Genomic DNA, 72,089 nt, shown 5'->3' with positions numbered 1-72,089 from the left:
CTCATGGACATTTGGTTGTGGAACTGCTGTAATATGTCCCCACAATGTCTGTCTATGACATTGGTGAAATTACGGATAGCATCCGCGATGTCACGCATACTGTCAGTAATGGCTGTGTGACATGCTCTCAGCTCCCTCAGACCCTGACTGGTGTACCTTTCCATACGTGACTGTGCCTACATGACAGTCCGAAACATAGCTGAGGTTGACAGACCTCTTTGGGCATGTCGGCCAGAGGCAGTACACCCACGGATGCTCCCACGAGAACCCATGGGCAACTGTCTGTGTGGTACCATCGCAGGACCCTGCCCATGGCTGCTGTGTGGGGACACATGTGCCACAGGTACCACATTACCCTGGTCAATGCCCACTGTAACCTGTCCATCACCTAGGGACAATGGTGACAAAGGATGTACTGGCAGGATGACTGTGTGCAATGATGGGGTTGACAGCTGTGTACTGTCAATTGGCTAACCAATGGCAGACCCTGACACACCTTCGTGTACCATTACACAAATATCATCATTACCAGTACCTGTGGCACCAGATTCAGGTTCCCTGCTGCAGGACACCAGAGCAGAACCAGAACCTGTGGGAGGAAGACAGGAAACATAGTTTACAGTCTCCATACATTGTTACCAGTGATGCACTTATGCACACATGCACACATGCACACATGGACACATGCACACATGCACACATGGACACAGGCACACATGCACACATGGACACAGGCACACATGCAGACATGCACACGTGGACACATGCACACAGGCACACATGCACACATGCACACATGCACACAGGCACACATGCACACATGCACACATGCAGACATGCACACATGGACACATGCACACGTGGACACATGCACACATGCACACATGCACACGTGGACACATGCACACATGGACACATGCACACATGCACACATGCACACGTGGTCACATGCACACATGCACACATGCACACATGGACACAGGCACACATGCACACATGCACACTTGGGCACAGGCACACATGCACACATGCACACATGGACACAGGCACACATGCACACATGCACACATGGGCACAGGCACACCTGCACACATGAACACATGCACACCCTGCAGTATACACACAGAGCACTACTGAGTTACACTAGTGTTACTAGCACTATCAGGACTATTATAGGTATTGTTAAACACACTCACCAGCATAGATGGCCTGCCTTACTGTAACCCCGGAGGGACCTGCAGAAATGATGAGATTAATGTCAGTGGGCACAACTGTGCCATTGATATTGCATATGATACAGTGCAGTAGTACACCAGTTGCCTTTCACACATCAGCTGCTGATATTGCCAGTATCACACATGCACAATTACATACTATGATGACAGATACCTACCACGGACACACCTTACACATGCATAAACTAACAGTGTACAGAACAGTCAGGTGTACATATGGCATATTACCTGCACACTCCATGTCATGCTGCTGTGTGGATCCAGCCTCCATCATGATGCAGGTGTACTGCTGTTGCTGAGTAGCCCCTCTAGTCTGGTGAGGGGGGATGTGTGGCCACCCCACCTCCTGTGGCAACCTGTTGCCTATGGATATCTGATGCTGATGCACGCTGATGGACACTTCTGATTAAATCACTGCAGTGATGTCGTACCTGCTCATATGTCCTATTATGTGTGCCAATATCATTTACCCTACGGACAAGGTCTTGCCACAGTGCAGCCCTCTCCTGCTGATTCTGACTGGTGCAGGAAAACAGGATGTCATACTCCCGCACCAGGCTCTGGTGTATCTCCTCATCTTCCGCTGCAGAGTAGGTGGGATTATGCTGACGCCATCTCCTGGAAGAGAACACAAACAGGATATCAGCAGACTATGTCAGCAATATATGGCACACATACTATACATGATACTCATGTGTAGTGATATACTACTACTCCCATATGTTGCATGTGTGTGTCATGGTGGATACACAGGTACATGGCCAGATATCAGTGCTCAGCCAACACCTGTGCAACAATACCTGCCACATTCCACACAACATAGTAGCATGCCCCATCGGTCAGCACACACTGACAGGTCCAAAGCACAACCTCACTCTGGGGGTTCATCCCAAGGTACTGTATGTGGGATGCCATCCACTAGTGTGATGTGGACACAAGTTACGCGGCCTGGATATACATATCCCACCACCACCACCAGCACAGTAGACTACTTTGATATGTATGTGATTAGACAGTTATTCACTTGTTAGGACTGAGATGGTATCCATGCAGCACACTGGGCCAGTGGAAGCCACAACCCACACTGCTGACCCCTTTGCAAATGCTTACCATGGACATGCCACAGATTGCATGGAACTTGCACACACATTTCTAACCCAGACCCTATGCACAAAGATTAGGCATCCTGTCCGGTGGACCCCAGACAGAGGCAGATTGTATAACAATAGCAGGAGGCTACTGCAGGACAGAGCAGATTCACATTAAGGGAAGGCATCTGTGGTCAGCACTGGTACTACACTATGGTCCCTCATAACAACGGTCACGGCCTACTCTGGGAGGGAAATGGCCACAAACACTATGGATAACCACAAGGCCTTCTTCAGTTATGTTACACATATGGACCAAATGCCTCAGATATGCTTTGTGTTAATACACACCTACTTAACATTCACCAAACACACAGATATTGGCAACATTCTTGCAGACAGGTTTGGTGCACGTATCCCCCCTCCTTCTCCCCCACCAGTTGAAATAGTTATCACAGCTGTATGTAACCTCCCTATCATCTCACATGTCTAGGTGAGGGCCACCCTCAGCAAAGCAGAACACACAGCATCACTGTGACCTCATGGTATCCCTGGATGTGTGCTACCTGCACTCCAAGAGGACATACAACCGCATATAACACTGATAATTTATCATGGCCGTACTACAGGATATGTACCTGGACAGTGGCATACAGCAACAGTGGTCCCACACCACTAAGGAGGCACCTTGACTGACCCTGGGAACTACCACATCATATGCATAACTGGCCTGGTCTGCTAAGCTATGGAATTATGCAGTATGGGATGCATATGCAGTGATATTGGGTACCTGCAGACACTTGTTCCCAGCCAGTGTGCCTTTGTGATGGGCTGATCCTGCCTTTTGAACCTGGCTGACCTTTCAAAGCAGTCACTACAGCCATTGCTGAGGGCAATGCACAGACAACTGCTGCCAGGATCATGGCCTAACACTGATTGACATGTAATGTATAGTCATCCCCTTTTGGTGGAACTACGTACACACAACATATCACATGGACATACCTATAGATACAGACCTATGACACATTTGGAGGGTTCACAGTATGCACACTATTAACCTGCTACTTTGCATTACCTGTGTTTGTCGCAGCTGGTTGCGTTACCACTGCTTCTGATCCTTGCTGCTACTGTCACTGCTGACAGCTTAGAGTCACAGTGTGTAGCCTGTTTTTTTTTTTTTTTCTCTGTCTCGGTTTGTCTCTCTCCCTCTGTCTGCTTCCAGACAGTGCAATGAATGTATTGCATGTGTGGAGTGTTAGTACAGGATGCTTTTGTAGGTATCTGCATAGGTCCATGAGATGGCCTCTGCACCAATTGTAAGCCAGCATTTGCTAATTGCATACAGCCAGTTGTGTACTGATTGCAGTTCTCACTGTGATTTCAGGACAGTGCTATAAAAGGGTATGTGAGATAGGCGTTGCCCTTTCAGATTGTAAGGGATGGGACCATGCTGGTATGCTGTGGACACTGTTCTTTGAGTGTAAATGTTAGTATCTCTCTCATGATTCAGGCTGTGTTGTAGATTCACATTTCTCCATTCCTCTCTCCTGTTCCCTGTAGTAAGTGTGTATGCACAATGACACCTACAACTATATATATATATATATATATATATATATATATATATATATATATGTACATATACATACATTTATATATTTACATTAACTGACATTATTACCTACAAGCTACCAACTAGCATGGCTGTTTCTGTTCACACTACTATTATGGGAATCCAGTAGTTTTGACAGTAATTCTACATGACATGCTTTGGGTACTACACATCCTATATTCCCTTTACATTCATCCCTACTATTACATGTTATATTTATTTTAGCACAATGTTCTTGTATAAGAGTCATGGCTTAGTGGTAGATCATACAGACTACTGTTTCCAAGGTCCTGGGTTCAGGACTGACAGTGGGATTTTATTTTGCTTTTGAACTGAGTACAGGACCTGTCAATCAAAGTGACTAAGGCACTTTTAAGCAGTTGTAACCGGGTTAGCACTGGTTTGCGTGGAGCTCACGCATGTGCACTGGTGGTTAGCTCTGCGAGCGCACCCGCTTACAACCGCTTAACAGTGCTTACTCTGGCGCACACCCGCGCTATTTTCTTTGAAAGAAATGAAAATGGGGAGACAGGAAAGTGGTGAAAAAGGGGTCACAAAGAGGGTAAGACAGTAGGGAAACAAGCTTGGGATTTGCAGGAGGGATGTAGGTAAGGCCCATAGATGCCCATTTCTTCATCAGCAACAGCTGTGCATTTGTATGTAATTTGGGGTGACATTTGAAACCTTCCACCCCTGAGAGAGGTGTCAGGACAACAATAATACTTGTTGTACAGCCAATTGTAATTGATAGTTTCCATGTCCAGCAGACATGTGTGCGGAATGGGCAGCTATGTATGGGGCGTAATATTTTTGTGGGTACAGAGTGCCCTTTTTTTTTTTTTTTTTCAGGTGAGAGTGGTATGTCAGGTAAAGGAAGTCGGTACAGCTGGGGAGGTAGGTTGGGTAGGTAAACAGACAAGACAAACAAGACGCATACAGGGGCGGTGTATGACACGTGTGGGGGGGTTTACACAATTGACGGGGATGGAGGTTTGGATATCCAGAGCCCATGAGCCCACAGATGGCAACAGTGGAACTATCCCCACCCATAGGCAGTTGCCACTGTTCCTTCACTGCCCAGGACAGGCATGCCCGTAAGTTGTGCCACCCGTGCCTCAAGCTGGCGTAGGGGCTCGAGAACAGAGTCCCGAATCTCCCTACACACCACTGTCCGGACGCTACGGAGGGTGAGTGGTGGTTCTCCTCCGGCCACACTTGCAGAGGGGGGGCGAGCCCCATCCTCTGCAGCACTTCCACCCGCAGGTGGCACAGGGCCACCGAAGGAGGGTCCAGACTTGGCACTAGTGCCAGGTGCACTCGCCAGCTGAGGTGGGAGAGGTGGGTCCGCTGGAACCCGCCTTCCCTGTCGTCCTATGTTTTGCATTATGTCATGACAGTTTGGGTTAGTGACATATAATACTATTCACAATTAGTTGTAACAGCATGCATTAGTATTCCCATTAACCAAACACCCAGATATTCACACCATTGAACAGCGAGCATAACACATGCATAATTTGAACAGCAATGCACAGTCCAACAACATGCAGGGTTGATTGATGGCAACAGGCCATCAGGTTTGGATGTATGAACAGGGCAGATGCATCAACGGACATGCAAATATATATGACCCAACAGGACAAACGTCCAGGGTTGTTAATTGTGATTGCACATACCATTTTCACGTGGAATGGGTTATATGTGGTTATAGGGTGGGGTGAAGAAAATAATATTAACACCTTCAAATACCAATACATATGCTGTACATTTCTAATAGCTGCACATATATACACACTACTGTTCTAACTACAGTTTCCTATATGATAACTATTTCATCTTGGTGATAGGACTGTCACTGCAACATCAATATACATTTTATTGTTCTTCATACACATTCATATCTAGCTTTGTTCAGCTACATCATCCTGCTACATTTGCTTTATATAGCTGTAGACAAGTGTGGACGTTTGGTATATCAGACAGTCATACTATCTGCATATTGCAGACTGAGAGCAACATATCCAGATTTTGGGAAACACATTCCAGATGCAGCAACATTTTGAACAGATTTCACTGTTTGGTTTTGATTCTCACATGCATTTCATTCTGTCTTGACTGCAGTATACTTTATTCAGGGGTTATTACTACTGTATTGCTGGATTGGGTTATATGTGGTTATAGGGTGGGGTGAAGCAAATAATATTAACACCTTCGAATACCAATACATATGCTGTACATTTCTAATAGATGCACATATATACACACTACTGTTCTAACTACAGTTTCCAATATGATAACTACTTCAACTTGGTGATAGGACTGTTACTGCAACATCAATATACATTTTATTGTTCTTCATACACATTCATATCTAGCTTTGTTCAGCTACATCATCCTGCTACATTTGCTTTATATAGCTATAGACAAGTGTGGATGTTTGGTATATCAGACAATCATACTATCTGCATATTGCAGACTGAGAGCAACATATCCAGATTTTGGGATACACATTCCAGATGCAGCAACACTTTGAACAGATTTCGCTGTTTGGTTTGGATTCTCACATGCATTTCATTCTGTACTGACTGCAGTATACTTTATTCAGGGGTTATTACTACTGTATTGCTGGATTCATGACACTTTCTCACACTCTCTCATTTGTTTTCATTTTACTATTCAGGATGGTACTTTCTTCTAGGCTTTATTGACATGTTTTACCTGTAGTTATTACAATCCTTTCCAGCAGTCTCACTTCTGTCATGTTTCAGTATTTCAACAGGGATATATTTCACACATGTGATTACATCATCTTCTGCAGCTATACTTTTCAGCCTGCTGCAGGTTGTGTACTATTTTCTTACAGGTGGGGCATTTTTATTTCAGAATTTATGTCAGACATTTTCATTTTTTTGTTTGGCTTACAGGCTGCAACACACTTTTGCAATTAAGCAATACTTGCAAACACTTTCACACTGTTACTTGCACATTTTATTCCTTAGTGACTACACTGCACTCTTTTGCTGACTGTCATACTTTTATATTTTTTTACAGTTACTGGTAGTGGATTACTGACCTGCCTGGTGGCGCAACCGCACCAGCCTATCGCCATAGGCTCTGCGGTTCGCAGAACGGACACCTGCAGCTGTAATATAAATGAAGTAATATTGGAATACACATCTCCATAATATCAGCTAGTTTAATTTCTTACATACATAATTAAATGTAACTTACTCAGTAGTGGGGCGTTGGGCATTTGCCGGGCATCCTGGATCCAAAGGTTCAATTGGTCCTGCTTGCATCTCTTCAGGTCCATATGGTGGTGATGGACCTGCTCACCAGTCCTTGGAATCCCTGTGGCACTGGTGAGATCATGAACCAACCGGTCCCACGCCTCAGCCCTTGTATGCTCCCCTCAGGACCTGGCCCTGCATGAGTTGGGTCTCATGATTGTGGACTAGGAGCCAGACCATGTACCTGGACTGCTCAATGCCCCACCTCTGTGCTCGAAAGCAACTACCCTCTCCTACTCCTGTCATTCTGGCTGCAGTTCAGTTCTACAATCGTTTATGCTGTGTATTCCCGCCTATGGGGCTTATATAGTCCGTTTTTCCCACACATATCTGTGATTGGCCATTTTGGAATTGTATCAACTTCAGTAAACCTGCATTGTCATGCTCCAGTTTGTATTCATTCCTATATGTTAGCTATTATTGCATTCATAGGTACTGCTGTCATGGCTTAGTGGTTCACTACCTTGACTATGGTGTATAGTATCCTGGGTTCGAACCTGGCCACTACTTTTTATTTTTTATGACTGTCTAGACAAGCTGAGGGGTGTGTCTGTGTAAAGGCAGTTTTGATACGGCTTGCTCAATGTTGCCCGTCGGTTAGCTTGTTTGCACGGTGCGCAGCTCCGCGCAAACAGGGTACGCTGGTTTAAGCCTCATTTAGCTATCAGCACGCATATTACACTCAGCTCAGTTAGGGGCACATAGATTTAGCGTGTTAAACCACTACTCAGCTACGGGCACTCATTTTGCACCAGTTAAACCACTGCTCACCTACAGGCAGATGCACTCACCCTGTTAAACTGTAGCTCAGCTATGGGCACATCTGGCATTTTTTATTGTTTTGTTACCTCACATTTCTTCAATATAAATGGGCTATTTCTTTACATTTTACATAAAATGTGATTTTATGTGTACATATTTGTCAGGGACTTGTTTCGTGCTTATTTTGCTAAAAATAAAAATTGGTGTTGTGGTGGCTCGAACCATGAATGCCTGCTTTTCAGCCAACATCTCTACCACTACACTATTGCTTCTTGGCTTACTTTGCATATTTAGTTCTTATATACTTTCCCACTAACTGCTAACTGTAGCTGCACTACGGGCACGCCCACACAAATGAGCGCACTCACGGTTAAACATCTTTACAATTTAAAAAAAAAATGGTGTGATGTTCATTTGTACATTTTATGTTCATAGTCTGTGGGGACGTGTTGTGTTGTGTTTATTCACATTTCCATGGACTCTGGCGTGGGTGTTTACTTTGAGCACTTTTACTCTTCTGGGGGCGTGTCCGATTACAGGGCTCGGCCTACGGACCGCCCCCTACTGTCTTACACGGACCGTGTTAGCCTTAGGTGTGATTCAGCATGCTCTCATGAATATGCAGAGCATGCTGACATCACTCCGTTTAACTGCAGCCTCCGTGTATGAGTTATAACTCTTACACGGAGGCTTCGTGAATCCTGCCCATTATTTATTTACATCCAATTTCCTATATTTCAAAAAACATTTGATATTAATAACTTCATTCAGTTCTGATGTTTTATCTGCCTGAAGTTGTATCTGCCACCAGGTGTCTCTTTGTTCTAAAAATATCTTAAAATCATCTCCCCTTGCATCTAACTTAACTATTTCCAAGACTGAAAAAAATAGTTTTTTATATGTCTTGCACTCGAATGTGTGCCTATATAAAGTGCTTTTTTATCTCTATTTTTGATATTATAATAATGCTCTCTTGTCCTTTCATATAATGATCTTGTAGTCATTCCTACATAAAAACTAAAACATCCACTGCACAAACATATACTGCCCCTTTTATTTTACAGCTGGCATGTCCTAGTACTTTTATAGTGCAGGGATAGCTTAATATATTAATAAATGGACCTTCCAATATATATCTGCAATACCTGCAGCATCCACATTTGTACATACCTTGCTTTTTCTGAGTGTACAGGATATTTGGCGTGTACTTAATGTAATCCCTTTTAAACAAATTGTCTAATTATAATTATTAATATAAACAAAACTGTGTTTACTAGCTACAACCTCAAACAAATCTTTATTCCCATCTAAAATATTCCAGTTATTTTCTATTATTGTCCTAATTTCTTTACTATCTACTAACATTTCCAAATTACAAATGACACTCTGATGGTGTTTACCCCCAAGTTGTTAACATTAGTTCTAAATGATGTCTTTAATATAGGGGGGTATCTCTCATATCTTTTACTATAAATTTCATCTGCTAATTTACTAAGTTCACTTTTATTATACCCTCTAGCAATAAACATCCCACAATTTTTTGTAAATTCATCTTTTGTAACTTCATCATTATTTGTCTTCCAACTACACCTTATTAATTGACCTTTTGGTATATTTTTTCTCATAAACAGTGGATGATTACTTTTATTATGTAGGTAACTATTTACAAATGTCTCCTTATGATGTATTTTACTTTCAAAGACATTATTTGTTCCATTCAAATACAAATTAACATCTAAAAAGTTCACGTTTGTTCCTTTGTCTCCCAAAGTGAACCTCGGAAATTCAGATTTAACATTAATCATATTCACAAAACTTATTACTATATTACTATCACTTTCTACAATAAAAAAACAAATCATCCACAAATCTATTATAGTAACACACTTTGAATATTTCACAGACTTCTTTCAATACAGTACATTCCTACCATCCCATCACAATATTAGCAAAAGATGGTAAGGTGGGAGACCACATCGCTACACCTTTCAACTGTTTAAAATATTTATTATCAAACATAAAAAAATTGTTGTCCAATAAAACATCCAACATTTCACAGTATAAGTTAACCTTTTGAATAGGGATGGTGGTAAACTTATTTACAAAATTTCTCACATATTCTATACCTAATTCATGTGGTATTGAAGTCAAAAGTGACACAGCATCTATTGTAAAAATAATATGTTTGTCACTTTTAAAATCAAAGCTAGTGAGAAATATTCTCAATTTATCCAAGAAGTCCCATGAATCTTTAATATATGATTTAAGTCTTTGTGTTATAGTATTCAAAACAGCATCTAGCCCTAAGGCAATTCATTCAGTAATATAGTTAGGAGAAGTGACTATGGGTCAAAAGGAGGGGTGGGGTTGGTCTTTGTTGATTTTTGGTATTCCTAACAAGGTCCCAATAGTAGGTTTTTCTATCACAGAGAAATTATAAATATCAAAGTTTAACTGCTTATTCATAAATAAGATTGTCACATAAAAACATGTATTTCTTTAAATTTTCTTTGTATTTCAGCTAAACTAATCTGCTAATATTCTTCTGTATTCCTTAACATGTTTACATACTGTGTACATATTGGTCAATATTCATTACTACTAGTCCCCCTCCCTTGTCACTTTTCATTATTCTGAGTTTATGATTATTTCTTATTTCCATCAAACATTTTCTTTCATCAGTTGTCATATTAAAATATTTGTAACGTTTACTTTTTGCTAATACAGCTCTAATTTCAGTCTCACAGATGCCTTCCAACACTTTCAATGTATTTAATAGGGTCGGATTAAAACACGAATGTTTTACCTACTTGGAAACACCGGTTTGCACATTATGTAATAAAAAATTCATATTTAACTTTCTAGTATATTGTTTCAGTTCCAACAAAGTTCGCACACAGTCTGTCCTTCTTCTGGAAACAAAATTAAGTCCAAGAGACAACACCTTAATATGCAATGAAGTTAAATGAAAATCAGATAAATTAAAAATACAAGTGTTGTCATTACCATTTGTATTCAGTTGTCCGTTGATGATCTGGAAAGTGTTGACTCCCTAGTTCTCATGGTTCTCGTTTTCACCCCTCTCTTCTCTGTTTGAAATAAAAAAAAAAGTTTTAGGCTTAACACCATTCGTTTCATTCAGTATTCCTTCATGATTAATGAAACAATTATCATTTTCCCTCACCAGTTCAGCTCCTCTTAGGCTAGCTTCATTTGAAGTACTAGATGCACTTATAGAATTGCCACAGGAACTACCATGTATGTTCCACCCCCATGGAATTGCCATAGCTGATTGGTTAAGAGAACTGGCAGTCAATGTGTTACTCATAGAAGCATTTAAAAGAAAATTACTGTTAGAAATGAAACTCTTCTTCTCAATGTTTTTATTTTTAACCATAAAGTGAGAATATGCTGTTGAAGTTTCATAAGCAGCTGTATCCCTCACTAACTTATTATGTTTATGTGTAATAATGGCTTGTTCCATAGCTCTCAACCTTCCATCTCCAAAATGAGGAACACTCGCCTTCATAATGTGGAACAAATGGACAAAATGTGGAACACATACTCATGGCTTACTAACAACTTCAACTAGGAAGGTCATATGATGGTTAAAATATGCTGGTTTTACTTATTAAGAAGATCCTTTAATGAATTAATATGATTCATTTCTATTTACCATGGATTTCACTTAAAAAAATTCCTAACTGAATGTGTGACAGACTCTTTCAATGTGGAACTTTGAGAAACTTTGAGGAACATAAACTTCTGAAGACCCCAAATGAGGTACGTTCCTTGTAATGAGGTACACTTGAGAGGTATGGCTTGTTCATGCTGTTCAACATCACGAAGACAAGCAGAGTTAATAGGCATTCTTACTGCTTTAAGTATATAACTGCTGATCTAATTTCATAATATCAGCTCTTAGATTATCCATAATCTTTTTATTATTATCTATTAACAATGCTAGCAATTTTTGGCCAGCCTTGTTGAAAAAAATCAACCAGAACAATATAAAAAGAACTAGTCACATTGATTCCATTAGGGCATTTAAAAAAGTCTCAGTCCTTTAGGTACTATTTTTAGTTCAAGACATCTCTCCAGGTATTTATTCTCCAAGTCCAAACTTCTGATTTTTTCAAAAGTTTGAACATTTTATCACAGGCTTCTTTATATTCATTATTAAGTCTAGCCATGGTGTTAAAGCTAGAATTAAAAAAATGGATCTTGTCTGTTATTAAGAGCTGAAGTAACATCCACATATTGGATATTTTCATGTTGTTCTTGTTCCTGATTAAGTACCTGTGATACTGGTCTCTGTATTCTGGTACATTCAATAACTGATAGCCATCTCTTCAGGTCTGCTGTCCATGGGTACCAATTTTGTTAAGTTTTTTTGAATGTCCAACATGGTATTAAGTAAAAGTTGAATAACATCAGAACTTCTGGTGCCAGAATTAGTTAATAAGGTAGAATCTATGACAATATCAGGAGCAGCCTTAGCCATGAAAAGCAAAACCATGAACCACAGGAACACTTCAACCAGTATGATAACCACAAACAAAACCAAAATACTGGTGATGGCATGAGGAATGAGACAATAGCCACCATGTTCTAGTTTTTATGTAGGAATGACTACTAGATCATTATATGAAAGGATGAGAGAGCATTATTATAATATCAAAAATAGAGATAAAAAAAGCACTTTATATAGGCACACAGTCGAGTGCAGGACATATAAAAAATGTTTTGTTTCAGTCTTGGAAATAGTTAAGTTAGATGCAAGGGGAGGTGATTTTAAGAATTTTTTTAGAACAAAGAGAAACCAGGTGGCAGATACAACTTTAGGCAGATAAAACACCAGGACTGAATGAAGTTATTAATATCAAATGTAACAAAGAGAAACCAGGTGGCAGATACAACTTTAGGCAGATAAAACACCAGGACTGAATGAAGTTATTAATATCAAATGTTTTTTTGAAATATATGAAATTGTATGTAAATAAATAATGTTTTTATAGGCTTAAAATTTAAAATTTTACTGTGACACTTTAAATGGAAATTGGTTAATGGTGTGATGCAATGAAGTGTTAATGAGTATGTATATATAAGTATGGAAGTTTTTAAGTGCTGTTTTTAGTTCTGAAGAAGTCTTAAGATGGAAGCTGTGAAAATAAAGTATACGCTAAAGAAGTTTGGTTATTGTTTCATTCCTCATGCCATCACCAGTATTTTGGTTTTGTTTATCTATTAAAGTTTAACATGACCTTTGTATAAGACAATTATGCAATCAATTTTATTCTCTATTTCTCTACTTATTGTGTTTATTGCTTGTTATCATAGATGATCCTGAGAATTACTCTGTGGAATGCCTACCACCTGATGTCTGATTATCCGTAGCCTTTGATGATGGTAGTGGTGATGAAAAGGCAGGGCTGGGGTGCACTGAGTTTGTGACTCCCACTTCCCTTGACCGTGTTTCAGACATGGTCAGTATGCCTATGCATACTTATACACACTCATGGCACAGAGTCCTCTGATACAGGAGAGATTGAAGGTCACACAGTTGATCAGACTAGTGTGGTTCTCTGGTTGCAGAGCTGGTGCCTTCTTCCTGTAGCTATTGTGAGGGTAATGTGCCACATGGGAGAGTTGGCAGGTGTGCTCATAGGAGGCCTGCTGTCCACCCTCCCCCTGATGCCGGTGTGTCATTAGGTGGCACCAGATGTATGCAGGGCAGTAGTGGAGGCACAAGCATATTCCACTAGGACCTCAAAGAAGATAATGTAAGTGCTAAAAATTGTGCTTTCTGATGTGCATGACTCCTTGAACCATGTGGGTGACTCCTTGGATAGGATTAATGACCCACTGGATTGGGCAATGTCTGTGAAGGAGCATCTGCTGGGGGAGGGTGGGCATTCACATTATTTATTCATTCATTCACTCATTTATTTATTTATTTATTCATTCATTCATTCATTTATTTATTTATTCATTTACTTACTTATTTACTTAACAATTGTTTAATGGGATAGTCCAGCTGGGCAAGAGCCCTTTTTCAGCTGAGGCCCAGGGTGAAAAGCTCCAGTGACAAATTGCAATAATAACAAACAGAGAAAACGGAGGTTATACACATCATGAAGTACATTGAGATACATTGATTAAAATGATTACAAACTAAAAAGCATAATAAAAAGAACATACCTTAAAGTAAATAGAATTATGTTGGTAAAAATGGTAACAAGTAAAACGTATTGCTGATAAAGTCAGATAAGTAAGTACACAGTCAATAGTTCAGACAGTGCAGCAGTTGCGCAAATATTCATCAGTTAGGGGGAGGACATGATCTCTCAAGTGCAGAACACTTAAAAGAGTAAGGTTCAGTATACAGAAATAAACTGAAAAGTAGAGTACCATGTGGGAGGGAGGGAGGGAGTAGAGAGGAGAGCAGAGCAGGGAGAAGGAATAGTAGAAGAAAGAAAGGACCATGGGTGAGAAGTAGGGTAAGAAGTGAGGAAATTAGAATTGTGGATTGTTACTGAAGAGAAAGGTGGTAGGAGGTAAAGAAATAAGTAACTAAGTAAGCATATGGTTGAAATGAAGGGGGAGAAGAGTAGGTGAGAGATGGCAGACAAGGGAAAGGGTTGAGCCTGGTTACTGAGGAAGACTCTTAGTAGGTTTTGAAGTGAGCTGGGTCAGAATTAGTTATGATGGGCTGTGAGGTAGCTTTCCAGATTTTAGATGTATAGTTAGAGTAGAAAGAGAGTCACTGGCTTTATTGTTGGATTTGGAGACTTGTAATAAGGATTTATGTGAAGACTGAAGTGGACGAGTGTTGGTATAAGGCTGAAGCAAAGGTTGACGAGCAGGGGTTTTATCAGGTAGGTGTACCAGTCTGTGAGCGTGGGTGAGCTGAGCGTAAGTTAAGTAATGGGGTAGTTCTAGCCACTTTTGTTGATGTAAGGCAGTGGTGAGACTTATGGGGGGAGTTAGTGGCAAATTTAGCTATTTTATTTTATTTTATTATAGATGGTTTTGAGCTTAGCTAGATCAGTTTTGCTTATGTTGGTGAAGACTGGAGAGGTATGTAGCAAGGTTTAGAGAAGATGAGTTCTAGATATAGACTCTCTGGTGTTTTCTGATTCTGTATAGTGACCCTAGTTTAATATGTGTCTTCTTGATGGACTCTGATAGGTGTATGTTGAATTAGAGGGATAACATAAGATATTATCCAGCATAAGGGAATATAGTGCTCCAAGATAGAGCTATTGATCAGAATACTAACAGGATAGGCTATAGCACTGGCTGCTATTTTTAGGAATTCTGTAGGTAGGTTGTCTGCAGCAAGTGCTATGGGTTTATGGTTCAAATCTGAACAGGCTTAAATGAGAAAGTATCTCTGATATCATTGGAAATATTTGGGATAACTGGAGATTTATTAATATAAACTTGGAAAGCGAGAGAATGGAATTTGTAAAGAAAGGGTTAAATTGTGTTACCATACCGCCACTTTTGCTGGTAGATGAAGGGGTAGGGGTGGATCTTTGACCAGGTTGAAGGAGTTTTTTTCTGGATGACCAGAATTTTTGGGGATTGTTCAGGTGCTGTTGTTGTATTACAGTATAGCATGCTTTTTTTGTCTAGTTTGACTTGGGACTTGGCTTCATTTTGAAGTTGTCTGTATAGATCTAGGTTTACTTGATTTTTGCTGGAATGCCAGAGCACCCAGGCTTTGTCTCTTTGTTTGAAGTTTTTAGTGTTCTTTGTTAACCAATATACATAGCTGCATTTTATTCTAGAAGATCTACAAGGGGCTGGCCTATTTAGTATACCAAGGAAGGTGGTGGTAAAATAGTGTACAGCAGTGTCAAGAGGAAGATATATGAGTGGGGAACAACTGAAGTGCTGTAAGAGTGATATAATTGTCTGGGGGGATTAAGCTGATGTCTAATTAAGTAATAAGCTGATGTCTAAGTAAGTAATAAGCTGATGTCTAAGTAAGTAAGTAAGTAGGGAGAAGGTCACTAATGCTATCAGGGAGGCAGCCTGAGTGGAAGTATCGGGAAGGTTTGCTCATCAGGATCCAATCTAGTTTTGATTCCCTTTTGGTCACTTTTTCTGTTCTTGTTGTGGTTTGTCTTATCTGTGAATAGCCATGAAGGTTATTGTAGTTAGTGGGATTATCAGAGTTGTAAGAGTACCAGTCAGTGTGGAAGTTGGCCATTATAATGGTTTCTTGTGAGAAAGATAAATATATCCAGTGATGTATTTCCTCGATTGTGTCAGGGTTGTTACTGGTAGGAATATAAGTGGCAATAATTCTTAGATATTTATTGTTGTTGAGTGGAGTTTGATAAGAATAGTTCAACATCATTAAATTCTGGAATGTTTGGTTCAATAAGTTCTAGATTTAAGTTATGTTTATACATTATGGCTATTCCTCCTCCATGCTTATTTTTACTATAATAGCAATGTGTGTTATAGCCTGGAGGGAGAACTTCAGTATTGTTAATTTCAGGTTTTATCAAAGTTTCCATAAGTACAGTGATGTCGGGGGAGTACTGGGATAGGCGAGCATGTAAATTATGGACCTTATTGACTATACTCTGTAGATTCATGTTGAGTAGCAGGAGGCTCTAGTTTTCGGGGAGGCAGGAATTCCTGAACAAGAGATTGAGGTTGGGGGTGGGTTGTTGTTGAGTATGTCTGGGGGGATGGGCTGTTGTTGAGCATTTCTGGTACAGAATTAAGGTGGATATCCCCACTGAGTTTTAGTTGTGAGGTGAAGTAGGATAGAGCTTTAGTGAGCTTGCTTAGGAGTTTATTATGCCTGAGTAATGTTTGAGAATTTGAATGGAGTTGGACACATTTGTATGGGAAGTAGCCTGTATAAGTTGTGTTATAGAGATTGGGGCGATTTTGTAGTTAGTGTGTGAAGTTAGTTGGGGTAGAAGATTTGTTACAGTGTGGTAGGAGAAATTGTTATGTAGCTGATTTTGATAGGATGTTAGATGGTCCATAAGTATAAGGGTGATGATGCTAATATTGTATTACATAGTTTTTAGGTGTATAGTATGGGGAGAGGTAGACATTGTGTAGAAAGAGAATGATGTGATGTGGGATAGAGGGAAGTAGAGGTGATAAGGTTATATAGTAAAGATGGGTGTGTAGGTTAGAATGACAGAAGTAGAGGGGACTGGTTACAGTGTATTTTAGGTAGGGAAAGAAGTTATAAAAGTAAGCAGATGTGCACTTGATATTAGATATGTGTGAGTAGTATGAAGTAGATAAAGTAGGAAGTGGAATGGCAGGTTATGGTAAGGCTAGAAAGAGGTTGAGTTAAGGGGAAATAAGGATTTGTCATTATTTTGCTTATTAAGTATAGTGTGGTACTGAGATTAGTAAGGTGTACTTCACTAAAGGATGAAGGAAGAATGGAAGTAGGAGGAAGTAATTGATAGGAAGATATTGTCAAAGTGAGATGTGAGAGTGGTATATGTGGTTTGTGTGGAGTGAGTATATTTGTAGATAAGGTATGTAAAGGGGGTGTGGAAATAGCTGAGCTCTTTGACTGGTTGCAAGTAAGTGTGGGGAGTGGATAGTTAGATATAAGTTTAGGTGCACATGGGTGGGTGAGAATTGAGGGTAGGGTAGGAGAGCAGAGTTAGCCAGAGCAGAACAAGGGCAAATGGAGAAGGCAGAACTTGGCCAGAAAGACCACAAATGCAAAAACCTATCAGAAATTCTACATTCAACAGGTCATTGCTAAACACTATACTAAGGACCAATGTTTAGTTCATTTGGGTGTTTGTGTTTTCTATTTAAATTGCAGGAGAAGAACTGTAAGTAACAGGCAAGCATAAACCTCCACTCATATATGAGGCTCACTAATTCACTTTGGGAGGAAAGTCTGTGTTGCCTTTAATGATTCTTCTTCTTTCAGCTGTGTTGCCTTTAATGATAGCTTGAACATTTTACAGAAAGGTATCTAATGTTTATGGGAGAAGAGGTGGGGGGACCAGGGATAATGTTCCAGCATAGAGTACATGCCACTTAGAGTAAATGCAGAGTTCAACCACTAGATCTTCTGGTGTTAGCAGATATGGCCATGCAAGATCATGCTACTGTAATGACAAAACTTCCACTCCTCCATCAGTGATTGCTAAGTCCTCACCCAGACATAGTAGGCCATGGGCCATGGTCCATGAAGTAGTCAATGGGAGAGCTAATCCAGCAGACATCATTCACATTCATATAGCACCTTGACTTCTGGCCAGGCCTGTGTAAGTAGCAGTGCAATTCGTATCAGAGGTGATTGTTAAGGCCAGGGATGATAATGCTGAAATGACTACTGAAATGACTACCCATACATGACTCACACCTTTTTGAGATACTAGGGCATAGAGCTAGCAGAAAAACAAAAATTAACTTGCCCATACCACCTCAGTCACATGCATATAAACAGTACTGCTGAGTGTTGTACATCTGTTGTTACTGTCTCTGAACACTGTATACTCTGATAGATGCGTGTGTTTTTTACTTGCACACACTCAGTTGTTTGGTATCAGCCTTGGGCTCTCAGCCCCCACTGCCACCCTGTGTAAATGATGATGACTGTGCCCTGTCCTTTTCACATGTCTTTGCAACACACAGAGATAGCTAATGCTTGCTTACTCACAAGCTTGCATTTTTCAATATGTACTGCAGACAAAAAGTTTTTGATTTCTTATTCCTACTCATTTCTGAATGATTGCTGTTAGAATTGTTGAACCTCATTGTATTTCAGTTAGTTCTGCAGTGAAAGCAGCAGGTATTTCAGCCTCTGTTCTTGATATAGCTGTACAAATGACAGTATAATGTTTTACCAATGCAAAAATCGCATATAGGAGATATTATACACATAACTGTACACCTCAGACAATTGTTCTGCTTAGGGGTATAAAGATATTTACATATGACAATAATATATATATATATATATATATATATATATATATATATATATATATACACATGTGTGTATTATTATTTTTTCTTTACAGGTTCCACAGTTACCTTGTCATTACTGCAGGTAACAGTTGTGTCCTTAAGGGTTGTCCCTCTCTGATGCTATCAGATCACAGCCATTACATGGTTAGGTAAAGGCTGTGGAGTTTGACAGGCATCACTTTTCCTATTTATATGTGCATGGGATCTTAGGCTTTGACCTAGGTAGTGATTATGTATATTATCCTTTGCCTCTTAGTCAGAACCAGGACATACTGTGTAGAGCTCCTTCTGCCAGCACTATATGCAGCTGGTGGTTCTCCTTCTGACTTCTAATCTATATCTGGAGCTGTTGCTGATCCTGCATGTGGTCCTTGAAACTGTGGCCCCACTCCTTGTTGTTCCTGTTGAAACTGTTTCCTGAGTATTATAGTGTGTAACATGGCACAGACTGTAAGTATTTTGTCAGAGGTGCCTGGGTCATACTGCATTGCACTTCCTGATGTGTCTAAACACAAGAAACTTGACTTAAGCAAACCAAATGCACATTCTATGATATTCCTAGTTTGAGCAGGGGTCTTATTGTATCCTTGCTCAGTGGGGTGTGTGGGTTTCTAATGGCAGTCATGAGCCAGGGCTCCAGTGCATAACCTGCATCCTCTACTAGATGCTCTTGAGGGATATCATCCTCAGAAAACCTAGTGTACAGCTTGCAGGGCTGCCATATGTATGAGTCATGGAAACTGCCTGGGTTATGTGCACAAACATTGTAGATGATCCCTTTGGCATTACAGACAACCTGACTGTTTATGGAGTGGAAACCTTTTTTGTTATCATATCTCCTTCCCGTTCCCCAGGTGGAGTTTTTATTTCTATGTATGTGTAATCTATGGCCCCCATCTCTTCAAGGAAGTGTGCTACTGCATAGAATTTCTGCATGGTTCTTGCTTTTTCCTGTGTGGCTGCATGGGAAACGTGTTTCATTTAGTGGCATAGCATTTAAAAAATTATTTAATATTATAGAGGCTAATGCCTGTAGCACCCTCTAATATACCCTGTGGGGTCTCTTGAAAATACCAGTAGCTGGTATATGTAATGCCAAACATACCTTTGTTTCCACTGGGATGGGTTCTTCACAATTTCCCTTTGGCCTGAGGTATGGGGTGTTAGAGGTTGCATATATTCTCCAGTGTTTCCCTGTCCACCCTGTGTAACAGTTTCTGTCCTGCAGTGCACTATAAGTCAAATGGGGTCTAACCACCCTTCTTCTTGCCCAAGGTCTGTCAGCAATAGCAGCAGCACCCTGATTTAAGGTCAGTTACACATACAGCATAATAATAGTAGTAACCCCCTAACATTTTTTAAGTGTAATTGTGCCTATTTATATTGCAAAGAGTTTTGGCGTACGTGGCAAAACCCTACACAAAGTATACACTATTGCTTTACAGCTTCCTGAATAGCTCTGCCATATTGGATTGGTTAATTAGCACAACCCTCAGCTCCTTATGCTTCAGTTAGCATATTCTGGCCTTTCCCTTTGTTTGACAGCTCTTCATGTTATGTAGAGGCATAACCTAGATATCCCCACATATATTAACCATTGCTAAGACCTAGCTAAAACCCTCCACCCAAAACGAGGAAATTCTCCTCCCAGGTTATAACATCTCAAGACTAGACAGAGGTGCCAAAAAGGGAGGCGGAGTTGCAATTCTGTTTAAAAACACACAACCTCCAGCCTCCGCAAACCCCACTTCCCAAATTTCTGAAAGCTGAAACATTAGGCTCTGTTTTATCTCTAAACAAAAAAAAGAGAATAAACATTATCTGTAGTTACATCTCTCCAGGAAACAACTCTCCTATAATTGAGGAAATCTTACAATGGGCTACATTCAACCTGCCCCAAGAAACTATCCTGTTAGGCGACCTAAACTTAGACTGGCTAGCCTGCAACTCTAACAGTCCCTCAAACCATAGTAACTTATTTGGATTCTCACAACTAATCCAAGAACCTACGAGAGCTGACCGTAAATCCCAGAAACAATCAATCCTCGATTGGACATTAGTAAATTTCCCCAAACAAAATTACCATGTGGACTGCCTACCTGATGAACTTAGTGATCACTTCCCCACATTCCTCCTTCGAAAACGTGCAAACATACCCAAACCCTTGTTGTATAAGCAAACTAGGGATGAACACAAGGTAAATCTACAAATTCTTAACAGTATGTTATAACAGTATAATTCGCACCCACTACAAACTCTAGCATTAGACCTGGCAGCTGAGTTTTTCAATAGTACTTTTATGAATGTTTTTAATACAGTCGCTCCCATTAGAAAACTTAGAACTAAAGTAAACTATGCCCCTTGGCTGAGTAATACCACAAAAGCCTTACTAAAGTCTAGAGACAAAGCCTGGAAGATCTGGAAAAAAAAATAACGCTAGCCTAGACAGACAAAACTATGAACAACTTCGGAATCAGGCCAAAAAACAAACAAAACTGGATAAACAGAACTACTTCCTAGGTATCCAAAACAAATATTCCAAAAACCCCCAAAAGTTCTGGTAAGCTATCAATTCCCTCCTAAAACTCGGCAAAACTACCACCCCAACTCCTAACACCAACACTGATAATGACAGCATAGCTTCTCAATTTAACCATCACTTCACAGAATCTATTCTGTCATTATCTACCCAACTATCCAAGAATAACTCTATATCCACCCCCACTACTTATCAACTGCTCCAAATAGGAAGCTTACATCCCCCAGCTATGGAAAGTGTCATATATTATCCCCCTACACAAAGGTGGCAACTCCTATGAGCTATCAAACTACCACCGCATTGCTATCCTGCACCCCCCCCATCTAAGCTCCTTGAGAAATGTATTCACACTCAAGTGATGCACTTCTTAAATTCACATAATCTCCTCTCCTTCACACAGCATGGCTTACACCCTAACTATAGTACAACTACTGATCTTCTCTCTTTTACTAATCAGGATAACCAACTTAGAAACAACAACAATTTCATATCAGCTATATTCTTAGATCTCTCTAAGGCATTTGACATGGTCTCACATAACCTCCTCGTAGACAATCTATCCTCCATGTCCTTTGCTCCCTCAACTACTGCCTGATTCAAAAACTATCTCTCTGATAGGAAACAATCAGTGCAATGGCAAGGTGTACTATCTCCTCTACTACCAACTACCATAGGTGTTCCACAAGGCTCAATATTGGGGCCTCTACTATTCACCATTTTCACCAACAAACTACACATCTCCACCCTGCATGCATAACTTATACAATGCACAGATGACTGCACCCTAATCTACTCAGCCCCATCACTAACCACTCTACAAAACCTTACCTAGGAATCCTTCAGTTCCGTGGAAAAATGGATCACTGATATTCAACTTATTCTAAACCCCAACAAGACCAAATTACTCCTATTTACCCCCAACAAATCCAGAACCACTCCTCTTTCCTTCACTATCACCTCCAGAAATGATGCCACAATCTCTCCCTCTCCCCATACTAAGCTCCTTGGTGTTGAAATAGATAAGACTCTTCACTTTGATGTCCATATTTCTCAAACCATTCACAGTTCAAATAAATGCTCTCCTTCACGCTTCCAATCCTTCATATCTTCCTCTCTTTTCTGCTTACTGTCCTTGTGCTACAGCACTAAACTCCTCAGATTCTGCCATCCAGGGCCTACTATGTGTAAATTAAGCTTGCCTGGACAAAACTTTGTAAATATATATTATTTCTTGTATGATGTATATTTTGCTTGTATAATTACCACTGCATATATTGTTTAATGTGGAGCTTTTCTCCCCGGGCCTCCACTGTAAATGGACCTTGTTCCAGTCAGACTTTCCCGGTCAACAAATGTAAAATAAAATAAAATAAAATAAAAAGCAAATAAATAAAATTTAATGAATACCAAATAGTACAGTATTGTGCTGGTGGCTTGGCATGCAGCCAAATCACCAACTTGCCAACTTGATAGCTATACTTTATGTAGCTGTTTATTTATTTTATTTATTTCCAGTTTGATAACCAGGGAGGTCCACTGGGCTCAAGGAGCCCATTTTCAGTGAGGGCCCTGAGAGAAAAGCTCCATATTACATAGTAAAAATAGTACAAATAAGCAAAGTGTAATATTATATAGTAAAACTAAGCAAAGTATAATAGCAAAATAGAAGAACATACATTACATACTTACAGATTAAAGAACAAGTTGTACAGAGGTTAAGTTGTACAGAGGTTGTAAATCATCTCTGAATGGTATAAAAACTAACATTTGTAAGACAGCAGTAAATAAGATTAATCCCCAGAAAAGGGGTGAATAAAGGTGGAAGGTACATTATGTGCAATGTATACATTCATGTAATTAGCAGGTTAGGTAGGTATAGTGCAATTGCATTTCCAATTATGGGAGAGGTAGGAATGGAGCCTGGTTTTAAAATGTTCAAAGTTTTCAGACGTTCTTAGAGAAGGAGGGAGATAATTCCATTTTTGGCTAAGGAAAAGGATAGGAGAAGCTGACCAGCGGGACAATTTGGTTTGTGTACAGAAATTAGATTTCGGCGGGCAGATCTTAGAGGCCTGTGTGGGGTGTATGATGGTAAGATGTTTGTTAGTGCTGGGCATTTAGATGGTTTAAAAATTAGCTTGTGGGCTGTAGTGAGTTGGAGGTAGTCAAGGTAGTTGGGGAGTTCTAGCCAATTCAGCAGGTGGAGAGGTGTACAGTGGTGGGCGGAGTATTTGGATTCGGTGGCAAATTTTGAAATTTTGTTGTAACAGATTTCCAGTTTGGAAGAAATAGAGGAAGATAGGCTGGTTAGTAGGGGAGCACAGTACAATAGTGGCGGTAGTAAGTAGGTAGTGTTGAGTGTCTGTCTTGTAGAAGTGGAGAGAAAGTGGGAGTTTCTGTACAGCGTGCCAAGTTTCTGATGTGTTTTCTTTATTTTTTTGCTGTTCATCTTTGAGTTGGGGGGCACAAATTTAAAGAATTGCCAATGGGCAACAACCTGATGACCTATGTGCACTTCTGGGAATAGTGATCTGTAACCAACATACATACACTCCCTGATAGCTTACCCTGCCTTGATGCCGGCAGATAGCATGTGCAAGTAAATATGTTTCTTTTGTCACTCTTAGATCAACTGAATTCCTGTACAAAGATGCATATTGTTAAGAAGAAAGACAAATATAGCTTATTACTTACTTTCAGATTACTGTGTACATCAGCAGTGCTGTCTGTAATCCTACAAACTGCTTCTTTTTCCAAATGACCAGCAAAATGGCTTCCAAGGTGCACACAATTTAGCATATAACTCTGTACCTCTTTACACAATAGCTAGGCAATGAGGCCATGCACCATGAATCTCTTTGAATCTGTTTTGCTGTCATGCATCTGCCAGTCAACTGTCCAGATTTTCACAGTCTCCAGATTTTTGTCTCATAATCTAGGTCTGTTCCTCATAAAATTTGTGGCTTTCTTCTAAATCACCAAGGACTTAAGTTACTAAATAATGACATACATTTATTTTAGAGTTCATATCCTTCAGAAAATGCATGCTAACATAAATCCTGATGTTCAATAAACTTTCTAAGTTTATAAAAGCAATATTTAAAATCTGTTCCTATTTTGGGGGCCTTGTCCAGATTTTTTCTGCTAAGAGGTTGAGAGGTATGATCTGCTATATGAAGTGCATCTAAGCGTTCAGGAGAACAGCTGACATCCAGTTCCTTGAGTACTCATAACATGATTCTTAGCATGGTAAATCACTCTATCTGCAATTCAAACATCCTCCGATATGCATGCTTGACTTGCAGGCTATCATTTTGTTCCTTATGGAAGTGCTACCTCTTTCAGAGGATAGTCTCATGACAATTAGTACTTCTGCTAGTTCCGAGAGGAGAGTGCCTGCTTGATGCTTGAGGAGGAGAAATATCATTTTGTTTCCTCTATAGCCACATCAGAAGCAGCTTTCAGCACTCTATAATAATCCATTTACAAAAGATGATATCTGATATGACTTGGATGAGATGCTTACTAGAGCCAAGTGTATTCCAAGTTGAGGGACGCAGTGCAGGCAGGATATGATGTCATACAACACTGACACAATGATGACCTCTGTGCATGGGAAGAGAAAGTTAGGCAAACGTTCAATGAATGGCATTATAAGTGGGTGTTTGTATCTTTTTGAAACTGTTGTTCTAGTGGCAGGTCTTCGTCTCACCACAGAAAATGTGGGTGGAACACAGTGTGGTACTTCTATGTCATGTGGTAGTATTGGTGGTATTTTGTATAGTATGCTAGTTATGTTTATTGTGGGGTGGTCCAGGTACACTTTATGTGGTGGAGTTATACTGATGTGGTATGTTCTCGTGAGTACCAGGGTCACATATCTGAGTAGATCTGATAACTTATGTACAGAGGACAGACACCTTCCTGAGGCCTGGGTGATTTTTCATGAACGGGCACCACCAAATATTGCTCAGGTACTGGTACATCTTTGGCTGAGTACTTGGTATCTATATCATGGATCTGTGGCAGCCATGATTAGCATTGCCATTCTCCACCAACTGGTGTGCTTCCATTTGGTGATTCAGATATGAAGAGGTACACAAATGAATTGCTGTATACTATGGTGTGATTGGTAAACCAAAGTAAATATGTGAATTCAGGCTATAGACTCAGAATGTGCATATCTGATACAACATAACATTAAGGTATGTGGGACTATATTCCTATAACACACTGTATACTCATGTGCCTATTCATGGCATTTCATTTACAAACATTCCATTCCTACATATACACTTACAATGAAATGCAGTAAGTATGACATGCAGCAGTCATACCATGAGGTTATTCTGTTACATGTATTTAGAATTATATGTCTTGCGTATGTAACTATGTCCATGTGTATGTATATTAGTACAGTAATAGATGCTTGGACTAAGAACCAGGTGGCAGTTGACACCTTCCATTATGCCTTTGTACTACCCGTGTGTACAACTTATTGCCATCATATACACATCATGTGTACATATGGGAATCTGCACACATGACTGATGCATATACAGGGCACAATAGCACATATTACCCATGCAGATAATACAGAGCATCTGGGCAAAGCATGTCCTAAGAACTGGTATGTCATAATGTCTGCTACTTATCACAGTCAGCATTACAATAACACATCTTCACCCAGTAGAATGTTCTTTCTTTCTTTCTTTCTTTCTTTCTTTCTTTCTTTCTCTCTTTCTTTCCTTCTTTCTTTCTTTCTTTCTTTCTCTCTCTTTCTTTCTTTCTTTCTTTCTTTCTCTCTTTCTTTCTTTCTTTCTTTCTTTCTTTCTTTCTTTCTTTCTTTCTTTCTTTCTTTCTTTCTTTCTTTCTTTCTTTCTTTCTCTCTTTCTTTCCTTCTTTCCTTCTTTCTTTCTTTCTTTCTTTCTTTCTTTCCCTTTCTTTCTTCCTTTCTCTCTTTCTCTCTTTCTTTCCTTCTTTCCTTCTTTCTTTCTTTCTTTCTTTCCCTTTCTTTCCTTCTTTCTTTCTTTCTTTCTGTTGACTAGGAAAGTCTGACTGGGCAAAGCACATTTGCAGTAAAAGCCCAGTGAACAACAGGCTTTGAAAATCCTATATTCCAATTCTGATATAATCATTCTTCCAGCAGATAAAGGTGGGGCTGTGGTCATAATGGATGCCAGTTATTACTGGAATGAGGGAAATGAACAATTGTCCAACCCTCAGAACTATATTAGGATGTCAACAGACTCGACACCTAAATTCAAGGTTGAGATTGATTTGTTTTTGAATCAAGCAGTGGAAGAAGGAATCATTGATGTGAAGACAAATGAACAACTCATGATCCAGGATCCAACCCGACAGTACCTGTATCTCTTGCCTAAAATTCATAAAAATTTGAATAGACCCCCAGGAAGACCAATTATTTCAGGACGGGGATCTTTAACTGAACTCATTTCTGCCTTTTTGACATACTATCTGAAACCATTATTATCAGGGGTCAGGGCAAGAATTAGGGATACTACAGAGTTTTTACAAATTATTCAGGACTCACAATTGGAACCTAATTGGCTTATGTGTACACTTGATGTTAAATCCTTATATACCAGTATCCCTCATTGGGCGGGATTACTTGCCCTAGAATACTGGTTAAATAAATCCAATTTATATGCACCAGGATTTAACACTCTCCTCACATGTCTTGCAGAACATGTACTGACTAAGAACGTCTAATATTTTAAGGGGGAGATGTTATTGGCAACAGCAAGGAACAGCTATGGGGGCCTTGTTTGCCCCAGGATTTATGCTGACCTCTTTATGGGGTATGTGGAAGATCAGATTATATATGATGTCATGCATAACATTTACCTCCCAGAGATGGATATATGGAGACGTTTCTTAGATGATTGTTGGTTGGTTTGGTGTGGGGGTGTGGACTATTTGTTAGAATTTTTGGAATATCTGAATTGTAATTGGTGGGGAATTGAGTTACTGTTAATTATCACAGTACAGAGATTAATTTCCTGGATGTCAATATTTTGAGACAGGGGGATGGTACGCTCAAGACGTCAGTATACAGGAAATACCCACAATACAATAATTTATTATATGCAACCAGCTTACACCCCGCACATACCATCAACAATATTCCTAAATCACAGTTTATGAGAATTAGAAGAATATGTTCTGCAGACATGGAATTTTATAATGCTAGGCATGATCTTGAGGGTAGATTTATTAATAGGGGATATAAGAAATCAATAGTACAAAAGGCCAGTGATTGGGTGGCCAATTGAGAGAGATCTAGCTTATTGAATTATAAAGTTAAAACCAAAAAGGATGGATCAGGAACCATGAGGTTGGTTACTACATTTGGCAGTAATATAAATTTATTGCAGGATGTAGTCAACAAACATTGGAATATTCTTCGGGCCAATACAGATCTGGATCAGATTTTGTCTAACAGATGCCAATTTTCTTTCAGAAGGGGAAGAATATTCACTTCCTATTTTGAGCATTATAAGAAAACCTTTTTGGATTATGTGAACCAACATCAACTAATTATATTGGGGGATAGGCTTGCTGGGTCACATCCTTGTGGACATTGCAGTCTATGTAAATATATGTTTAAAACTTCATCTTTTAGCAGTAAAAACACTGGTTAAATTTTTGATATTTCATTTTTTTGGGAATTGCAGCTCTGACTGGGTTGTCTATTTGGCTAGTTGCCAATGTTCTACCTTTTATGTAGCACAGACATCTAGGCATCTAAGAAGTCATATTTCAGAGCACTTGAGTGATTTACGTCTTAAAAAAAATGACCAATGCATTGTATAGACATTGTCAGTTACCCAGAACTGCTTATTTTAGATTTGTCGTTATTGACCAAGTAAAAGGTAATATATCTATGAAGCAAGGTTGGCACACTATACTAACTCAAAAGGAAAGAAAATTAATTATTAAGTTGGGTGCCCTATTTCATCCTGGACTAAATGACAAGTTTTGAGGGTCTTTTCTATTTTTATTAAGGACCCCAATTGGCAATTTCGCAAGCAAATAATTGATACGAATGGAAGTTTGGTTACAGCATCTGATATTATATTTAAAATGTTTATTCTGGTTGATACTTGCATGTGTTTGGAGGCTGGAATAGATTAATGGGGGAAGTGATGTCACAATTGGGGATGTACATTGTGCATAAAAACTGTTCCAGCATTATGTATGTTTTATCACTGAAGAAGGTTTGTTACCAAAACTGGTCTGAAGGGAAAGAAATAAAACTTCATTTGCCTCTGAGTGCTGGCTTTTTCTTTTTGGTTTATTTATTTAAGATTCTCATTACAGATCAAATTATTTACAAAGGTACATCACATAGATAGTTCTTAAAACACGCAGATACAAACAGGTAACTGTTCTCTGGTGCACTATGCAAAGCTAAAACAGGCATTTCTTCTTGGTAACATTATATGTGATATTGCATTCAAAGTATAAAACATTTAGTATGCAAACAGTTCATGTGGAATATATATGACAAGCAGACGTTAGATAGGAGTTATAAGACATGGTAAAGAGGGTTATAATATAAATGTTAGGGATAAATAAAATTGAGGTGAACAGTGTGAAACATTAGCTGGTTGGCAGAAATTATAGTTAGGCTAGAAGTGGGATAGTGGGATTATATAGGTTCATAGGGTCATAGGAGGTTACTAGGCTATTGGGCTCTTATAAGCCTAGCCATTTTTTTAAACACATCTTTACTGAATTAGCACTTGTGTCAGAGGCAATTTTACATTTATGCCAAAGTAATCAAACTATATTAACAAATTAACATTAACAAACTTTGCATATATTGCTGTATATCACATAAACTAAGAAACATTACCTCGTTCCCTTATTGAACAAGTTGCATGGTCTATATTTGCAGCACGAGTCTATGATCAGCACCAACTGTCCTAATCAGAGAAGCACATCGGTGACATCCCCGGGGTAAATTTACAGTCTCCCATCCAGTTGTCTAAATTACGCTTAAATAGGGTCATTGAGGAGCTCTGGCTTACATGAATTGGGAATTTGTTTCAGAGGAGTGGCAATCTCAGGGAGACATATCTAGGTTAAGATCCCTAGAGTGAGTGAATCTTGTCCCATTTGACATGCAGATGTACAACATTTCTATTTGAGAAAGGTCTGAGACTGCTGTCTAGGCCAGGCACAAGTTGCATCTCAGCAACCTATAAGATACAAAGTACAGTGACAGGACTTTCAGTCTGTCCGTGTAGGCCATGTGTTGAAGCCCTGAAGTTTCTTGGTGAAAACCCTCTGAGGTGTCTCCAGCTGCTGTAGGTGTCTGGTGAGGTACATAGAGAAGGGAGCATTGTATTCTACCAGTGGTCTGATGACAGATGAGTACAGGGGAGTTATAACATCCTTAGCTCTGGATGCAATGCCCTTACTTATAAGATATGCAACATAGAAGGTGTTCTTTACCACTATGGACATATGGTGATCGAAGTTAAGGTTGCAATGAATCTGTATTCCCAAATCTCTCACCACAGGGTTTGAGCTAAGGGGGTACTATCATTATTGTAATGGGAAGGGACTTCTCCTTTGCCAAAGGGGATGATAATGTATTTTTTTGCCTTTAGTTTAAATCTGTCTCTTTGACACCAATCATTTATCTGCATAAGCCCTTTTTGTAGTATGTCAACATCATTGGGGGACTCAATGATTGCACCCAGTTTGCAGTCATTGGCAAACTTGCTAAGCCACAAGCCATCGGGGGCCAAGCACAGAACCTTGTGGTACATCACTGGTAATTGGTATGCTGGTAGAGGTGGAATCCCCAACTTTGACTGTGTACATTCTGTCAATGAGCCATTTGGCTACCCATCTAGTGACATATGGGTTTATTCCCAGCTGGGTGAGTTTCTCAATGATGCCTGAGTGAGGAATTGTGTCAAACGACTTGGCTAAGTCAAAATAGGCTGTATGTTCTGTTTTGCTTTCATCCAGAGCTTTGGTGACATTCTCAAAGAAGTCCACCAGGTTTAATAAGCATGCTTTTACCCTTTTAAATTGTAAGAAATCATCTAAGTAGATAATTGGTTTATTCATTAATTACTTGTTAAATGATGGATATAAATGCTGAAAGCTGTACATTGAAATTTGTCTGAAGAAGTCATTCTAAAAAGAACGACGAAAAGAGCTTAATAAAACAGTGTGGATCTAGTTTTCCTTGCCTGGAGTTTTGTTCGTTTAGTGGTTTAATAAGCATGATCTACCCGTAGCAATGCCAAATTGGGTTGGGTCAAGAGATTGAAGGTCACCTATGTCATTTTTGATAAAGTCCAAGATGATTCTCTCAATGGCCTTGCAAAGAAAGCTGGTTAAGCTTATGTGTCTATAGTTCCCATGGTCAGCTGGGGGACCCCCTTTGTGCAAGAGAATTATTGTTGCTGTTTTCCACTCCGCTGGGACAAAGCCAGTACTTAGACTGTGCTTGAACAGCATGTCAAATGGTTCCACTAGATCCTCTTTTAGACCATTTAGTAGGCAGACTGGGATGTTATCTAGTCTTATAGAGGCTGTGTTTCTGGTCATGGAGAGTGCGGTTATGACCTGCTCTTTGGAGATACTAGGTAGAAGACTGGTGACAGGCATGCTTTTGGGTATGTATGGTGGGGACAGGGGGGTAAAGTTTGCACCAAATCTGTCTGCTAGTAGATTGGCAATGTCCTCAAGGTCAGTATGTGTGGTACCATCCACTACTAGTTCAGCACAAAGCTAGCTTCCCTTTTAGATTTCTGATGTAGCTAAAGAATGCTTTGTGATTGTCCTTAGCTAGGGATGCTAGTTTAGCTTTGTAATTGGCTTTAGAAGATTTTATAAGATATATGGTTTGCTTGTTCAGGTTGTGGAGGGTGTCCTTCCTCTGCTGAGTTGTGTAACCTATTTATGCTTGATGTCCACCAGGGTGGCTTGTTTTTTTGTGAGGACCTTGTTTTGATCTGTTCAGGTACAGCTGAGTCTATACATTTGTATAGGTGTTTATAAAGGGCATTTGTGTACATCTCTGTATAAGAGTCATTGTTGACAGTGGTAGTGGGGGGTTGAAACTATTTATGCCATTGCTTATGAGGCTATACTTTGCTTTTAGGAAATTTTCATCCTTTTATCTCTTGAGGGGGTTCAGATATGATCGTTGACATCGAACTAGACTGATTTATGATCACACTTTAACAGGGAGGGCAACACACACGGGGTAGTGCAGAAACCCCCTATGTTAGTGAGTAGTAAGTCCAGGACATTTGATCCCCTTGTGGGGATGCAGACTATCTGTTCCAGAGTATTTGTATTAACAAAGTCCAGGAACCTTACGGTGAACATGTTTATGCTCATACATGACTCACAACCGATGTAAGGATAGGTATTTCAATAAGATCACTGAATACTGCAGATAGGGGAACTTTTCCTTTTCTACAGTATTTGTGCAAACTCAGAGATGATATAATTAAGTTGCTATGGGAATGCAGCCTTATTCTTGTGTAGCAGAGCAGGGGGATTCCCCCCTGCAAAAAACATATGCATGCATTGAACTGCCTTACTTTGATAATTCCATATTTTTATATGTTTTATGCTGCAGGAGAGAATCAGAAGTGAGTATACTTTGGTTGATTATCATAAACCCATTATATATTCATTCGTGGTAGTTCATTAAAGTGCACTTACTTCAAATTTGATTACTCCATCTTAGATAAATCAAAGAAAAGGATTATCAAAGATAGGTACTTCAGAATCTATAAGTGCTTTTTACCCCCATATAGAGAACTGGTTCTTCTACAACCGCATTAACTGAATTATACCAACTCTGAGATGTCACTGTAACAGAGAAAAGGGAAAATTCCTGTCTCTGGGATTCTGCATATCTAGGGCAAAGGCCAAACTTCCACTAACTTTTTCCAAACTATGTATCAAAAAAGAAGAAAACTGGTAGGCAGAAAGATGTAAAACAAAGTCTGTTTAATAAAACACAGATAATAAACACAAAATAAAACTTTAAAAAACAAGGATGAGCGCTTCCATACCTTCTAGGTACTTCATCAGATCCAACTAAAACACATATAACAAGCAGCATTTATAACTCAGTGTCTTAGGTCACTTACCTCAATACTGGCTTAATTGGAATAACATCGTTTAACCCCTTCCCATCAGTAGCTCGGAGTATATGCATCCATTTGATTTCAACACATTCTGTTTGTGTCCTTACATCACCCCCTCTAGGTCCTGGCACATAAATCTCTAGAACCATGAATTTAAACCAGTGATTGCATCCTGCAGCTTTTACATGCTTTGACGACTTATTCCTCTCATCACTTCTATTTATACTATAGAGATGCTCTCTGATCCTATCTCTTAAGGAACGGTTGGTTTTGCCAACATAAAAACATTTGCAAAACTCACAAGAGGCACAATAAATCACATTTTAGCTACCACAATCAACATAAAGTTTGACATTAAACATTCGCCCTGTGTCTGGATGTATAAACTGATCATCAGTATTAATGCATTTACATACATTGCAGTGACGACATGGGTATGTGCCTATTCTCTCACTCACAACTTTCCTATTCTGCTTGGTCAAAGATTTATAACACAGTATTTTCTTAATAGATGGGCGATTCTTAAAGCAGAAGGAAGGGGAGATACCTAGCAACCCCCCTATATTTTTAATCTGAGGCTAAAACCTTCCACTGTCTTCTAACTTTTTCACAGATAGAACCTGAGCCTTCGAATAAGTAAGAATCATATGTGTGGGTTGAATATGTGATAAACTGGGAAAGTTGGACTGTTCTACCCACTCCTCAAAATAAGGTCTGGTCCGAGTATCTCTCAACATAATCGTATCATTCTGTGCAACGGAGACTTCTGAGCTATCATCCCCCCTATTCAACAGGCTATTTGTTAAAGTCTCAAAAGAATCATACATGTCACTGTCCTTTGTATTCAGACTAGCTGTTCTAAAAAACTATCCTCTAAGAACATTTTGCTTCATATGTTTGGGATGCATACTCTGAGAATGCACAACATTATTGGTCTTACAAGGTTTTACATACTGCCTCATGTACAAACCTCCCAAAGTTTTACAAACCATTACATCCAGAAATGAGATGCACTCATTTGACCAAATCATAGGTGAATTGAAGAAAGCTAGTGGTACTGTTCAAATACTGTACAAACTGACTGAAAGTCTCTAAGGTATCTCCCCAAATAAGGAACAGGTCATCCACATATCGGCCATAATATAAAATGGACCCCTTAAAATTATTCAGTTCAGAGAATACATATTGTAGCTCCCACTCAGCCAGAACCATATTAGTGTAACTGTTGGCACAAGCTGTGCCCATGGCCACCCCTGTGTTTTGTATGTAAAACTTATCCTCAAAAACAAAAGCATTGTACCCCAGTATAAGTTCTAGTAATGTGCAAATCAAATACACTTTGTTGCTGTCATAGGCAGGGTTTCGACCTTGAAACTGTCTGATGTTGTCAATGCCAGCAAAATTAGGAATACAAGTAAAAAGGGAGGATATATCCATGGTCACCAATAGAATATTTTCGCTATACTCCACAGCAGAGCAGTCATACAGCTTACTAAGAAAATCCTTAGTGTCCCACAAAATGCTTCCTACCCCATTGACCACAGGGCGGAGCTGATTTTCTACATATATTGACATGGGCTCTGTGGCCCACCATCTACCAGAAACTATTGGTCGCATGGGTGGGTTCACTTGATCTTTATGTACCTTGGGTAGCCCATAGATTTTGGGTATCACTGCATTCTCAACAAGAAAATATTCATACAGATTTTTGTCTATCACACCTACCATTAACAAACCTTCAATGCTGTCTTGTACTCTATCAACCAATTTCAGTACCTCAGTTCTGCTCACCATGGTATATGTTTGTTCATCATTTAACATCAGATTCATAGCATCCAGGTAGCATAAAACTATATTGATTCAGTTACTTCAGTTTAAATTTCAGTTACTTCAGTTTAAATTAAACAATTTAAAAAAAAGAGGACTTTAACCGAACATGAGCGACTCCACATAAAGTGCCTTAGGTGTTGGCAATTTTCTTTGGTGGTTAAAGTGGTCAAATGATTTTACAGTCATATTACAGCAGTTCAGCTGTAATGTATTTCTGGAGATATCCCATGGTTGTATGACCATGGAGTTCATATAATTTAATTCAATCGGTGCATTGGCAGATCCCTCATGTTTGGGGCTGTGGGAGGTAAAGCTTCTCATACAAAAACAAAGTTTGTGGTTGTTTTATATGATTGCAGATGTAATGAATTTGCTCACATTTGCAATCTCTTTTGTTTGATGTCCTTTTAGGCAAAGTATACTGATCACTAATACACACACACACACACACACACACACACACACACACACACACACACACACACACACACACACATCACAAAAGGGTCTCCTTTGAAGTAAATATAAAACCTAGAACATCAGCTAACTCTGGAACATTCAAGAGCTACACTAAAGTGAACTTCCTACTATTAAGAGATAACTTGGCAACATTTCAAGCCCCCCTAAACCTTGAGCAAGCTGCTACCTACACAAAACTGTTTACAGAAACTCTGTGAAAGTATGTTAATATCTGCATAGAGGCAGATGCACCCACCAGGAATAAGTGCAGAAATAACTCAAAACAATCCCCCCTCCCGCTGGAATTACAGCATTAATAGGCAATATATCTGTTGGAAGAAATTCATGATTACAATTAGGAGGTGCAGCACCCAGCAGGATAAAAGTGCTCTCAGCAAATTAAACAAGCAACTCGGAGGACATATAAAGTCTACCAAAGTCAAATCTGAGGTAAATCTGGCCTCCCTCAGGCCTGGCCTCACTGTTTACCTATGTCTGCAACCAAAGAGGCAATGCACAATTGTGAGCCGAGTTCATTGTTAAATTTGTCACCTTCACTGTGCCAGAAGACATAAACAAATTAATCTCCAGCTTTACCCCTGTCTCTCCCTCCACTCAGGAAATACCATCAAATATATAACTTCCCAAACTATCACTATGGAACAGGTCCTTAATGCCCTCTCTAAGGCCAAGAACATTGCTTGAGTGGGTCCTGACAGTATCCCAGAATGCCTTCTAAATACCATGAAACATAACCTATTTGTCATTCTGGAATCACTGTTAAACAGTAGACTCCAAACAAGCTTTCTGCCTCATGAATGGAAAAGAGTAAAGTCATCCCTCTACACAAAGTCAGGCTATCCACAGACCCAAGTCAGAAACTACAGGCTAATAAGTCTTACTGTTCTCATATGCAGAGCCATGGAAATAATTTTCATGGAAATCATCACTAATGACCAGATAAAAGTTTCAAATGTAGGTTATGATTTGAACTTGCCCTTCCTCAGTTCCTCATAATATCTTAACATAATCTACAGGGTAGTGATGGCAGTCCTTAAGAGAAGACAGAGCTCGAAAAGAAATACTGTTTTCCTGTTTCTCACTGTATAGTTTTCAGTATCACCAACCCTTGTGAATCTTTTTCTGAAATGCAATAAGGTAAGAGGGGATATATATCTCTGCATATTTATTCTATTATCTAGTACTGATATCCTTTGTTGCTTTGTGCATCACTTATAATTTAATTTAGAAAGTCAGCAATAGTACTGTTATTTGCAATTAGCATTTTATTTAAATAATAAAGGCTATACAATGCAAGGAATTTCTCCTGCAATGCAGACTCTTGTTCAGAAAGTATGTGAGTTGAATGAGATTTTCAATTTAGTAAAATGCTTTGTTTTAGTATATAGTATCTTAATGTCTACAAGTTGTGATTTGGGGAGACATGTTGCAATGTATTATAATGCACATATGGATAAGGACATGAATCAGATCAAAGAGATTTAAGCATTTCCACTGCAAATATCAGCCTCACCTAAGTGATAAATACATGCATAAAAGTGTCTGCATAGACTGATTTTCATCAATGTTTTAGATGGATTCTTTAATGCATTGAACTTAAGGATAAAGGACAGCATAGGATCCCAGCATCACATCTTTGAAGCTGTCCATCTTTGTCTGCATCCTAGGGAATAAGTCTTTTCCAGGATGTATCAAAAGTGGGATATTCTTAGTGTGGAACATATTTTCTTTAATATATTATATCTGAGTCAGTTAAGAAGGTTAATACATGCACGTGAAAGGACAAAAATGCACCAACCCCATTAATCTCAGAATAGTTCACCAAATGTTTAGGGCTAAGTTATAAGTTGTTGCCCATTGGGGAACGTACACCAAAATATTTTTTAACTTGGCATGACAGCCATATATAGACTTAACAGACAATTTATTAGAAATTAAATGTGTAGCACTAAGTGCTAATAGTTTAGATAAATTGCATGGTAATTGGTTTGCAACTCTTACACCTATATGTTCTTCATATTCTGTCTGACTGTGTATGTCCCTCAGGTATGACTTATGTCTCATTCAGTTGCTTTAATATTAATGTGGTGCACAGCACACTGTGATTATGAAGCAATATCTGGGAAAAGACAAATCAGTTAAGCACTTCTATAACATGAGACTCAATCGTAACAAATGTTAAATACCCCCTGCTTCTGTTGTTAAGGTCAGCCAGTGGTGGCTGGTGACTTCAAATTACAGGGGGGTTGCAGGAGACAGCTGAATGGGTGGGGCCAATGGGAAGGGGTGTGACCAACTAGAAATGGATGGAGCTATGCTCAAAACCACAACAACTGGAACTTTAATTAAATACGCTGCCCTGGGTGCCAAACTGTCATTACGAGAATCCAATCAAGACAAAATGAAGTGTAGAAGAAAAAAATATTTCAATGCATTGGCTACATGACAACTTACTTAATATCTAGATGGAAACACAAAGGTTGTGAGGCATGACAACATAAATAGCTTTTTAAATACATTACTGGAATGCCAGTCAAAATCAAGTATAAAACAAGCAGCACTCATCTCAAACCACTTCTCCTTCCACTGCAGTTCTAATTATTATTTATATTCAGCTTTATAAAAGTACCAAGTAACATGCTGAAAGTAGCAATCTCTGTGATAATCCCACTTCTAAAAATGTTTCTTATCCAAAAAAGACCTGCTGCCTGACAACAACTATCTACTTGTTTCATGGGGAACACATGATCAAAGTAAATAATGAACAGCAAACAAGAAACAAGCTCAAGATAAATTGCTTAAAGGATTCCTGCACAAGTTATGGACCACACATGATAGATTGGCATTCTGTTTAGTTTATGGGTAACGCCTGCAAAGATAACTACAAGTCTCCAACAAATGTAATGAGCTTCTGAAAATACTGTAATCCTGTCCATTATTTCAAATACTGTCATATGCATTTCAATACCTAAGGCTTATACGTTATCTAGTTATGTTAATATTCTCTGCATGGCAACAATGAAAAGGCTTTCAATGTTGGTAATTCTTTAACAGTATGCTTATTAAAGCTTACTTGCATCTTACAATCTTCGACAAGCTTACCTGATGGTCAATAAAGCATTGTTACTTTAATACATAGCAAAAGGGCATTGCAACAGCATGCATTTTCTGAATAATAAGAAGCATAAATCAACAGTATAAAAATATGACAGAAAACCAGAACATTCTGCAAAATCAAGGACAGATGAAAAGCCATGGTCTTACTTGTGGTCTACCTTGGATGGGGGAATACTCTGCACACTTACACTGCATAACTGCTCCTTGCCTTGCTTGGACACATCCAGAGCCACTACAATGGGGAGCGGGGTGCAACAAGTAGGTCACAGTTTGAAATGTCTCTGGCTGACAGTGATGGCTCTGACACTCATACCTCTCAACCTCAGAGCAAGAAATCTGGACAAAACCATACATAGAAGTGGGACATAGGCCCAAAAATAAAGACAATATTTAAATATTGCTCTTATAAACTTAGAAAGATAATAGACTAGTAGTAGGTCTTGCATTAGTATGAATTTTTGAAGGTATGAAATCTGAAACTCAAATGTCTGCCATTATTTTCTAACTTCCGCCTTTAATGATTTGCTACTAATTTGCCAGGAAACCACAATTTTATGAAAAACAGACCAAAAATGTTATGCAAAAATATAAAATTGCCACACAATACAGCTGGGAACCTGTCAACGAAGGGACACCTTTTTAAAATTAGTACTGTTAACTTGAGCAGCTGACAAAATAAGATCATCTATATGCATTTCTGAAATAAAAGTAATCTATAACTCTGATCATTACAGTTATTTATAATTGTAAACCTTCCACATTTTCTTCCAAAATTGCCATTTTGCAGAGGGATTATTAGGGGTGAACAACACTTTGAGCCAAAATTGGGGACAGTTGAGAGGTTTGGATATTCCTAATTCTATAAAGCGATTTATTTGCATGTATCTCTCAACCTCTTAATGCAGGAAATCTGGACAAGGCCAAATATATTGGGGGAACACGCAAACAGTACTACAAATTGCTCTTGTATAAACTTAAGACAGTTGACAGAATAACAGGTCTTGCTTTAGCATGCATTTTTCTGAAGGTTATGAAGTCTGAAACTCAATGTCTGCCATTATTTAGTGACTTAATTCCTAAATGGTTTGGCAGAAAACCACAAATTTTATGAGGAACAAACCAAAAATAAGAAGCAAAAATCTATTCATTCTGCAAAATTCTGGACAGTTGAGAGGTATAGTTTAGCTGGGGCTGTCTGAGTTTGCTGTCCTTCCCCCCCCTCACAAAATCATGGTCAAATGGAGTATCCCCCCTGCAGCCATTCCAATGTCCCATTCCTTGGTTATTTTGCCTCATTTGCCACAAACACTGTAATGTGCATACTGCTTTACTTCTGCAATGATATGGATTTCATTTGAAAGTTTTATTTTATATTTTACAGCATAAACCCTAATAGATATCTGCTAAACAAAGCAATGCAGTCTCACAATGAAAATAGACTTAGCATTAAAACTTCTCTGCCCTTGAAACTCACATTCATTGAAACAGCATTGAAACCCACATTCAAAGAAAATACATTTTGCTAGTGGCAGATAAAGATTAATTTTGGGCTGTTTTCAAACCATAGGCCCCTTGAACACGAAACATACACATGCTGTTTGATACACCTTCCTGACTGTATTAAATTATATTCCTTGTACAATACAGTACAGTTGTTAGAGGGCATTTTAAATTTATTGTTTTGAACAATTTTTACAGTAAACAATGAAACAAAATGCATGCACCAATAATGACAAACCTGCCCAATTCAGAACATTTCCATCATAAATGTCTACTCAAACTTCAACAGTCCACCAGTATCTGTAAATATGTACAATCTCTGAAGAAGTAAAAGTCATCTAAATAATTCCACATTAAAGAAATCTGTTAACTAATGAAGAGGTTACTGCTAGCAAACAACTTTATAAGTCATTGTTTCATCTACAAATAAAGTGCCTGTTGCCCTTGAGGAATAAATTGTTTATGTTGCATTAAAAAAATTATAATGCTAGTAATATCGCAATAGGGAATGGATGGCAAACTGATAACAGGTTCATAGTTACTAGGTATCTTCACCAAAGAGGACTGCAGCATCCATCCCCTTTACAACAGAATACGGTATCAGCAAAGGATCTGCCTATTGTGGGAGTAGAACCCACAGCCTTCTGCATCAAAAGCAAGTATATTACCTGTTGTGATATTTACAATGTAAGTTGACTTGGCATAAGCAGCACTAAACTTTTGTTCCCATGCAGCTCTCAGCTCCTTGTAAAATCTACTCGACACTCAGCTGTATCTCTGAACTTTGCAGCACAAGAAATCTAGATAAAGCCAAAATTTATTTGGGGGGGGGACAAAAGCCCAAAAACCAGGGACACATTTTAAACATTGCTTGTATACTGATGGAAAGTTGTTAGAATAAAACACTGTGTTACCACCATACATTTTACTGCCAAGTATTGAACCCAGGTCTCTGTGCAAAATAGCCAGAGCAACATACCATTATGCCAAACCATCTATTGTTATGAAGGAAAGGAAAACTGAAACTTAAATGGCTACCATTTAGTGAATTCAGTTCTCACCATAGCTGGCAACATCTTAGCACAAGACACCTGAACAAAGCCAATAATGGGGGAATACAGTCCCCAAACATATTCAGTGAGTTCAGTTATCATCATAGCTCTTAACCTTGGCACAACAAACCTGGACAAAGCCAATAATGGGGGAATACAGTCCAAAAAATAGGGACAAATATCCACTGAGGACACTAGAGCAAACCCACACAAGACATACAGACTCCACACAGAAAGCACTCCAGCCAAGAATCAAACCAGACAACCCATAGCTGTCAGGCAACACTACTACCACAGCACCACTGTCTGTTTTAAGTAACAAAAGCACAGAAACAACAGATTTTATGAGGAACAGAACAGATATGAGGCAAAAATATGCAAATATTTTAGAAATGGTGGTGGGTATGGAATTCAGGCTCTTGTCACTTGGGCCTAAGGTACAGGGTTCAAGCCTTATTCTCTACCCACCACCGTGAAGCAACTGGGGCATTTCACACACACACACACACACTGCAGTGATCACCAGCTACCTGTCTCCAGAACAGCCTGCGATCCTATACTCTGCAACACACTCCTCTGCAGCAATTACCTGTTTCCAGAAATGCAATCCGATCAGTCCTGCATGCTGTGGTCACCACAATCCTGTGCCTGCCTGATCAGTCCTCCCTACTGGCCCATGCATGCTGTGGTCTCCCGCGGGATGTGAGGAGGCTGAAGCCTCCTGCTATTGGTCCAGCCTGCGGGCGATGCAGTCCAGTGACCTTCTGGTTTGTGCAGTCATCACTGCACAGATCTCTGGGTTGGAAGGGTGGAGTTTCCTGCCTTCCCTATCTGGACTGCCTAACTGAGCATGTGTGCTTGGAGTTCTGGTCTGCCTAACACAGCAGTCAGGAACTAAGCATGCATGTGCGGAGTCCGGGAAATATTTTTTTATTTTTGTATGTTCTACGGTTCTACATTGGGGAGACTTGCAGGTGGGGGACACATTTTACAGGTGGGAGGGCTGTAGTCCCACAGTCCTATAGCATGAGCCACCCTTGAGGTCAGCTATCACACTTAGCATAGCAGTAAAATCTGCCAGTACTCCCCAGCAAACAAGACTGGCAAAATAAAAAAAAAATTTGTTTCTGCCTGCACCAGTAATGTGTCATTGATTTTATGTATATAAGAGAATGTATTATTGCCCATCTGACAGTGTTTGCTAAGTACTTTATGGTTTTGAAAAGCCTGTGGTGCAGTGGTTAATGTGGTCACCTCACAGTAAGAGGTTCTCCAGTTTGATTTTCAACTCCAAATTCATAGGTTCATAGGTTGGTACTAGGCTATCGGCCCTAGGGCCTATACAAGCCTAGCCATAACAATTCCCTGGCTATTTCTTCCCACACTATTTACTTCCCTGAACCCCTGTCTAGCAGGGTGACTGACGTGAACCCCTGGGTGAATTTCCTTTCTCCCATCCAATCATCAAGGTTCCTTTTGAAGAGGGCCAAAGAGGCAGTCTGCTTGACATGCATGGGCAGTCTATTCCAGAGTCTGGGGAGTCTCTGGGTTAGGAACCTATCCCTCCAGCATGTTTTGTTTATTGTGATGACAAGGTTTGGATCCCTGGAGCATGTGGCTCTGAGGGATTGGGATTTCTTTAAGTGTAGCATGTCCAACAGCTCTGGGTTTGACATGTCCTTGTATGTTAAGCAGAGATCGCCTCAGAGTAGACGATATGCAACAAAGTATAGCTGGAGTTTTTTAAGGTGGTCAGCATAGGGCATCTGCTTTAGGCCTATGATTCTTTTAGTGAGGCATTTCTGCGGCCTTTCCAGTTGTTGCAGTTGTCTCGAGAGGTACATACCAAATGGGGTGTTGTATTCTATAATGGGTCTAATGAGGGATGAGTACAGTGGGACAATGACCTCCTTTTTTCTGAATGAAAAGCCCTTAGTGATGAGGTGTGCCACATAGAAGGATTTCCTGACTTTTGTGGTGATATGGTTATTGAAGGTGAGACCACTGTCCACCTGTGTCCCTAAGTCTGTTATCACACTTTTGGTGTTTAGTGTACTGCCACCTATGTGGTAATTCACAGGTACATGTTTTTTTCCCAAAGGGGATTACTATACATTTCTTAGCATTGAGCTTGAGCTCTGGCACCAAGCATCTGTTTCTGTAAGGCCCTTTTGTAGAGTATCCACATCATTTGGGGATTCAATAATGGCTCCCAGTTTGTAGTCATCTGCGAACTTTGTTAGGCAGAGTCCCTTAGTGTTGGCCTGTACTTCAGAGAAGTAGATGCCAAGCAAGAGAGGTCCCAAGACTGAACCCTGAGGTACTCCACTTGTCACTTGTCTGTAGCTGGATTTGGAGTCAGCTACTTTTGCAGTGTGAGTTCTATCAGTAAGCCATTTGGCAACCCATCAAGTGATGTAGGGATTAATGCTCAGCTTAGTAAGTGTATCTATGATTCCAGAGTGGGGGTGGTGTCAAAGGCCTTGGCGAGGTCCAGATAGGTTGTATGGACTGCCTTACCCCCGTCCACAGCTTTGGAGCCTGATTCAAAGTATTCAGTCAGGTTCAGGAGATGAGATTGTCCCTTCACGAACCCAAACTGGGTGGGGTCCAGTGTTTTAAGGTTGCCAATGTCTTTGTTTATAAGTTCCATGATAATATGTTCTATGGCCTTGCAGATCAGGCTCATCAGACTGATGGGGCAGTAGTTCCTGGGATCCAAGATGGATCTTCCCTTGTGGAGTGGGATAACTGCAGCTGTGCGCCACTTAGTGGGCACAAAGCCTGAGGTGAGGGTTTGATTAAACATGACACTTAGGAGAGGTGCCAGTTAATTTTGTAGTTCATGTAGTACACAGCCCGGGATGTCATCTGGTCCCATGGATGCTGTATTCTTAGCTTTGGAGAGTGCGTTTTTTACCTGTGTGGCCGTTATTACCGGAATATGGCAATCTTCTGGTATTGAGATGGGCCATTTAGGGGGTGAGAGGGGGTGAAGTTGGCACTGAATCAATCTGCCAGAATATTGGCAATATCCTTGGGATCAGTATATTTAATGCCATTCTGTTGTAGCTCAGAGCAGATCTGAGCATTGCCATTTAGATTCTTGACATAGTTACAGAATGCCTTGTGGTTGTCTTTGGAATCTTTGGCAATTTTATTTTCGTAACTAGCTTTGGAGAATTTTATGAGGAATCTTGGCTTCTTACTGAGGCTGGTAAGGGATTTTTTTGCATCCTGGGATTTTCCTCTTTTCTGCAACAGTTTCTTCCTTTTGTTGTAAAGTTTGTTTATGGCAGGGTACCACCAGATTGGCTTCCTTTTTTTGGAGGAGAGCATCTTGGTTCTATTTGGGATGGCACGATTCATGCATGAGTGGATGTGCTCATACAGTGTCTTAGTGTAGGACTCAGCAGTCAAACTTTCGAATGGGGAGATACTCCAGTTTCCTCCCACATTCCAAAAACATGTGTCTGGAACATTTCACCCCAGGCCTCCACTGAAAATAGGCTCTGTCCTAATCAGATTTTCTCAGTTAACAAACATTAAATCAATAAATAAAACACTTTTCTTTTCCTGTAACAAGCAGTACATGGAGCAGATAAAGCTCCATGCAGTGCACAGAATTATGTTTGGGTCTCCAATCATAATCCTTTGCTTTTGTGTTCTGGATATGGATGCCAAAATTCAGTTCTTTAGCTTCACTCTCAAGGTGAACGTCTAGGCATCCATGTCTGGAATACATAAAATAAGCAGGTTATGATCGGTGATCCCTATATTATTAGTAGTACTAATATTTGATGCTGATGCAATTGATATTAATGAATCTGTGTTGAGTTTATATTTTTTAAGTATATAACATTAGGTTGTGGTTAGAATTATAATTAGAATCAGTTAGTTATTGATAGCTGTTTTATTTGCTTATTAAGATAATGTTTAACATCTAATGTTCTTCCTGATTAATGTGTTTTACATCCTGCAAGCAGTTCTAACTGTACAGTTTTCTTCATTTGAGGGATTACCTTATAGGTTGTACTAGCAGTCTTAGAGTTATCTTGTTTCACATACAAATGATTTATTAGATGTTGAAACGTTTGCATTGTGTTTCAGAATTGTTTATAGGAATGGCCTTCTTTTCTTGAAAGTGTATGAAAATTGACGTATGAAACAATTTTAAATAGTGTTACCCCCCAAAAAAAAAAAACAGTAAAGGGGTGAAGCTGCATGAAGAAACCAGTGCTTGGAAAGGATTCTTGCACTCTGTGGAATATAGTAAAGAGCAAATAATGATAGAGTGAAGTTTCATGGGGAAAATGTCATATGCAACTGACTGCTGCAGTCGGTAGAACACTTCATACAGCAGTTAACAGTAGTGGAACAAAGCTGCATGGGAAAACAGTGCATGGAAGTGCTTGCCAACAATCAGTGGATAATAGCAATGACATGAAAGTGTACAAGAAATCCAGTGGATGGATATAATTGCTGCAGTCAGTGGAACATTATAGACAGGAGATGACAGCAATGGAATGAAAGTATACAGGAAAATTAATGTGTGGCAATTATTGTTACAGTCAGTTACACTCTGGCAGGCATTGGGCCTGCTAGCTACATCAGTGCTGGCAAAGAGCTGGATGAACAAGTACAGTTCAGCGGTGCCCCTAAAGCAAGGTGTTAGGATTTAGATCGCCAGATGCCAGTCATTCATTAGTTTTTGTGATGGCATTTAGAGATTAATATAATAAAGAAACAAATACTGGCAGCTTAAGGCGCTTCCTGCAAAAATTCAGTTAATGTAAATGTAAATGGTGAGGAAGCTATAAGGCAGAGGGGCGCCCAAAAGGCGCCAAATTTAAATAACACTAAAGCGTAACCAAGAGTCGCTCTTCCTTTCCGAAATGTTCTGGTACCAACAAAGTTCAGTAATCCAAATAGTAATAATTATTCCCCAGTAAATACAAGTCCACAAGGCACAAATAAAGCAAAGGCAGTATTCACTTCTCCAATGATGTATCACGGATGGCCTGAAGAAACCTATGGGTGAAAGCGCTTGCCATTATGTTTGTTAATGAATAAATTCAGTTTTATACATATCTTTTGACTGAAATACTTCTGTGATACATCATTGGATTGTGGGGTATAATTTGAAGCAAACTGATTTTTATTTATTTTAATCTCAAGTATGAAAGGACTTTTTTTGTATTATGCAATGCAAAGTTGAGGGAACTACAGCATCAGAGCTACACCTCTGGGTCACCTACATTTTGCACATAAGAATGCATATACGACAGCTTCAAAGTCCATCACGTATATAGGCACTCATCAAGTATGGCATGATAAAGGGTGCATGTGGCACAGGATGCACTGATGATATACAGTCCAAAATCACTGATGGCTGCACAGTTCAGTCATACCACTGAAATGTTAAAGCTTTTGTAAGAGGTACAGCACATACACACAGGGCTTAACATCGATAGATGAGTTTCCCTCATTGTGCAGTACAGCACCACCTGTAGGTGGAAATGGTACTGTGATATTTAGGTTTAAAAACAATGCACTACCTGCAGTACTGAGTCCCCTATATACAGGTAAAACAGTCACTATTCCACAATGGCCCCTGCATATCTAAAGGGGTACTTTGTTACTTGTTGCAAGAAATTCTAAATTTTGTGGCATACCAAGCCTGGATACCTTTGCAGAATTGGCCATAGGTCTTTTATACAAGACTTGGAGAGGTTTTGAAAAAAATGAACTGTGAGGAACAAGCATTTCTTCAAAAATTAAAGAAAAAAAGCTTTTATTTCAGTTCTGCTTAAATATTTTGAATTGCATTTATACTGACCTGTGTGGTGATACTGTTTAGCACTTTTCTGTTTTTTTTTTTCTATGTTTTAGCCAAAAATTTTATCTGTTTGAATATTTTTAGTTATTTTCTGGGACCTTAGTCTTAATTATTTTAAGGGGGTGTATGCTTGTTAAAGCATGTTTAATGGCTACCAGTGTCCATCAGAGACATAGGTGTCAGACCAGAGGTGAAGTTCCAATTTTCCATCCACTGATCCAGGTTGCACTTGAATAGGGTTAGGGTAGGGCTTTGCATCACAAGAATGAGGATTCTCTGAGATACATACCAGTCTCTTGAACATATACTATATATATGTCACAAGCAAAGTTTAAATCCTTAGATCTAGTAGTTCTGTTGCAGTTAGTTTGCAGATATTCAAAAGGTCCATCAGAGTTGGATCCAAGGATGCTTTGTATGCCAGGCATAATAAATCATCTCTCACCACTTTGTAGGAAACAGAGCATAGAGATAGAACTTTGAGGTGATCTGCATAGGACATTGAGTTTACATCCTGTATTCTTTTAGTGAGGAACATCTGTGAACATATTTAGTTGTTTCATGTGCCTGGTCAGGTACATACAGAAAGGAGCATTACACTCAATGATGGGTCCGATAATGGCTAATTACAGTAGCACAATAACCTAGAAGACATAACCTATCTTACCAGATGAGTAACATAGAATCATTGTCTTGGAACCTTAGACATATGTTGACCGAAACCCAGGTTACTATCTCCATGATCCCTCAAATCCATGATGTTTTGATATAGTCTCTCTGGGTGGCTGACTTCCCAAAGGGTACTACTGTGCATCTCTTGGCACTGAGTTTTTGGCCTTGGCTTTGACAGCAGTCATTCATCTGTGTTAGACCTTCCTGTAAGATGTTAGTATCTTGGAGGGTTTCTATGATTGCTCATAGGTTGCAATTATCTGCAAAATTGGTAAGACAGGGGCCCATGACATTGATCTTGACTTCCCAAAAATAGATGTCAAAGAGGAGTAGACTCAGCAAAGAGCCATGGGGGATTCAGTGGTGACCAGTCTCATTGTGGAGGTGGTCTCTCCAAACTTAATTTCCTGGGTCCTGTCTGTGAGCCAGCTGGCTATCCAGTGAGTTACATAGGAACTTATTTCTAATTCCATGAGTTTGTTTACAATGTCCAAGTGTGGCCTAAGCTAGGTCAAGGTAGGTAGATTGCACCATTCTGCCCTCATCCTTTGCCATAGTGACTCTTCCAGTGAAGACCACCAGTTTCATTAGACATGACCTGCCTTTGAAAAAAACAAACTGGGTTGGTTCCAGTGTCTGAAAGTTTCCTTTGTCAATGTTTCCATGGCTTTGCATATCAGAATAGTCAGACTAATGTGACTGCAGTGGCCCTGATAGATCATATTTCAGACTATTTAGGAGGCATCTTGGCATATTACTAGAGTCTATTGAAGTCGTATTGTTGGCCTTAGAGACTGCATCTAAGACCTGCTCCCCACTGATAGTTAGAGGGATTATGTTAGATGGTACTTTAGGGAGTGACTGGGGGGGTGACAGGTGGTAAAGTTGGAACTAAATTTGTCAACCAAAAGATTTGCTATAAGTCCCAGTTCCATGACTGTGTCTCCATTTACCAACAGTTTGGCACACTGTTGTGTGCTGCATTTGAGGGTTTGGATATAACTAAATAGGGCCTTATGATTTTCCTTGGCCTGGAGCACTATCTTTACCTCAAAATTTGCTTTGTTGGACTTAATCAGTTTGTTAGTTGTCTATTCAGTTTGAGTAGAGTTTTTTTATCTTTCTTAGTGTTACACTTCCTAATTTTAACTATGATTTTTCTTCTTTTGTTGTACAACCAGTTTAATTTTGGATTCCACTGGGGTTGTTTGTTTTGTGAGTTAATTTTGGGCTTACTTCTGGTAGACATAGCAGCCTCTGTGCAGTCATTGACATGACTGTACAGAGCTTTTGTGAACAATTCCTCACAGGCTACTGTGTTGTTTGGGATAGGAGCGGTTAGAAATTTTGACAGCTTATCACTTAATAGAAGGTATTTTGCTTTGGAGTAGTTTCTAACTGTTACAGGGTTTGTTTGGGTTACAGAATCAATTCTTATTTTGAAGGAGACTGCATTGTAGTCTGACCTTATTAGAGAAGACAGGGCAATATGGGGGGAGGGGTGCAGCATTCTCTCATATTCGTGAGTACCAAGTCCAGTATGTTTGTACCTCTAGCAGGCGTATGCACTAACTGGCCCAGGGTGTTTGTGTTTCCAAGGTCTCTGCACCTGCAAATATGTGGTCATGTAGGAGTTCCCTTTTATAGAAGGATAATTAAACTCCCATTTGAATATGGTATTTGGTTGAATGGTGAGTGTCTCTAATAGGTCTAAGTATGAACTATGAGTTTTATGGGACAGAGTGGGTAATCAATAGCTTGCAAGGATATGATATGGGACTTTGTCTATGGGAATCCAGATGTGAAAGAACTTCAGTGGCATCACTTAGTTTAACCAACCTATAGGCATGCTGGTTGTTGATGCAGATTGAGACACCTCCACCTTTGTTTGTATCACATGGTCTAAATGTGTGGAAGATACTGAAACCTTGAACTTCCGGGGTACTCTCTACATCTTTAAATCATGTCTCAGAAACGGCACAGATGTCCACATTCTGTAAGATGAAGAGAGCCTGGAGGAAGTCAAGCTTTTTGTTTAAACTCCTGACATTAATAGTAAGACATTTACATTTCCTTGGGTAGATTTTGCCATGTTCGAAGGTTTGGCATGGCCTAAAACAGGCTGCCTGGGAGAGGACAATGTTTTATTTAGAGAGAACCGGTGCACCCTAGGCAAAGTAACATGCTTTGTTAACCATGTCCTCCCATCCGAAAAATATTGTATTACCCTAGAATGACACAAAAACTAAGCCAGTTATTAAAATCAATCATCTTCTGTTTGTACTGTAGCATCATCCGTGGTTAAGGTAGAATGCTGCTCAATGCTAGGCACATACCAGCCTGTGGCACATAATCTGAGAGATCCATAGCCTGCAGGTGGTACAGTGGTGCAGCAGTTAGCATTGTTGCCTCACAGCAAGAAGCTCTCAAGTTCAATTATTGGCTGGGGTGCCTTCTGTGCGGAGTCTCCATACCCTTCCTGGATTCACATGGGTTTCCTCCCAGTGATGCGGTTTCCTCCCACATTTCAAGGACATGCATCTGGAGCGTTTCTCCCCAGGCATCCACTGAAAATGGGCTTTGTCCCAGTTGGACTTTCCTGGTAAACAAATGTTAAATAAATAAATAAATAATATCCCTCTTCATGTAATCTGTGAATGTACATATCTGGTTGTTTATGCCTACATGGACTATGACTAAATCATAATGATACTTGTGCAATGCGTTGAGTGCAAGCATAACTTGGTGGATCTTGGCAACTGACGATTATTTTCTTCTTCAATCTGGTGAGTGAGAAAACAGTATGTCATAAGTGGAATTGTCTATGACTAGAGTCTTAGGTAGTGCATTGGCTTGTCTTTATGGCTTGGTAGTTAATTCTACATTTTGTATATAAAACTCTTATCATCAAGACTTGAATATAAATTGATGTAAAATTACTGAAGCACCAGTCCTGGACCACAATAAACAATACTCTCACTACTGCAATTCTGCCACAGTCTAAGACACCAGACTATACAGAAATTTACCAGTAGCACTATTTAATGTATGGACAAAATGCAGTAATAAAGGATTAAATGAATTTGGAGTTTGCAGTTCTGCCACAAATGTAAATGAAACTATAAGATTAAGGACCAGACAGGGTTCAAAATACAAGCAGTTAACTTTTACAAGTAACTCTAGTCCTATGATTCTGAGCTACAGGTCAGTGACTCCAGGTAGGTTAAAATATCAAAAACATTAGCATAATATCTAAGTGGAGGATGAGGTAGACACATAGAACAGGGGGACGGAGAGGCACTGGAATGCAGATTTAAGCAGGTAAATGATAAGCAGAATAAAAGTCTCTTAGCAGAAAAACTTAAATACAAATAGCTGTAAAAGCACCGAAGTCCCAATCCTGGACCAAAACAAATAAAATTCTTACTACTATAATTCTACCAAGTCTAAGATACCAGGTTATGTAGAAATTTACCAGTAATGTTTATGGAAAATCTGCAGTAATAACTGACTAAATGAGGCTCAAATCTGGCAGTAGTTCACAGTTCTGCTACAACAGCAAATAAAACTACAAGACTAAGGCCCCAGAGAGGGTTAAAAATACAAAAAGCTAGCTTTTACACATAATTGTACTTATGGATATAGGAGTGCAGTATAATATATAAACAGAATCTTCCCACAACTGCAAATGAAGCTACAAAACTCTGTTGCAGCACAGTGACATCACTTGACATATTAAAATACGTTGTTTTTAAATTAATCCATCTATATTTTATGCATCTTTCTTTAAAATTCTGACTAATGTATTGAATTTTAAAATGTTGTCAATGTACTAGAAGCAATTAAGGAATTAGTTGTCTTTGTATTTATTAGTGCAGCACATAGTTGTGCCAGCAGTGGAAGGTACAGCTGATTACTGATGAAAAAAATGAAATGGTCTGACTGCAATGTGAAAAGAGATGAGCTGTTGGACATGCTCCACTTAAAGAAATCCCAATCCCTCAGAGCCACACGCTCTAGGGATCTAAACCTTGTCATCACAATGAACAAAACATGCTGGAGGGATAGGTTCCTGACCCAGAGACCCCCCATACTCTAGAATAGATTGCCCATACATATCAAGCAGAGCGCCTCATTGGCCCTCTTCAAAAGGAACCTTGATGATCGGATGGGAGATAGGAAATTCACCCCGGGGATCATGTCAGTCACCCTGCTAGACAGGGGCCTGGAGAAGTAAATATTGTGGGAAGAAATATCCAGGGAATTGTTATGGTTAGGCTTGCATAGGCCCTAGGGCCGATAGCCTAGTACCAACCGATGATGTAACAAAATAAATACTAATTACTTCAAGTGCATAAACCAGAAGGCTTAGATGGCATGTCTTCCAGTGGTTAACAATCTAATTACACAGCTGTCTAGTGTTTCCTCAAAGAAAGAAATTTATATTTTTGTAAGGCCTCAGGTTGGTAAAAGTAATTCCTTTATACAAACAGGAATTTAGGAAAACAGTGCATAAGCTGTAGGCCTGTTAGTCCTTCCATGCCAAAAAGTGCTATACCAAATGCATACAGGTAATGGAGGTGCATTTATTATATCTGTTTCTCTTTCTAATAGCTAACAGAATGGATTTATGCAGGAATGCTCTTGCCAGGGTGACTTCAATCACTGTTTAGACTAGATCAACTCTAAGGTGGTCAAAATAATCTCTATTTTTATGGTGTACACAGATGTCTGCAAAACCTTTAAAATCATATGTAACAAAGGATAATCTGGAAAATTAAATAGAAAGGGATGGTGCCCCAAAATTATGATGTGAAAAGGGAACTTATAAAAAACTGTTACATACCTCAGTAGGAAGAGAAGGTCCACAATTTTTCTTTAGCAAGTATGTCATCCTTTACAGTAAGCCTAGGATCAGACTCCAAGTGTGTCATTCTTTACAGTAAGCCTAGGATCAGACTCCAAGTGTGTCATTCTTTACAGTAAGCCTAGGATCAGACTCCAAGCTGATGAAACGTAATGAGTGATGGAGGACAAGGATCTAAGAAATTGCACTATAAACTACAAGGTGGATGGCAAGCATACCTCTCAACTGTACAGATTTTTGCAGAATGTCCAGATTTTTGCCTTATATTTTTTGTTCTGTTTCTCATAAGATTGTGTTTCTTTTTCTGTCAAATCAATGTCAAATCATTTAGGAGTGAAGTCAGAAAATAATAGCAGACATTTGGGTCATAGACTTCATACCACCAAGAAAACTCATGCTAATGCAAAACATCTTGTTCTATCAACTTTCTAAATTTGTTAAAGCAATATTTAAAAAATGTCTCTATTTTTGGATCTTTGTCCCCCCATTATTGATAGCTTTGTTCAGATTTCTTGCTCTAAGATGTTGAGAGGTATGGGATGAGTGCTAGCTGAGATTTTACATAAAATACTGTAATGTTATAAAACATAGCATGTATGTTGGGGGGGGGGTTGGGGTGGAATATAGTGTCTAAAATCTTTTCTACAGACCTTATGAACCACAAATCATGAAATCAATTAAAAGATTGTCAATGCTGTAAGGAAGAGTCATGCACTGTAAATTAAAAGGCCACTAGTAAAGATCAATAGGATGCAGAGGACAAAACTTGGAAGGTAGTCTCCGCACATATTGAAATTACCTTTCAGTATTACAAGACACTATTAATACAATAGCTAGAATATTCTGTGTATCACTGATAGTCATCTGATAGGCATCCCTGCACCAAAAGTGAGGGATTATGCTGGTAGAATGTATGCAATGCTAAGTTTACATATGGCAAAGAGAACATTAAGGTTATTATATTTTCAGAGACTTATCTAGTATACATGCAAGAGATGACAGAAAAGAATGTAGGGAGTGACTCAAGCAGACTCCATTGCTAATAAAAAAGTGGGAGTGGATAATGCCCATGGAGGAAGTGAGGAGTGGATGACATTGACAAATAGAAAAGGGAGAAACAAAATAGTTTTAAGAAAATATTACATTACTGAGAACGTCATACTTCCCTGGAATCCATGGCTTGAAGTAGTGATACATTGTGTTGAACTGGAGTGATACAATGGATCACACACTGCAGGTGAAGATGGAGGAGTATTACTACCTTGTGTGTAACTCTGACATTATAAAGATCGTAAGGACCATAACTCTTTAACAATATGGACTATGATATTATAGTGGTATATGCTGGAGTGAATAACCTGAGATGTAAAAACCTAAGGTGCATGGAGAGACATATGCATAGCAGTTTCAGTGGTGCAAAAGGCAGCACACTCAACTTTAGCTCAGAAGGCTGTGGGTTCTAGTTCTGCACCAGGTAGATCAATTACTGACAGTATAGTGTTCATAATGGGGAGGTGGGGGTGCTGCACTTCTGAGTGCATTGTCCTTTGGATGAGATGTTAAGCAAAGACCCCAAGTCATTGAGTTGGTGACCGTGGATGTAAAAGATTCCATGGCACTTATGAAAAGGAGTTGGAGAAGTTCATTGATGCTCTGAATAAATTTTGACCAGTTTTCTAAATACCACCTCAAGTCTCCCCTGCTAGGCTGGTCCAACAACATAACTCATTTGAACTACTCCATACCCAACTAACCATAGGTACGACTCCCCCCATCATATTCTTGCTAGCTACAGATCCCCTAACATGAGTCTAGAAAACTACACCTCCTACCTAAACCTGCTGGAATCTTTTAACAGTCAGCCTAACACCATAATTATGGGTGACTTTAACTACCCCTCCATAAACTGGGAGACTTATACAACCCAAAATTCACATTCTCAACCATTTTTGGACTTCATCAATGCAAACACCCTGGAGCAACTAGTTAGCAGCCCAACTAGAGGTACAAATATCCTAGACCTGGTACTCATGAGCATGGAGAATGCTGCTCTCTCTTACACATTAACGTCTCCCTGGTAAGATCTGATCACAAAAGGATCTCCTTCAGTATTAAAACTTACCTAGGGCCCCCATCAAACTCCAAACCTGTTAAGAACTTTGGTAAGGCCAATTACTTCAAACTAAGTGACAGCTTATTAAACATCCAAACCTTCTGAACCTGGATGACACTGAGGCCTACTCTGAGCTTTACATAAAAGCACAGTACAACCACTTTCATAACTGCATAGAGGTGGCAGTACCTGTCCAATTCAAACCTATAATTACTGCAAAAATAAACCACCCTGGAGGACCTCTAGCATAAACAGGCTTTTCAACAAAATGAAATAATGGGTGATTTTAACTACCCCACTATTAACTGGGAAAACTACTCATGTACCAACTCTTTTGCTCAACATTTTCTGGAATTCATAAATTCCAACACCTTGGATCAACTTATCCACACCAACACCAGGGACAGCAATATCCTAGACCTGGTCATCACCAACATGGGTGACCGGTGTTCCACGCCAGAGGTCAATTCCTCCACACTGTGAAAGTAGCAGACTCCAAATCAGACTTCAGACCAGTGACAAGTGGAGTACCACAGGGTTCAGTCTTGTGTCCTCTTCTGTTTGGTATCTACTTTTCTGAAGTACAGGCTAACACAGAAGGTCTTTGGCTAACTAAGTTCGCAAATGACTGCAAACTAGGAGGCATAATCAAAACTCCTAACGATGTGGACATCCTACAAAAGGGCCTCACTGAGACAGATGCCTGGTGTCAAAGCCATGGCCTCAAGCTCAATGCCAAAAAGTGCATTGCCATCCCCTTTGGTAAAAACTCTGTACCCATGAACTACCACATAGGCGGTAGCCTACTTAACACCAAAAGTATGATAAGAGACCTTGGGACACAGGTGGACAGTAGTCTCTCCTTTGGTAATTGCATCACCACAGTGGTTAGGAAATCCTTCTACATGGCACACCTCATCACAAAAGGTTTCTCATCCAGAAAAAAAGAGGTCATTGTTCCCCTCTACTCATCACTCATTATAAAGTACAATGCCCCTTTTGGTATGTACTTCACAAGACATCCACAACAACTGGAAAGGCTGCAGAAATACCTCACAAAGAGGATTACTGGCCTCAAACAGATGCCCTAGGCAGACCATTTCAAAAAACTCCAGCTTTACTCTGTCACATATTGCCTACTCAGAGACGATCTATGCCTAACATACAAAGCTATGTCAAATCCAGAGCTCTTGGACATGCTCCACTTAAAGAAACCCTAATCCCTCCGAGCTACATGCTCTGGGACCTAAACCTTGTCACCACAATAAACAGAACAAACTGGTGGGATAGATTCCTGTCCCAGAGACTTCCCATACCCTGGAACAGACTACCTATCTATGTCAAACAGAGCTCCTCATTAGCACTCTTCAAGAAAAATCTTGATGCTTGGATGGGAAATAGGAAATTCACTCTGGGGATCACTTCTGTGGCTCTGCTTGACAGGGGCACAGGAAAATAATTTTCTTGGGTGGAAAAAGCCAGGGTACCTTTTTGGCTAGGCTTATATAGGCCCTAGGGCCAATATTCTAGTACTTATCTATGAACCTATGAAATAAATCCTCTCCAAAGCCAAGAAGGAGCAGAAAAATCAGTGCAAAATACATTCACCTGTCTAAACAAACAAATTAGAGAGCTGGTAAAATCTGCCAAAGCAAACTATGAGGCAAAGATAGCCACACTGGTAAGAGATAACCGCAAGGCTTTTATTAATTATGTTCTTAATCTCAGGGAAACACTCAGCAATGTGCCAAGTTAATCATGAATTGCAACACTTACACACAGCCTGAAACCATAGCAAACCTGCTGGCCAACAAATTCAGTTTAAACTTCTCCACCAGCACCTCCTACCATACCTAACGAAATACCCACAGCCATCTCCCTACCACTCATTATGAGGGAGCAGAACTTTACTGTGCTCGCTAAAACCAAAAACACAGCTCCCATGGGTCCTGACAACATCCCAGGATGCTTCTTAAATAGCTTAAAAAGAATCTATCAGGGCCAATAAAAACCCTTGTTAACCACAGCCTCCAACCAGGCTTTGTCCCAGTGGACTGGAGGACTGCATAACTGCAACATTCATCCCTCTGCACAAGGGGTCCTATCAACCGACCCAGGGAACTTGAGTCCCATAAGCTTGAACAATCTTATCTGAAAGGCTATGGATAGAACTAAAATGGATCTGATCAATAATGACATAGTAAGTAAACAAAAACTACATCAGCCCCAGTTTGGCTTTGCCAAAGGGAGGTCTTGCCTGCTCATTCTGGTGGACTTCTTCAAGAAAGTCACCAGGGCCATGGATGATGGTGAAACTGTACACACCACTTATCTGGACCTGGCCAAAACTTTCAATACAATCCCCCACTTGTGGATTACAGATAACGTACTGAATTAAGAATAAACCCCTATGTTGTAAGAAGGCTAGCCAACTGGCTCACTGACAGGGTACATGTTGTCTGGACAGGTGAATCCACTTCCGTTAAGAAACCTGTTACTAGTGGTATCCCACAGGGCACAGTGTTGGGACCTCTCCTGTTTGGTATATACTTCTCTGAAGTGAAGGCCAATGTTGGGGTCCTCTGGCTCACTAAGTTCACCAACAACTGTAAGCTGGGAGCAATCATTGAATCCCCATATGATGTTGATATCCTACAAACAAGCCTAAAAATGACAAATGACTTTTGCCAAAACCACGGTCTGAGACTATAAAAAATGCATAATCATACCTTTTGGTAAATCAGATATTCCAGTAAATAATAATATATAGCACATCCATAAAAGTTGACCTAGTGGTGAGATACCTAGGAACACGATAGAGAGTAACCTAAATTTGACCACCCACTAGATACAGTAGTGAGGAAATCCTTCTGTGTGGCTCTACATATAAGTAAAGGCATGGCATCAAGATCAAAGGAAGTCATAGTGCCATTGTACTCAGCCCTCATCAGGCCCATAATCAAGTACAATACTCCCTTCTGAATGTACCTAACCAGGCACTTGCACCAACTGAAGTGGCCCTAGAGGTTTCTCAGTATAAAAATACAAAGAGCAAGACACATGTCTTATGCAGTCTGACTAAAGGCCCTATCCCCTTACTCCTTCTATTATTGTTTATTGAGAGGGGACTTATGCCTGACCTACAAGGCATTCTCTGATCCAGCCCTAATGAAAATGTTACATATTTGCAAGAAAAATTATGCAAAGGTAATGGGTTACATGGACCTGAGCCTTATTTTTGACTCTAGAGAGATAGAGTCATATCCCAAAGGCTATCTCGTCTATTGAATAAACTTACTATCTTCATAAAACAAAACACATCCCTTACTATCTTCAAAAAGAATTGGAATAAATGGATAGGGAACTATAAATTCACATCTGGGGTACTGCCCATGTGTCTTATGGACAAAGGCAGTCTATAAAATGACTCAAGGTTCCAACACCCAAAGATCAACTACCCTAAAAGTACCCTATCCCATATCTGGGGAATTAAGATATAATATTGGCATATCCTGGGTATTATTGGCTAGGCTTGTAAAGGCTCTTGAACCATTAGCCTAGTAATCCCCTATGAACCTATGAAAAGAAGCTATTATCCTAGTGGGACTAACCTGGTTAACAAATGATAGATAAATAAATAAATAAATAAATGTCAGCAGTTTACATGCATATTATAAATGCTAAGAAACTTATCCTGAGTGAAATCTTTCCCTCACCTCTAAATGATACTTAGATACGGAGGATAAATAATTGATTTCAATAATTGGTTAATTAGCTGGCATTATTCCAACAGGAGGCAGTATGTGTCATTATGGGATGAGATGCTTGACAGTCCAGCTTGCCTTGTTAAAGATAGCTGCACCTCTTGTTCAAAGGCTTCTACATGCAGTTTAAAGCCTTTGTTGCACTCCATGTCCTTTTTAGCCAGAGTCTAGCTGATAGACATTCCAACCTAGTTAACACATCGGTACAAAACCTGGATCATATTAGCCTGCCTCTCCTCAATACCAGGAGTCTAAACAATAAATTGCCTGATCCTGAGCACCCCTGCATTTGGAAAACTTCCATGTCTGTGTAGTTACTGAGAAACAGTTTCAGTGTAAAGAAAGCATTCCTTCTATACCCTGGTTTTTTTTTTTTTTTTGCATTTTAATGCCTTCAGATCCAAAGGTAAGTATAGTAGAGTCTCCATATTTGTCAAGGAGCATATTACCTCCAGACAGATCCCTAGGAATTCACAAACTGAACTCACTGGATTGCAAATAATCTAGACTGGATTAACTATCACTTAATATCTTGATAAAGAACACCTTGTTTATCCCCTAATGACCATGTGAGAGCCCTCAATGTTTTAAACATTCTCCCTGTTGGCAAAAACTCCATTATTCTGAGTGACTTTCATCACCCTTCAAGAAACTGGGACTCCTATACCTCCAGTACAGGATATGGTCAAAACTTTTCAGACTTTGCAAACAAACCTTCCTTGAGCTATTGGTAACCAAACCTACTACATGACGCAGCATTCATGACCAAATTCTTACAAATATGACTGCCTCTTGCACCAGTCCTCTGGTATCTCCTTCCCCAGTGAAGTCTGACCTCAAACTGATGACTTTCTCCATTATACTCCCAAAAACCCTTATTGCAAACACTACTGAATCCACCAAGAAGTACAAACATGTCAACCTCAACTTACTCTATTATGAAATACCAACGCTTACTTATGACTGCACCACCACTGACCTTGACTTTACTGAGGAATTCTACACCCGTTTAGAAGAACACATAGAACTGGCAGTCCCTATCAGTACAAGGAATTGTGGAAATTCAAAAATAAATCATTGTGGTGGTCCATTACCATAAATAAACCTTACAACAAAGGTAAGGAACTCCTTAAATTATAACGTTCATCCAAAACCCTTTCTCTAAAAAAATATTGAAATCATTAGAAAAAATAATATGAAAAACAGTGTCAAGTCCACTAACTCATCCCAAGAACATATTCTGGCCTCTGAAACCATCTTTTTCTATGTCAGCAAGTTACAAAATAGTACATTGCTCTGAACGTATTCATAACGATACTTCATATTCTGGCTCAAGATCTGCTAAGGTCATAGCCAATATCCTTGCAAGCACATTTAGTGCCATTTTGTGATATACCAGAGTCCCTAAATTCCTCAATTGCCGCTAAAGATTATTTACTGAAAGTGTTTCCAAGACCAAAAGTAGTTCCTCAGTGGACCTTAACAGTATACCTGGATGCTTAATTAACAGTTTTAAACATGCACTTGCAGACCCACTTCTTAAACTGTTTAACCTATGTTTAGCTACTGTTTTTTTATCCCTGATGAGTTATGCACTGTGGTGATAATGTTCGTCCATAAGGGTAGCTTTACAACTGACTAGGTACTTGCAGACCTATCAGTTTAACAAGCCTCATCTGCAAAGCTATGGAACATATTATGATTAACCTTATAAGGTGCAAGATCAGTATTATTTATCCTTGAACCCCAACAGTTGGTCTTTATGAAGGATAGATCATGTCAACTGAATCTGGTAAAATTCTTCAAAATGGTTATGGATGCTGTAGACAGTGATCAATCCTTACATATGGAGTATCTTAACTTGGCCAAGGACTTCAATACCATCCCCCATGCTGGCATCAGACAGAAGCTAAATGATTTAAAAATCAACCCCATGTGTGGTAAAATGGATAGCAAACTGGCTAAAAGAACCCATACAGTGCAAGCTGTGGACACCTCATTAGAAAATAAGAAAGTTTCCATTAGGGTCCCTCAGTGCTCTGTGCTAGGACCTCTCCATTTTGGAGTTGTCATTAAGTCATCCACTGACAAAACCACTTCACAATGAACTTTCTCAGTACTAAACATGGTCTCTACTAAATGTTAAACATTATAATATCATCACTTTTGATAGATCACCCCTCCACTCATCATATCATAAAGACAACACACAACTTCAAAATGAAAATCTAATCAGTGACCTTGGAACTTGGGTTGATAACTCCCATTTCTTTTGATCACCATGTGACAATGATTGTCAGGAAATCCTTTTATTTTGCACAGCTAATTGCCAAAGAAAAATCACTGCACTCTCCCTCCTTAACATCCCCTACTTCTTATACCTTAATCTAGTTTCTGCCCTTAACTCACTCTTCTCACTAGGTCTCTCTAATCTTCTTTGACGACTCTTTCTACTGTCTTCTAAAATCTATTAAGCAAATTGCCTCAGAGAAACATTCTATTGTAATTGTCTTGCCTTCATGCAACTATATCACGAGAAAACTGTTTTTTTTACCACTTACCCCAAAAACTATATTCATCTTAATGACATATTTCTTTCTATACATCTTGAAATAGCTATACTCCTGATTACTGACACTGTATAACACTGTATTGCTACTTAATGCCTTGTAATAATCATCTAACATTGCTGTTTAATGCTAATTTATAATGAAAATTTTATAATAGGTTGGAGCTTTTCTCCCTGGGCCTCTGCTGAAAAAGGGCTCATCAGCTCAGTCGGACAATCCCGGTCAACAAATGTAAAATAAATAAATAAATAATAAATCAGGGATAATGAGATAATCACTCCCTTATTTAAACTCAGCATTAATCAGACCAACTATCAAGCAAATTATCCCCTTTTGGATGGATGTACCACATTAAATATATCAAACAATTCAACCCCAAAGGTTCCTAACCAAAACAATTATAGGCCTTAATTCCCTGAGCAATCAAGATGGAAACTCAATCCCATTATTTAGTATCTAATAGAATTTCAAGTGGAGATTTCAGTCTTGCTTACCATGCCATTAAGAGGTCTTGCTGTTCTGGACCTCAAATATTTCCTTAAGTCCAATAGCTACACCTGTACCAGAACCAGGACCTAAATCCTTACCCAAAGTTAAATAAAACGTGATGGAGAGTCAGTTTTATAACTAAGTGTCTCCCTAACCTTCTGAATAAACTTCTCCTGCATGCTAAGCAACTCGCTATCTTCTTTAAGTATAACCTGTATGACTGGATGGGTTTTCGCACATCGACCCTTGGACTGACTGATATGTTCCTCCTAGATAAAGGAAATGCAGCCAGAGGGAGGGAACTGGCAAGCTGTAAATTGTCATAGAACTCTGCAGCCCTTTTGCAAAGTACAGGGACTAATTATCCATGACAGAGTAAAAATGTTTGGCTGTCTGAGAGGATCTTGGAGTACAGCAACTTTCTTAGCAGGTTGAAGAGTGTCATTTCAGATATTTAGGGCATCTTGTGGAATGATCTCTGGGCCCATGGATAGTTGGTCTTTGGGGCAGATGCAGGACATATTGTAAGTATTACACTTCTTAGTGTCCTTGCAAAAAATTTAAATTCTACTAGACGAGCTTCAGATTATTGATGGGGAGAGGGATGTCTTGCCTATCCTCTGAGGCTTGCTATTACCATGACCAAATAAAGGACAAGTATTTTATAAAATGGTATAGATGGATGGTTGGATGCGTACCTCTCAACTCTAAAGTTTTTTCAGAGAATGTCTAGATTTTTTCATCAATTTTTTTGGTTGGTCTATTCCTAATAAAATGGGTGGTTTTATGGAAAATCATTTAGAATTGAAGCCATTAAATAATGAAATGCATTTGCATTTCAGACTTCATATCTTATACAAAATGCATGCAGATGTAAAACCTATTATTGTAGCAACTTTCCAAGTTTATAACAGCAATATTTAAAACTTGTCTCCATTTTTTTCACCTTTGTCCTCCTTGTTATTTGTGGCTTTGTACAGATTTATTTCCCTTAGATGTTGAGAGGTATGGCTAGATGGATGGATGGATGGATGGATGGATGGATGGATTGTTGGATGGATGGATGGATGGATGAGGACAGATAGTATTGCAAGAATCAATAGAACGTTAAAAGACCACAAGCCTTCATAGTTGTAGACCAGATAATTTCAGCAAAGTTATTTTACCCTATTTTTCCATCCTCAAGTTACTGTATTTCCATAGTCACCTATTATTATGTCCTACCTGTAATTATTAAAGTTTTTAAGCAATGAGAGATTAATCTGAAGCATCTTTTACAAAACATGGGCTATAAGATGTTATTGATTCTAACCAAAGCAAATGTTCTTTAATTCTTCATATTCAGATCATTAAACTCACAAAGTGACTGACTGTCTCAGTTTAGGATGAGGACAATAATACATTCTGACATTCTGACATATCTGAGAGACACACAGGCACAATCACTTCTATATAGCTTTTCAGAGGCTATGACTTAATACACATAACAAATTTTAAACTGTATATTCAGTATCAGAGGGAAACTCAGTTTATCTGTTTAATTTCAAAAATGTTTTTATTTTCCTCTTCATAGGTTCATAGGTTGGTACTATGCTATCGGCCCTAGGGCCTATACAAGCCTAGCCATAACAATTCCCAGGCTATTTATTCCCACAATATTTACTTCCTTGGACCCCTGTCTAGCAGGGTGACTGATGTGATCCCCGGGGTGAATTTCCTTTCGCCCATCCAATCATCAAGGTTCCTTTTCAAGACGGCCAAAGAGGCGCTCTGCTTCACATGTATAAGCAGTCTGTTCCAGAGTCCGGGGAGTCTCTGGGTCAGGAACCTATCCCTCCAGCATGTTTTGTTCATTGTGATGACAAGGTTTAAATCCCTGGAGCATGTGGCTCTGAGGGATTGGGATTTCTTTAAGTGTAGCATGTCCAACAGCTCTTGTTTCTTTAGTCTTTCTTTATTAATTAATCCTACACGTATACTGCTCCAACCACATCCCTGTATGCTTTGTTCTTTCTTTATTAACTAATCTGACATGCACACTGCTCCAACTACATTCCTGTAGTGTATGCAATGATGGAATTTTCACTGCAGCCACTGTATCACATTCATGCATACATGCTCTGGAGGTGCAGATGAGGTATTTTAACTCATTGAATTACTTCATATTGCATTCAGAATGCCTCCTTCAGACAAAAATGGCAACTTCAAATTGGACAACATAAGTCTGTACCATCACAGCAAGGACAGGCAGTGGATAAACATTAACTACGAATAAGGATTTATTTGCTTAATATACATCTTAAAAATACATTATGTAAATTTCTGTGCCAGATCTTTCATAAGTACACATTGTTTATGAAATATTGCTAATTTCTTATTTCATACATAGGTAAATTTGCTCTCACTGCAATAACATATTAAGAAGTGAAGTTAGTCTAAAATCTTTAATTTGCTTTCTTCTGGGCTGTAGATTTACATGTGTGCTTTGCATACTAAAAATAGTTGGAAGTGCATATATAAAGGACTTTGAATAAATCACTTCCTGATCATGGCTTCATTTAGATAAAACCTCTGTGCTTACAGCTTAAGAATCTGAAATCACTGTAGAGGCCACTCCAGTTTGTATTTTGTTCCATCAAGGTTACTACCTCTATGTTTCCAAAAAGACTGCAGTGAATATGTTCACATAACATCTGAGCAGTGCCAGCAGGAATAAACAGGCCTTCTTGGAACCCTGTCAATATGCTTCAAACAGAGCTCTTGGCTCAAATTGATCCTGAAGGAAGCACAGCATAAGAAACCACTGGGGCATTAATTGATTTTGTATTGCATCACTTGCACATTCCCAGACATGGAACACATGAAATCATTATGTTCTTTCTGAACAGTGCCAGCTTCAATCACACAGATTGAACAGAACAGTGCTCTGGGACTTCCATGCTGCTGAAAAAAACATAATATAATTTTTAGTTGCAAGACATTTTAATGGCATTTATTCTGAACAAAGAACATAACATTTCTGATGCTGACAACGTTCCTTGGATTATTTTTATTAAAGTTAAAAAGTAAATAAATATCAGTTAATTTGTTAGGAACAACTTTGCACACTATCTAATCTAGAATGTTTCTTTTAAAAAGAAACAAATATTTATTACAAGAAAGGTTTCCACAAAAGTTTAATGGGTTATTTACCTGTTTGTCTTCCTCTCGGGCATAATAAAATATCAAGAAAAAATGCACACTTCTCTTAATAAGAAAATAAGGAAATGAACACCTGCTAAAGAAAAAAAATGGGCAATGTCAGCAAATAAATATTATAAAAAAGCAACTGCATTCACTACTCATGAGAGATATACATCTGTAGTAATCTATAATCTGACAGGTCCATTCATTTCAGAAAACACAGCTGCTCTATTTTTAAAATCCCTTAACATTTCCCCTCAAAATGTGATTATTTATTTTACTATTAATGGAAACAAATGCCCCCAATTAAGCTCTAGTCATGTGTGTGTGTTGGGTGGTTGTTTTTATGCATGCATATTTTCTAATGATTTTTCTTACAAAATGTTTCAAAGAAGCTATCTTTTTTTTCTTCTTTTTTTTTCATTAATATTTTTTGTAGAGCTATAGTTTTCTTATCTAGTGCCCTGTGCAATTACCCAGTCTGGTGCTCCCCACCTAAAGATCAAGCCAGGCCCGTCTGTTCTAAATAATCTTGTGCTCCTCAACTCTAAAGAGGACTAAAACATGGGTTTTGCTTTATACCACATACAACATGCCAAAGCACTTCAGTCTTGACTGCAAAAGTGGTATCAGCATTCAGTTCCATGACTTCTTCCAGAAATACTAGTATCAGAATGAACATCGGCACTGTACTACTGACCAATCAGCACTTTGTGCCCCAAGGGGTGACCCACTTCTACTCAAATTAGCTTTAATTCTAATGTTTTGGGTACACTACCATATCCTCTATGTGTGATACCTACCCTTTTGTCTTCATTAACCCATTCATTCCACACTGTGGGGTCCAACCGTATCACATTTTAGCAGTGTTGCTCTTTCTTTTCAGAAAGAAACATCTAAATGGCATCTATCTTAAAGATTCCACTTCCTCACTTTCATAAGATTGAAAGTCAGGAGACAGTTGTCATATAAGCAGCCAGGTATGGGCAGCAATAAACTAGCAAGGGAAGGGAAGGGAAACCTAAATGTATTTAGTAAAAACAATGCCATAGGCATCATCATCTATAATGCTGGGTGGTTATGCCCTCCTGCTGACATATAATTACCCATTGTTACAGCCAGGGTGGCCTTCTCCAGGGTATGCCCAGATGTAGACACAACCCCATTACCGCAGTCTGGGACTGGTAATTTTATATAAGCCAATTAATCCAACTCCCACACAGCTCTTCTGGAGCACAACTACTAATCAAACTCAGGAAATCTTAGTTGCAGTCAGTGCTCCATCCCTCTCCTCCAGGGAACTATGGCCAAAAGTAACAACGTTTCAGTTTGTAAATCTAAGATAAATCCCATAACAGTCACCAGTCATTTAATCTGTATGACACTAAAGACCAGTGATCCTGCTTGCTTCTTGCTGCTAAACTCCACAATCAAGCCATCCCTATAACCCCCGTAACTTGCTCTCAGTTGATGCTGTCACTCCAGACCCCTCCAAACCAAACTACACTGTACTGAGCAGTCCTGCTCTGTTCTCTCACCCAGACATTCGTAATCCTTCCCCTTCAACTGAAAGTAATCTCTTTTTTCCCACTTTCAGACTACGACTTAAAAGACACCTCCATCAAAAATTTGACTGCAAGTGCTGTTTCACTGGCCACATCAGCTAACTTCCTCACCTATATCACTTCTACATGCACATTTTGTTCTCTCCTGCTGCTTAAATGCCGCATTTCTACTAAAATTAATCTACATTTGTTGTTCTCCTCTGTTATTAATATTTGGTGATTGTTTCAATTGTCTGCTGGACTCTGTGCCTTCTGTGTTACTCTGTGTTTATGAATTAGTTTTTTTATTTTTTTTTTTTTGTGACTTTCTTCACCCAGCTTTTGCCTGCAAATGATCTATAGTGTACCACCCAAGTGAACTAACTAGCTAACGAACTAACTAATTAACTAACTAACTAGCTAACAATGCAGCTCCCTGACAAAATCTAGTAAAATGGGAAATAAATGCTGTTGTTACTTCAGTCTTACTGTGCCTCTAACTTATATACAAAGCACCATTTGTAAAGAGCACTAGTAAAAACCCATAATCCAAAGAAATAGAGCCTGATTGGCAAAAACAACACCTTAAGCTCCACACAATTCTTCCACTTTACAAAATTTTTATTCCATAAAATTTTATCCTTTAAAAAAGTTAAGCTCTTCCATCCCGTGTATAATACTCTGGGTCATCTTCAGAACTGATTGTAACAATGAAGGCACCTCCTTTTTATACATTAAATAAAATTAAGCAGCAATTAAATATTTAAATATTAAAGGGACATCTAAAAAAACACCCTAAAATCTTTTAATAAACTCAGAAGCATGTGAAAAATCATTCTTAAAAAAAGGCCACAATACAAACATAAAAATTCCTATGATTGAGTGCATGGAAAATTATATAAAACACAAGTGTCCTAAAATCTTAAAAATACATTATTAATTGTGTATTTAGAACATTAAGAAATATTTGTTAAAAATCCAGGGCTTTTCTCTTTAACACTGGCAACAAGGATACATAATCATTTAGTCCTGCTTCAACAACTGCATTAAGTCTTGTAATCCAATAAAACTCTCTTAAATCAATTTGGAGTTCCCACCAACCACCTCTTGTACTGTGTAGGATCACTTCCAGTATTCCAAATTTAAATGTTGGTTCCTCTTGGCAAGTAAGTGTGTGTCTATATAAGGCATTGTTGGTGTTACCTTTAGCTATAGCATACAGATATTCGTATACTCTGGATCTAAATTTCCTCTCTGTTTTGCCAATGTAAAAATGTTTGTATGTTTGACAGATGTAAATGTAAGTAACACCTTTTGTATTACAATTGCCTCTTTGTAGGCTAACAATGTGCCTACTTCCTTTTAAATGTAGTGATAATATTTTATATATATATACACTCACCCTACCCGCACTCTAAACCTAACTCACTTAACCCGTCCCTAAACTACTGTCCGTCACTATCACACACTTACCTTACCCGAACCCTAACTCCGACACTACCACACACTCACCTTTCCCACACCCTAACCCAAAATCCCACAATATCGCACACTTACCTGACCGCTCCTAACTCCGTCACTATCGCACACTTACCGAGTCGCGCTCACACGTTACCCTTGTCGGTATTTCGGCTGTCGGCAAATCACCTTTTCGGTCAACTTACCTGTCGGTCGTTTCGTCTCGGTCTTCCGTGTGTTGGTGAAGTGTCGTTTCAGTAAAGTAAAGGGGACCCATATATATATATATATATATATATATATATATATATAAAATAGTAATGTGGTACATTTAAAAGGAAGAAATCATGGTGTTAAAGAATAAAAATTTTGTAAGGTGGAAGAATTGTGTGGAGCTTATGGTGCTGTTTTGACAATCGGGTACTATTTCTTTGTACCTTTAATTTCTAAATTCAGGGTCACCTGCATTGGGTTATCAGTCTTATCTCTTTAGAAGGTATAATCCCAGTCTACACGAATATGTAGAGTACATAGTAAACAACGTTGACATTTCAGATAGACAACAAAATTGGCTTCTGTCATAAATTACACTAGAAAAATGCATCACAAGTTCACCTTATTCCATTATTTATATCCCCCTCATTGTCAAGTAGCATCAATTAGTACACTGATGGCAACATGAATAGCCTGTCTAAAGGGTATAAATTATAGATGTTGGAGACGTAAACAAGGAATTTATAACATTCCTGTATAATCTAACAATTAGTACAAATTACCCCATGTATTTCAGATACGTTCTGCTAATGCTACCTGCCAAAATTAACTCTTCTTTCTCTGCTAATAACTACAGACTGATTGCACACATCTGCCTTTTGGCCAAAATGTTAGAAAAGAAGTATTTATTCTCAATATGCAGCATAGTTTCTCCCAAAGTATAGCACATTATTTCAAATCTATGCCCTAAAATCATACTTTTACAAATAATGGAAAAAGGTCTAAGCAGATCATCCACTTGTGGTGCTATCTATCTCTCAGGTGTCGAGATTTTCACTGACTGTCCAGATTTTTGTCTCTTATTTTTGGTCTGTTTCTCATAAAATTGTTGATTTTCTGGTTAATCACTGAGGATTGAAGTCACTAAATAATGACATACATTTCAATTTCAAACTTCATATCCTTCAGAAAATGCATGCTAAAACAGATCCTGTTATTCTTGATAAGAGCAATACTTAAAATGTGCCCTATTTTTGGCTTTGCCCAGGTTTCTTGTGCTAAGAGGTTCAGAGGTATGGCTGCTGAAGCTTGCTAGTTGTGGATTTGCAAATGAAGCAATCCTATAGTTTTCTAACTACCTTACAAATAGTGCTTTCAAGGTTATAGGTCAAATCATCAGTTGGAATGCATGGACATTTAACAAATATCGCCAAACAAAAATCAGTGCTGAGCCCCTTGCACTTTTGCTGTTCATAAGCGTCATCTCCTTGGATCTGCTGCAAGCTGATTGCATCTTATATGCATGTGATCATCAATGGGATTCAAAAGTCCTTTGATGTGGTGTAGTATGCTATACCAACCTGTTATCCTATATCCAACTGCATAAACAAGGGTTGCACTGATCCTCACCAAAAGGAGAATTAGGCCTGCAATACTGAAACACATTGGGGTTTTACAGTGGCAATGAGTATTGGTGTAAAGCCCCAAAACAATGAGCAATTGAGAAATTTACTTCAATGGACAACTCCATAGCTTCTAGCAGTGAGAAGAAATTAATACTATATGCAGTACATGGTAGAAAGCCACATGCAGACCATTAAGGTAGTCCCTAAAGGAGAGCCACAGTGTTGAGTACTATCTCTTGTTTATTATCAGAGTTACTCACTTGTTATTAAATGCAACAACTTTAAAACTGCTTGACAAAATTGTTTGTCCATCAGTAAAGAACAAACTAATACTCTGTCGACTTACTTTTGTGGAAGTCAAGAATTAATTCATCTCCAATTCATCACCAAAGGCCACGCTATACAACAGCACCAAGTGAAAAAACATTCTCCAAAATATTTACTCTTCAGCAAGCAAGTAAAATCCTACCCATAACAACAAATGCCCCTTTTTATAGATCCAGGATAAGCAGTATGATTACTAAGACAAATAAAAATAATCGTCACTGCTTCTTTTGGTATACACAGAAAACTGGTATAGCTGCAATGTAAATAAGGTAAATAAGTGTCGTTACAAATGCCTTACGTAATCCAGTCCAGAGCAGAAATAAGGACATTTGGTACCCACTTTGAAATAAAGGCCCGGTCTTTTCACCTGAGAAGAAGCTATTTGAACCATAAAGTATATTTCTCAATTAACTGTCAGATTGTTCTTAATGCCCAGGGTAATATTTATAATGTGTCTGCAGGCATTCTGATAATGACCATAATTTTCACATACATATGTGAGGGGTGACTTTTCCCAGGGGCATCTTATTGGTGATGCCAGATATGACCCAGAGTCTTGGGTGTTGATACCCATCTAAAATCCACACAGCCTGGCAGACCATCCATACAACTATGCTTGATAATGCCCAGGTCATTGTGGGGATATGTTTGGGCTACTGATGTCACACTTTAACTGTATCCAGTGCTGCCCTGCAGTATGATCCCAACACATGTAATAAAATATCCTTAGTCTGTGCAGTATTACACAGAATAATATGATGTAATTACAATGTTACACAGCATAATAATTAGGAGGTAATTACAGTGTTATACAACATAATAATTAGAAGGTAATTACAGTGTTACCCAACATAATAATTAGGAGGTAATTACAGTGTTACATATAATAATTAGGAGGTAATTACATTATTATATAACATAATAATTAGGAGATAATTACAGCGTTACATAAAGTAATAATTAGGAGGTAGTTACAGTGTTGCACAACATAGTAATTAGGGGGTAATTACAATGTTACACAACATAATAATTTGGAGGTAATTACAGTGTTATATAACATAGCAATTATAAGGTAATTACAGTGTTACATAAAGTAATATTTAGGAGGTAGTCACAGTGTTACACACCATAATAATTAGGAAGTAGTTACAGTGTTACAGCAGGGATTCAGATGCAGGATGAACATCTTCCAGCACAACAGACAGTGGACAATGAAGCAGATGAGAAGTCAGTGGAGGAGCAAGCAGTAGCAGATGGCATGCTACACAGAGGTTGTAGTAGTGTGACATGACACTGACAAAGAGACCGCAGCTGACACACAGCTTCACCCCCTAGTAAAGCATGTATTCTAAAGTAGAAGTAATGCATGCAAACTCAGTTCCAGATTGTACTTGCCAATGCATTCGCTGCCCACACTGAGCACCAGACATAAGCAGCTTATGCTTAATGATGCATAGGCTGGCTGTGCCTAGCATCAGACACAGACAACCCAAATAACAAAGTACAAAGGCAGAGCACAGTTGTCATCTTATGCACAGGTGGGCTAGAGAACACAAGTGGGCAATGTCTTCCACAGAGAGATGTGTGAATGCTGTACAAAATTTAAACTTGTGGGCACATTCTGCATGGTGTGTGTGTGTGTGTGTGTGTGTGTGTGTGTGTGTGTGTGTGTGTGTGTGTGTGTGTGTGTGTGTGTGTGTGTGTGTGTGTGGATATGGAGAGATTACTGCAGAATGCTTTTGGGGGGGGGCATTGTCATTGTCTGTGAGGGTGCTGCAATGCTATGTGTATGGGTATGTTAGGTCACCAACTCAGCAGTAGTTGCAACACTGTGGCTGTAACTAATATGAAAGATGAAAGGAATTCCTGTGCATGCACTTGCCTGTGGGAGCTGCCTTGACCAGGAGTTTGACAGGTAGTAGCATGATCCCCAGGCAGATGTAGGTGTGCTATATGACTGTGAGTGGCATTTATTACCAGACATGCTACTGAGATGACTGCCACTACCACAGGGATGCCATTACCTGCCTGTAGGCTCCTCCACACCTGATGTCACTGTGGACATGCTGGTACTGCATTAGCATGACCTTGACTGTCCATGTCTATGAGTTTTACTGTGTATGGAGCCAGGGGTGGACCAGCTACATTGACAATGTCTGCCAGATAGCATGCAAGATCAGGAGAATCTGCCTTGTGTCAATATGTGATTGAGTCTATCACAATGTCACAGATACAGGACTTCACACTTGGAGGTCATCTCACACATCCTGCAGTACTTGTACCATATCTGCAAAGACTGAGGCAATCCTTGTGTGCCTCTAGGACAGCCCTGCACATATGCTCAGTCATGACCATTGACACAGCTAGTTCTGTGGTGGGCAGTATCTGTGCCATCAAAGTGCACCTGTATACATGCCCATGTGGTCACCCCCCTGACTTATGGGACTTATGGCAAAAATTGAAGCCTGGGTCACAGGGATTGCACTACCTTAACTGCAGGTGTCTGCTTTAACCTGTACTACCTATATGGTGTGCGTCTCTTGGGTGTTCGCAGACACAGAGGTGGTGCCCGTGGTCTGGGTCAAGGTCAGGTGTGCTCAGCTCCTGTATCCAGCAAAGACACTGTAATCCCTAACCATGCCAGCTATTCACTGTCACAGTTATAAACAAAGTCAAATGATTCTTCACTATCAGACAGTGTAATTTCTACAGTGGTGATGTCAGATAGATAGCCAGCTGTGAATGCAGCAAATCACAAGGCTCACTACAAATGTAACTCATCACCTCAACCTTACTCTCAGTGTAGAGTTAATAGTGTATCGACTACCAGCAGTAATAATTAATATGCCTTACTTTGTGCGTTGTACCACTGATGCCTCAGCAGTACACAAAGTATACAATGTCAATGAGATGCTCAGTAATAAAAAGGGCAATTAAAACAAATCATGGAATAATACAGGAATACTTACAGGGGGTATCCACAGCACATATTCC

The sequence above is a fragment of the Protopterus annectens genome, chromosome 15.part0 (genome assembly GCF_019279795.1).
Source record: "Protopterus annectens isolate FY-2018-M chromosome 15.part0, PAN1.0, whole genome shotgun sequence".
NCBI lineage: Eukaryota > Metazoa > Chordata > Ceratodontiformes > Protopteridae > Protopterus > Protopterus annectens.
The sequence above is the reverse complement of the archived record's forward strand: the minus strand, read 5'-3'. Positions refer to the sequence as shown.